Source organism: Cornus florida, unplaced genomic scaffold (genome assembly GCF_030987335.1).
Source record: "Cornus florida cultivar Cherokee Brave unplaced genomic scaffold, ASM3098733v1 CherokeeBrave_3.0.0_Hap2_Chr03, whole genome shotgun sequence".
In the NCBI taxonomy this organism is placed as follows: Eukaryota; Viridiplantae; Streptophyta; class Magnoliopsida; order Cornales; family Cornaceae; genus Cornus; species Cornus florida.
The window spans coordinates 69184283-69256371 of NW_026775573.1; the positions used below are offsets into that span (position 1 = coordinate 69184283).

The 72089-nt window shown below is 37.5% G+C and overlaps 4 protein-coding genes and 1 long non-coding RNA gene across 8 annotated transcripts; 1 reads left to right on the plus strand and 4 right to left on the minus strand.

Moving 5' to 3' along the window:
- Positions 1-16858: 16858 nt before the first annotated feature.
- Positions 16859-20771, plus strand: LOC132300723 (F-box protein SKIP23). Its single transcript, XM_059797931.1, has 2 exons — positions 16859-18174; positions 20538-20771. The coding sequence occupies exons 1-2, from the start codon at positions 16984-16986 to the stop codon at positions 20562-20564; spliced, it is 1218 nt and encodes a 405-aa protein (XP_059653914.1). The 5' UTR covers positions 16859-16983; the 3' UTR covers positions 20565-20771.
- A 1309-nt stretch (positions 20772-22080) lies between these two features.
- On the minus strand, positions 22081-23372 carry LOC132300724 (uncharacterized). The gene is made up of 2 exons (XR_009480548.1): positions 23149-23372; positions 22081-22279 (listed from the first exon to the last, which is right to left on the minus strand). It is a non-coding gene; the product is annotated as an uncharacterized LOC132300724 (long non-coding RNA).
- Positions 23373-25911: 2539 nt separating this feature from the next.
- LOC132300725 (rop guanine nucleotide exchange factor 1) lies at positions 25912-41041 on the minus strand. 3 transcript variants are annotated; one of them, XR_009480550.1, is made up of 6 exons: positions 40430-41041; positions 39423-39539; positions 38795-39333; positions 37576-37929; positions 36632-37127; positions 25912-26141 (listed from the first exon to the last, which is right to left on the minus strand). XR_009480550.1 is itself a non-coding variant. In XM_059797933.1 (5 exons), the coding sequence occupies exons 1-5, from the start codon at positions 40731-40733 to the stop codon at positions 36708-36710; spliced, it is 1734 nt and encodes a 577-aa protein (XP_059653916.1). In that variant the 5' UTR covers positions 40734-41041; the 3' UTR covers positions 36556-36707. The 3 variants fall into 3 exon arrangements, 1 of the variants encoding a protein (XP_059653916.1); XR_009480549.1 differs by lacking the exon at positions 25912-26141 and adding an exon at positions 30983-31179; XM_059797933.1 differs by lacking the exon at positions 25912-26141 and having other exon boundaries at positions 36556-37127.
- Positions 41042-45013: 3972 nt separating this feature from the next.
- On the minus strand, positions 45014-45451 carry LOC132301718 (uncharacterized mitochondrial protein AtMg00810-like). Its single transcript, XM_059798947.1, has one exon. It carries the CDS (start codon positions 45449-45451, stop codon positions 45014-45016), a length of 438 nt encoding a protein of 145 aa, XP_059654930.1.
- Positions 45452-48235: 2784 nt separating this feature from the next.
- Positions 48236-57206, minus strand: LOC132300726 (uncharacterized). Of its 2 annotated transcripts, XM_059797935.1 has the most exons (4): positions 56917-57206; positions 56632-56811; positions 49597-49721; positions 48452-48636 (listed from the first exon to the last, which is right to left on the minus strand). In XM_059797935.1, the coding sequence occupies exons 1-4, from the start codon at positions 57084-57086 to the stop codon at positions 48596-48598; spliced, it is 516 nt and encodes a 171-aa protein (XP_059653918.1). In that variant the 5' UTR covers positions 57087-57206; the 3' UTR covers positions 48452-48595. The 2 variants fall into 2 exon arrangements, with proteins under 2 accessions (XP_059653917.1, XP_059653918.1); XM_059797934.1 differs by lacking the exon at positions 49597-49721 and having other exon boundaries at positions 48236-48636; positions 56917-57200.
- Between the last annotated feature and the right edge of the window lie 14883 nt (positions 57207-72089).

The window sequence follows — 72089 nt, forward strand, 5'->3', positions numbered from 1 at the left end:
TGCATGGGAGTATGGGATCATTATATGTGGAGATTTGTTGATTGATTTGTTGCGGGGGCGAAATGATTGTTTTAATTTTTCAACCCTTCATCATAGAAAATCTAAAGGGTCATCTTGGTTATTTAGACCCGAATTTCATGGAATGTCCGCCTTTCAACCAATTTCCTCCCGGAGTTCAAGCTCTCATTCCTCCGATGGTCCTTCATGATCATTACAATCTTCATGAATATCATGCACCATCATGCACCATCATGCATCTTGCTTCCTAACTTTGGGGCAAACCATTATGAAATCAAGCCTGAGATAATTCAAATGTGTCCACTTTTCTATGGCTTAAACGATGAGGAACCTTACAAATATCTTGATGAATTTCTTGAGATATGTTCCACCGTGAAATATATGAATGTCCCAGAAGAAGTTCTTAGGTTGTTTCTCTTCCCTTTCACTCTTAAAAATAAGGCTAAACACTGGTTCAATAACTTAGGGGCAAATTCAATAACTTCTTGGGTACAAATGCAAAATGAATTTTTAAAGAAATTTTACCCCGTGAGTTTGACCAATGTTATGCGAACTTCTATTCGTGAATTTTCTCAAGGGGAAGGAGAACTTTTACATGAGGCTTGGGAAAGATTGAACGACTTGCTAAGGAAATGTCCACACCATGGCATTCCTAAATGGCAAGGGGTTCAATATTTCTATGAAAGCCTATCCGACATTCACAAAGATATTGTTGATACTTCATGCAGAGGATCATATTTTGGGAAACATGAAGATAATGTTTGGCACCTTTTTGAGAAAATGAGTGAAAATTCATTGCACAAGTCTCACACTTCTCGTTTGAGTCATGAGTCAAGTAAAAAGAAAAATTCAAGAGTGTGTCAAATTGAGAGTCCAATGGAGATCGTTGCCGAAGTTAAAACTCTTTCTCATAAACTTGATCAATTCCTATTGAGTCAAAAACTGATAATCCAATCATCTCCTCTTCCTAATCACCATCTTTATCATTCTTGTGAGCCATGTATGACTTGCTCAAGTGTTTTGCATTCTACTTCCAATTGTCCCTATGGAGATGTGCTTGATGAACACTATGAACAAGTCAATGCCGGATTTGCTTACCCTTTTTCAAATGCTTATGTTCCGGTGTGGAGTGAATATTCAAATCATTCTCAAGGAAGAAATTTTCAAAACTGATACCTCCTCATCAAAGAAATAAAGGTTCAAAAGGATTTATTTCATCCTCTCCTTCTTGTCATCAAAGAGTGAATCAATTCTCTCATCCTCAAGTTTATAATTCTCAAAATAGCCCCAATCATCTTCATGCACTTTCTAATAATTCTACATTTGATGATAAAGTCTTAGTGGCTTTGGATATTTTGGAAATTAACACTAATTTGTTGCATTCTCATTCTCAATCAATATCAAAGCTTGAGTCTTAAATAAAGATGATAGCCAATGCATTGAATGCTAGAGAAATAGGCAAATTGCCTAGCCAACCCGAACGAAATCTAAAAGCCCAATATTGTGTGGAAGAAAACCCTACCTCGGGGTGCCCTTCCCAAGAGCAAGTGCAAGCAATTACCAATTTGAGAAGTGGTAGACAAGTTGATAATAAGGTTGAACAACCAAGAGAAGATAGTGAACCGATGCAACCAAAAGTTGACACCCGTCCCGTTTCCAATACTACTCCTACTTCCTTGGATGAGAATGTCACCATCAAGAACTCATAACCCTCTTCATCACCTCCTCAAGTTGCAAGGTCTTATGAGCCAAAAGCTCCATTTCCTTATGCTTTAAAAGAAACTTCGCCTTTTGGGAGGTAAGAAGGAAAAATCCATGACATGATGGAAGTCTTTAAGCAAGTCAACATAAATCTTCCTCTCTTGGATGCAATTAGGCAAATTTCGCCTTATACAAAATTCTTGAAAGACCTTTGCACACAAAAGAGGAAGAGTAAAGGATAAGACCCTAAAAATGTGTTTCTTACAGAGCAAGTGAGCTCCATCATTCAACATAACATTCCACTAAGTTCAAAGATCCCGGTGCTCCGACTATTTCATGTGTGATTGGAAACCATGAAGTTCGTAGAGCTCTTCTTAACTTAGAAGCGAGTGTTAATTTGATTCCTTACTCCATGTATGTTCAACTAGGCTTGAATGAGTTGAAACCAACCTCGGTGGTGCTTCAATTGGCCGATAGATCCGTCAAAACACCTAGGGGATTGGTTGAGGATATATCATCAAAGTTGATAAGTTCTACTTCCCGGTTGATTTTGTAGTTCTTGATACCAAACCGGTTGCCAACCCTACTAACCACATCCCGATCATCTTGGGAAGGCCATTTCTTGCTACCACAAATGCAACCATTAATTGTAGATCCGGGGTTATGAACATTTCTTTTGGAAATATGATGGTCAAGCTTAATGTTTTCAATACAAGTTGACATCCCATAGATGAAGATGAGTGTTGTCTTATAAATGTGTTGGATGAGGTTGTTGAGGAATATATTCCCACCATGGTAATGAAACAACCAACCGAGGAAAATCTCTCATTTCACCTATTCGAGGATCCTCTTGTATCTTGTCTTCTTGAAATGTATGGTAATTGTGGGTTTGATATGAAAAATCGATGAATGAAGTAAGCAATCTCATGGAATCGGTTGCAAGCTTGGATTTTCCACCTTGGAAAACTCCAATAGAACCTCTCCCTCCACTTTCTAGCACTCCACCGGTCCCATCTTTAGTCTCTCCACCAACTCTTGAGCTTAAAACTTTACCTTCCAATCTTAAGTATGCCTTTCTAGGCCCGAAAGAGACTCTTACGGTCATCATTTCCTCCAATCTTGAAAAAGATCAAGAAGATGCTTTTTTAAATGTGCTTAAAGAAAATAAGGAAGCCATAGGATGGAGTGTGGCAGATTTAAAAGGAATTGATCCTTCTATTTGCATGCATCGCATACTTATGGAAGAGGATGCAAAACCTTTTAGGGATGCTCAAAGAAGACTTAATCCAAACATGAATGAGGTAGTCAAGAAAAAGGTTGTTAAACTTTTAGATGCCGGAATCATTTACCCAATCTCTGATAGCAAATGGGTGAGTCCAACTCAAGTAGTTCCCAAAAAATCTGGGATTACGTTGGTTGAAAATGCAAAAGGTGAGGAAATCTTTAAGCGTACCGCCAATTAATCGCGTGTGTGCATCGATTATCGCAAATTAAATGCCGCCACTCGAAAAGATCATTTCCCTTTACCATTCATTGATCAAATTCTAGAGATATTGGCCTGGCAACAATATTATTACTTCATTGATGGCTACTCGGGTTATAATCAAGTAGCCCTTGACCCCTTAGACCAAGAGAAAACCACCTTTACTTGTCCTTTTGACACATTTGCTTATAAACGGATGCCTTTCGGTTTGTGCAATACTCCCACAACATTCCAAAGGTGTATGAAGGCAATTTTCTCGAACATGAAGGAAGAGTATCTTGAGGTCTTTATGGATGATTTTTCTGTTTTTAGGTCTTTATTTGATGCATGCCTCAAAATTTTGAATTTAGTGCTTAAAAGATGTCGTGAAATAAACCTTGCTCTTAGTTAGGAAAAGAGCCATTTTATGGTTCAAGAAGGTATTGTTTTAGGTCACATCATCTCAAGGAGGGGAATTGAGGTGGATAAAGTGAAAGTTGAGCTCATTGCTGAATTGCCTCTACCTTCAACGGTGAGAGAAATTCGCTCCTTGTTAGGGCATGCTGGCTTCTATCGCCATTTCATCAAAGACTTTAGCAAAATTGCTAGACCCTTGTACAATCTTCTTGCCAAGGAAACTCCATTTGTCTTTGACCAAGCATACCTAGATGCTTTTCACAAATTGCGTGACTTGTTGTCATCTGCTCCTATTATGCAACCTCCCAATTGGTCATTACCATTTGAAATAATGTGTAATGCTTCAAATTATGCCATGGGAGCTGTTTTAGGGCAAAAGGTAAGAAAACTTCCATGTGCCGTATATTATGCAAGCAAGACCCTCTCGGGAGCTCAATTTAATTACTCCACCACCGAGAAGGAATTACTTGCAGTAGTGTACGCTCTTGATAAATTTCAGTCCTACCTCTTAGGGTCAAAAGTCATTGTCTATTCTAATCATGCTGCTCTGAGGCATCTTTTGACCAAGAAAGAAACCAAGCCTCGTTTAATAAGATGGATTTTGCTCGTTCAAGAATTTGACTTTAAAATCAGAGATAAGAAAGGCACCAAAAATGTGGTTGCCGATCATCTCTCAAGGTTGGTAGTTGAATCATCCCCTAGCCCACCAATTCATGATTTATTTCCGGATGAACAACTTTTCCAAGTTTCTAATGGACAAATGCCTTGGTTTGCCGACATTGTAAACTATTTGGCAATTGGCTAGCTTCCAACTACTTGGTCAAAGAACGAAAAGAACCGTTTCTTTGCCAAACTCTGGAATTACTATTGGAAAGACCCTATCTTGTACTGATATTTTCCGGATCAAATTGTGAGAAGATGCATTCCAGAGAGTGAAATTCCAAGCGTTCTTGTGTTTTGTCATACTCTTGCATGTGGTGGGTATTTTAGTGCAAAGAAGACCGCCTTGAAGGTTCTTCAAAGTGGGCTCTTTTGGCCCACAATCCATAGAGATGCTTACAATTTTTGTAAATCATGTGAAAGATGTCAAAAGATGGGCTCAATGTCGAGAAGAGACATGATGCCTTTGACAAATATTCTTATTGTAGAGATTTTTGACATATGGGGCATTGATTTTATGGGTCCATTTCCTATGTCCTATGGTTTTCAATATATTCTACTTGCCATCGATTATGTTTCCAAATGGGTGGAGGCTTATGCTACCAAAACAAATGACCACTCCGTGGTTATTCAATTCATTAAATCCAATATCTTTGCTCGTTTTGGTATACCAAGGGCTATGATAAGTGACGAAGGAAAGCATTTTTGCAATCAATTCTTAAGGAAACTCTTTCTTAAGTACTCCGTTACACATAAAGTCGCCACTCCTTATCATCCTTAAACAAGTGGACAAGTAGAAGTGTCAAACCGAGAAACTAAGCATATTCTTGAGAAAACGGTTAACATAACCCAGAAGGATTGGTCACGCAAATTGAATGATGCTTTGTGGGGTTACTGAATGGCATATAAGACTTCCATTGGCATGTCTCCTTATAGACTTATTTATGGATAGCCTTGCCATCTTCTGATTGAGCTAGAACATAAAGCTTTGTGGGCGGTTAAGAAGCTCAATTTTGACCTTGACAAAGCCGGAGAGAATCACTTACTCCAATTGAATGAGTTGGAAGAGTTAAGACACAATGCCAAACTCTACAAGGAGAGAACTAAAGCTTTTCATGACAAACACATTGTGAAGAAATCTTTTGAGCCTGGTCAAAAAACTTAGCTTTTTAACTCTAGGTTAAAGATCTTTCTGGAAAAGTTGCGAACCAAATGGGAAGGTCTATATGAGATCATCTCTGTTGTGCCGCATGAGGCGGTTGAGATTCAAAGTTTAAAAATGGCAACACATTCAAGGTGAATGGGTAAAGGTTGAAACCCTACGTCGAGGGACAAGTTTTTCAAAGGCATATGGAAGCAGCCCTTTTGGTAGATCCAGTTTATGAAGATATCTAGTGTCGCACTCAATGTTCTCAAAGTGAAGTTCAAAATTCTTGCTTATTTTTAGCTGTTCGATCAATCTCAAGAAAAGTTCAATCGATCGAACATCACTCTCTGCATCCAATCATCTCTTAGTCCCATCGATCGAGAATTCCCTGCATATTTCAGCTCTCTGTGTATCGATCAAAAATTTCCTTAGATCGATCTAAGTCTTCCAAGATTGATCAAACTTTATATTCAATCGATCTTAGTTCCATACTTAGAAAATTTTTGGATCTCTGCATATTTTACCTCTCTGTGTATCGATCGAACTTATCTGCAGGATTTCACCATTTCGATCAATCGAAAATTGGATCGATCTAAGTTCGATCGATCTGAAGCTTTCTACTTGGATTTAAAAAAATAAAAATAAAATAAAAATAAAAATTTTGATCTTTTAAAGCAGCACTCCGTCTAACTAGCGACGTTAAACTTAGTAATCATTGTTCATATTTTCTTGCATATTATTTAATCTTACTTTATTAACAAAAAAAAAAAATTTATTTCACCATTGTGCCCTTTTATGGAGTCATGCTACTTTCATATTTTCTATTAGGCTTGATCTCATATCACTCTTTCATCTTGTATTATATTACCTTAGAATGCATGATTTGATTATTCTTCTCCTATTTGATATTTGATGTGAGTTTGCTAGTGTGATTATTCAAGTAGGTTGTTGATTCCAAGTTTGGGGGAGACCTTTTTATATTGGATCATTGCCGGGCTTCATGTCTTTTCCACCACGGTATATTCTTTTCATCTTTTCCATTGTTCTCATTGCACGTTGAGGACAATATACGGTTTAAGTTTGGGGGTAAGGTGTCTTTATTGCATTCTACTTAAAGTTGAACTTTAAATGCATGATTGAGATTGGAGATGTTAGCTATGATTTTGATCTTTTGAGGACTATATTGTTTAAAAGTTAAAAATGGCTTGACTTGAGAGTCCAATACTCCTTGTATGCCTTGTGGATGCCATTTAGGAGTAAATTTTTTGAAAGATTGATATCTTACTTACACTTGTGGTCCACATCATCTTGATTTTGTGATTGTTTTGAGATTCACTCTAGAATTCTACACTACCATAGGCACACACTAGCATTCATTTGTGGGGTATATGCTTTGTTGATTAGTGAATTGGTTATATCTCAATTGAGCTAGTAGTGTATTAAAAGCTTTCATCTTTATAAAAGTGGATAACAAACCCTTTTCATTGAGTAGCCGGGATTCTAGCCTCATCAAGTACTGAATTTTTGGCACCGAAAGGTGGAGGGCCCAAACTCTAGGTTAATAATTGAACTTGAAAAAAAAAAAAAAAAAAGAAAAAAAAAAAGTTGCAAAAGCAATAAAAAAAGTAAGGACTTCTCCCAAAAGGTGAGAAGTGGGAAATGATTAAATGGAGGTTGTTTTGATTTATAGCCTAGTTGATTTGAGCTTCTAAGTCCTTAAGGGTGTTTGAACACCTAATGCCCTAAAGCCGTCTGGTTTGGGAATTATTGACCTAACGCTCGACCTCATGGATCGCTAGAAAGCTTAATAGATCAACACATTGCACTGTACTTCCATCTTTGATCCTTAGGGATAGAAAAAAATAAATTAAAAATAAATTAAAAAATTTTAAAAAAAAAACAAATTGAGTGAAAAGAATAAGCGAACCTAAATGAATAAAACTTTAATAAAAGGTCCACTCTTTGTCCTGATGATCGGTACTAGATTTGTGTGCTGGTTTGAGGGTAAGGATGTGATCATTTCTTTAGTTGGCTTAGATAGCAACATATTTGATGTCGGTCCACTAAAAAAGGATTCTAGTATTGTTTTGATTTGCATGATCATTTTCTTGATGTGTGGAGGACCATACTTGTTTGCTTGATGTTGAGATTTTGGGAGATTGTTTGGAAATGTTTGAAACATTCCATACTTGAGATAGTTTTCTCCTAATGCTTGTTTGCAATATTGGTACCTCTTTTGAAAGAATGAGCTTAATGTTTGTGGGTATCATTTCTAGAAATCCTTACAAGACTGCACTCGTCCACTAGGGGTAACCTAGGGGTTTAAAAGGCTTGTTGCATTTGCTAAATGTAATCGTGTTCCCTACGAAAGTGGCGTTATCCATTTATTCCTTTCTAGTTCATAGTTGTATAGTTGTTCATTTCATTCCTTTACTTAGTAGTTCATTGCTAGGGACTAGCAATATTTAAGTTTGGTGGTGTGATGAGCATTGAAAAGTGCGCATTTAAACCCCTTAAGCTAAGGTATTCTAGGACCTTTATCTATCTTACTTTCACATTTTAGACTAATTTCGTGTTATTACCCTTTTTCAGTGCTTATCCCAAAAATAAGTCAATTCAGCCAAATAAGAGCATTAAAGAAGTTAACTCAAGCTAAATGGAAGAAAGGAGCAAAGTGGAAGCAAAATGAAGCAGAGTGTGGAAATTCAGCATGTTCGATCGATCTCAGCATTTCTTCGATTGATCGAAAGTTCATCGATCTAAACAATTCAAGATGGATCCAAGCCGTTGTCCTTATTCAAAAGATCCAACAAGTTCGATCGATCCAACATTTCCCAAATTGATCGAAATGATTTAATCTTATCCACACCTACCACCCACCTACCACTTTTGTCTTCTTCCCAAAAATATCTTAGAGATTTGTCTTTAATCAAAAAGGAGCCGCCAAGGATGATCGATCTCTGCAGCATTCGATGGATCTCAGCCAAGTTCGATCGATCTTAACACAGTTCGATCAATCGAACTTCCTCAAGTTAAAAAAAAAATAGATTCCAGCTCATTAAAAGTTGGCTTATGGTGTAATCATTGGAGGGACCTTGGTGTACGAGCCCAGACTATTGGGTGACATTTTGACCTACCTATACAAGGATTGAGAGCCACTTTTAGAGCATAGTTGTTATTCATAATTTGTATATCTCATATCTTGGAGAGGAGGCTAAAGATTAGAGAGCTTTTACACATTTTGGGAGTTCTTCCATTCTTCTAGGATTTCTATCAAGAAAGACGTCATTCCTACCATGGAGATAGCCCTTGAGGGTTGGATGACTACTTTAATGAGTGGCTAGACATCTACTTGGGGCTAAAGTAGCCCTTAAGTTTGCGTCCTAGACTTAGTTCTTTGTATATTTTTGGGTATTTATTTGTAACAATGTTTTGATCTTAGATTTATATATATATATATATATATATATATATATATATATATATATATATATATCTTGTGGTTTCTACTTGATGTATATGGATTAATGCTTTCAATTGATTATCTACTTCTAACCATATGTCTATGTTTGCTAGAATGGATGATTCATGTGCTTTTCTCTAGATTTAGTGGAATTTATGCATGTGTGTGTAAGGATGAAGTTAATCTAGAGATGGTCAAAACATAGAGCTTAATTGAACACTCTTGCAATTTATTTGATGGTTCACACTTGTTTCTTGATGAATTGTACTACACCCTTAGCTTACTTAGTTTAATTTCATGTCTTTAGTGTAGATGTAGTGTAGTTGCTTTAAATTTATAGATAGGTGGACAATCTATTCTTATTCCTTGGTGTTCCATACTTATGAATGCATTAGGTGTGTGTTTCTAGATAGTGTGTGTGCATAAATTGTGGTTTCATTGAATGGATTTTGGTCTCATTTGATAGGTTGTACTTTCCATTTGATTTGGCTTGACAACCTATGCTTATTTGCCATCCATGCCTAGTTTCAATTAATGTCACACACACAAACACAAGTTACAAGTCAATTTCCCTATTAATATACAATTGCTAGTGTCTAGTGAAGTCAAGCTTAGTGGTGAGCTCTAGTATCCCAAGTCCTCTCCTCTATATCTTTCTCTACTTTATTAATCATTAAATTTTGTTTACTTTAATTTCATTTGCATAATAACTTAATCAATCAATCTAACCAATCTTTGATTACTCGACCTACTAACCCTATACATTGTTTCCATTGCTAGTGCCTAAAATCCCTTGGGATGATCCCTACTTACCTTAGCTATATTTTTAGTTAGAGATAGTAGCGGCTTTTATAAATTTAAAACTTGGCCACATTGCACATTCACACTCTTAGTTCATATCTTTGCAAACTTTTGGTGCATTGGTATGGCAAGCACCAATTACGTTTGGAGTATCAAGAGATAGTGCTTAAGGATTCGAAAAGATAGACTAATGATTGGAGTGATTGGGACGAGGTTGATCTTGTAGGTTAGTTGGTAGCCCCATTTGATTTTTGTCGGGGCCAATGATGTTTTAAGGAACTGAATGAGGAAAAGTAACAATGTTGAACTTAGGGTATGAAGTTTCCTTGGTTGGATGTTATCGGTTAAACGTTAATGATTGAGGGCATCGTTGATGGTATTGAGGTGACAATTGGTCGTTAAGCATTTTGAGATTTGTGCTCATTTTGTTATGAAGGTTTGTCGGCATGACATTGCCGTATAGAAGTTCTTTTCTAATGATAAAAAGTGGTTGTTGTGGGGGAGTATCGAGAATAATGCTTATTCTTTTATTATGATGGTATTATTTTAAGGATGTTTAAGGAAGAATTACTTAATTGTGGCTTGATGGTCTGGTGGGGTGATAGGTTGAATCGTTGTTCCGAATGAGTAGCAGTAGAAGCGTTATGACGTGATGTTTAGCATTAATGAGCATAATGGTTTCAGATATAATCCGAGGATGGATTAAAATTGTGAGTGTTGTTGTATGTTATCTGGTAGGTAATGAGATTGTGCGCCAGTTGAGGCGATTGTGGATGGCTTAGTCTTTAAAGCCAGCGAAAGCGATGTTGTCAGATAAACACCTTTTCTTTTGAGGAGTCAGTAGACTGTTGTGACTGAGGTCACAGGTCTTATGTGCACGGTGTTCGAGGTAGTGTCGTTTTGAAGGGTGAAGGTGGAATGGGTGGTAAAGAGTCATTTTACGGCTTAGAGGTTGTCATTTGGAGTGACGGTTTCCAGATGGGACAGGACGCGGTGTCTGAAGGGTTATTATTATTTTTAGTGATCGAGTATTGTGAGCATTAGTGCTCTTATCTGGTTGGTTTTGGTTGGCATGAGTATCGTGGTGTAGCGTATGTGAGGTTCTGTGTTAGTGTTTGACGGTCCTTTAGTGGCGAGGTCACCTAGAATTATGTTCGTAGTCTTGTATGTGTTTCTAGTTGGTTCTCCTCCTTGTGTGTAAGGAGTTCATTTCAGCTCAGATAAGATTGGGTGTCCACAGTTGGATGATTAGTGAGTAGCATGTGACAAGGTGTCGGGTGCATTCAGATGTGAGTCGTCAGCCTCTTGTGAGAGTGGGGTTTGTTACCATTTTTGTTTGTTCTAGTCCTGGTAAGGACGTCGTTTATCGTGAGCCTTGTTCTCCATTTAGGAGTTGTGCGCGTCCGCGGATGGACGGACCTACATATGGTTTGTTATGCGGTTAGAGTTCATCAATAAAGGTTTTGTTAAATGGGTTGACTCACTTCCACGGAGGAGGGAGGTAGAGTTTTTGGCTTTTTGTGTAAGGCATGAATTGTCGAATAAGGATTGTGTGTTTTCGGTGCCTGGTACGAGCGGTGATGGCTAGGGGTGTGTCGTGAACTGTAAGTTTAAGGATAAGTAGGTGATGTGGTGTAAGTCATATACTTGGGCGTTTTTCTAGACATTTGATTCGAGCAGTGTCTTGAGGTTTTAGGCATGAGATGGTCTTATTGTGTGTTTTGACACGGTAAGAATTGAATTGAGTAATGTTATGAGTTATTTACCTGGTGTGGATGCTATGAGGAAATTATAGATCTTTAGTGATGGTTGATAATTGTGACGTTTGGTGCTGTGTTGTTTTTGGCTTATTACGAGTTGCATGATTGAGGAATTATTGAGATTTTTAGAGCTGGTGTGTGACTGTATAGTTGTTGAGGTTATGTGGGATGATGGATGGATAGTGAGTGGATCTCTTGGTTGTTTTGTGGACTATATGAGACTGTATTTGAGGTTTGGACCTGAGGACAGGAACGACGTCTGTGCTGAGATTGGATCGAGGATGAGAATGGCCTAGCCAACCATTTCTCTTAAAAATAGTCTTTCTTTAGCGCGATGTCGGGTCAAAGGTCAATGATTGTTTCGACTTGTCAGGGACAACGAGAGCATGGTACTGTGCGTCATGTCGTTATGACAGTGTAGATTCAGATGGTTTGTCTCGGGTGACGAGGTGTGTTAGGTAGAACCATGTGTCTGATAAAGGGTTTGCAATACGATCATTGATTATCGAAATTCTTGTTATGGTTTTCCCTACTAGGATTTTCCGTCTCACCATCTTCCAGTTTCAGGTACCGAAGATGAACGTGGATTGCTAGTTTCGGGCTTAGGTAGATGAGTTGGCATTGCGAGATTTAATTTATTTATTTGGGGAATTTTGTACATATTTGAGGAAATTGATTTTGTATAAAAGAAGACATTTTTCTTATAATAACGGGATTATAGTGACGTATTTATATTTGAATGAATTGAGGATTTCATTAGCTTGTACCCAGTCGGAAGTGTGAGTGCAGTGATGATGTAGACAGGTGTGAGTGGGCGAATGTGTATTACTGGTTAGCTACCACTCTTAGCCGGGTGTGTGTGGGCGAATGGCATTCACTGGCAGCTACTGAGATGGTTAGTTAGTGTGCTTGGGCAAGTACCCCAGATTTGTTATTGTTTATTTTTAGTTGGCGGGTGACGCATTAACTAGCTACCACAATGGTTACGGAGTGTGTGGGCGGGTGACTAGTACTAGCAGCTATCGCAACGTCCTAAATACCACAGTATCTCATATTGCCTGGGGTAAGGATTTTGATTTTAGTTTGTGGTTATTGGTATTTTCGGGTATGCGAAGGCTGTTGGATCTGAATTTCGAGGAAGAAATTCTTTTTAAGTGGTGGAGATTGTGACAACCCGGATTTTAAGATTTTTAATTTATTTTATTTTGATCATTTTTAGTTGTCAAGATTTATTGTGTGAGGTTATTTTAGTTATCGGTGTTTGTTTTTAGTAAATTAGTATTACTTATTTATTTAGTTGTTGGATTTTGAATGGAGTTTCATTAGTCATGTGTGTGTATATATATATATTAGGTACTAAAGGAATTGATTATTGATGGAGTAAGGAATGGTCCACCAGCCGAGATGAAGAAAGAAAGAAATGGAAAGAAATTTTGATATGGTGCGGGTCCCACTTGTGATTATTAATTGGTTGAATTGCTTTTGTTATATATATATATATATATATATATATATATATATATATATATATAACAAAAGCAATTCAACCAATTAATAATCACAAGTGGGACCCGCACCATATCAAAATATATATATATATTTGTAGCATCAGATGATGAAGGAAGGTGGACGAATTGAGTGGAAGGGAAAAAGAGGATTTGATAATGGTAATGCGTACTAACGGGCCCACAGTGATTTTACTTGGGCAAAACTCTTTTGGTCTGATTTTTATTTTATTTTGCACGTGGGCTGTTGTAGTACTTTTACAGTGTGTGTAATGTATATTGTGTGGTGTGATGTGATGTCGAAAAAGAGAAAAAGGGTGCGGGTTGGCTGAAAAGTAAAGGCAGATATTTGGGGCCATAAAAGTGATGATATCGTCTGACATCTTTTTGAATATTTATTTGGCCTAAAATTTCTTGACTTTGCTTTTTCTTCACGTGGGTTGCTGATGTTGGGCTGATGTTGCTTATTGAATCTGATGAAATGATGTCGATGGAGGCGTATGGTGTACACTAATGTGATATTTTGTTGAGTGTTGGTGGATTATGGCCTATATATTATGGTGTCTGCATTGTGACCATGTGAGCATGTTGAGAGAGACCTTGTGAGCATACTAAGAGAGAAAAAATTAGAGAAGTTTGAGAGAGAGTAAAATAGCGGAAACACAGAGGAGGGTCGAGAGTTTTAAAAAGGTACAGAGAGGAGCCGAGCTACAGATGAGGGCCGAAGGTATGAGGCGTGAGGTTTGATGATCCAATGAGGAAAATTTTCTTTTTCAGAGTAGGGGTCTCTAATCCACAAAATCTTGCACCTTTGTGAATTAATTTTATTTAATTAGTGTCCTAGTATGCTAATTTGTGTTGATTTTACTCTAAAGTGATTTAATTGTGTATATGAAGTATACGATTTTGTGTGTAGTTGATATTGTGCAAATTAACATGCTTAATTTGAATTGATTGCCTTGAAAATGATTTTATTCTTGTAAATGAAATCTATGATTATGTGTATTAATTAAATTGTATGAAAAACATGCCTAAATGTAAATTTCCATGCCATGATGTTTAAGACCTTCCTAGAAATTGCTATGTGGAAGTATGTAAAATTGTGTAGTGGAAATTTATTTTCATAGTAATGACAAGCATGTGACATACATTCATAGCATTGGGCATAGAAAAAGAGTAAAATGACTTGAAACAAATGGAAAAAGAGATTTTTGGGGAAATGATTTGATTAAAGTGTTTTTAAGAAAACCCGATCGCCATGGAGTCACCAAAGGGCCGGTGTGTTAATATAGCCTAGAGGGAATTAGGGAGACTGCCCTAGCGTGGTTGAGCTATCTGGGTCCCAAATGACGCTGCGGAGGTACCAAAGGTCAGGAACAGTAGCCAATCCTTCTCTCGTGTCGCTGCGGAGTTACCAAAGGGCGGGTTATATTAACAGCTTGTGAAGTGATGGATATTTTTCTGAAAATGGGGAGTGACATGCATAGCATTACATTCATGGCACGGCGTTGTTCTTTTGGAATTGAAATTAATGTTGTGTTCCCTCCTGGCATAGTATGACCCCGCTTCCTATTTCTATTCATTGTATGGATTCACGGGGTCACAAGAGGTGTATCTTAGACACCACCTGCTGAGTAATTTGCTCACCCCTTATATTTAATATTTTTCAGGACACGAATAGCAAATGGGGGACGACATTCCTCCATAGGATTCGATGGGTTAGTAGACCGTTTTGACATACTTTGTAACTATAGTATCATATTATTATTATTATTATTATTTATTACTTATTTTTTTTATAAACTCGGAATGACACGTATAATATGTATTGACGTAGGAAGGAATGGTGTTGTCCCTAGTTGACCTCGGGTTCGGTTAAGGACCCGGCTAACGGTTCGGACCTACGCGTTCGGGTCGTTACAAGCTGAACAAGTTGAATGACTTATAGAATATTATTTGTAGAGGATTAATTATATTGGATTATATATATATATATATATATATATAATTATGGTGTCATGATATGAGTTTGAGTCTCAGGATCATGATTAAGGTATATATATTGCCAAGGATGTGTAGTTAGATATAGTGTAGTTGTTTCCCTGGTAGGTCTAGGTACTCATACCCACTATATGTGCGTTTTGCATGTTACCTACTATTTAGGTTGAGATAACCTTATAATTTAGTGAGGTTCCTTTAGTGTGTATCTATATATATATATACGGACTACTTAGTTATTGCATGGGTTAGCTATACATATATAGTTTCGCCGGTCTCTGTTTGGGTTGTTGTAGAAAGAATTTGTTCGTGGGTCAGACCCACTATTATTATTTTTCAGGTGCTCATTAGTTCCAGACATAAAGTTTGTTTGTGCTGAGCAGAGACAGTCCACATCATTCTTTCGGTTTTATGTAAGACTCTCTTTATGTTTTAGTTTCAAATTATAGTTATTTTCAGTTAATTCAGTTGGTATATCATTAGGAGTCTACTAGATGGCTTCTTGAGTTGTAATGATAATTAAAGGTTTTGGAAAATTCATTTGGAGGATTTGTTGCTTAGTTTTATTTTCTGCTATTTTATTTATTCTTAATTATTTCTTTTGTATTTTGTGTTCATTTACATACTTAATTGTTTGGTATCCCTCAAATCTGTGCTCGGACTTGATCACCTGTGGCTCTAAAATCGAGGAGTATCGCAAATTATAAGGGTTGTTTTGTCATTTTATACTGATTTGGGAACAACTTGATGACCTTTTATAATTGAGGGGGGTGTTCAATTTTCATGGATTTTTTTGGACAAAAATAATAGTACAAGGAATTATGTGATTTTTTCCCTATATATATTCATATGAGTGAAAAGAGAGAGATATGGGCTAGTTGGAGGAGGAGAGAGAAAACCATGAGAGAGGTCTGAAACTTAGGCAATGGTTATTTATATATATATATATATATATATATATGAATGGGAATGGGTGGTAATGGAATGTGCATTCCATATCTGATTGGTAAAGTTTTAAAAATGACAATAAAATAATAAATAAAGTTTTCGAAATTGTTATAGTTGTCATTTCCTTCACAATTCCCACAACTCTAAAACGAAACTTTGGTTTTCAAATTAAAGGTATCCAATGTGGACAAGTTTTATGGAACATAAAGTATTATTTATTATTTTATTATTTTTCACAATTAGAAAAATATTATTTTATTATTTTTCAATTATAAGTAAATAAAAGAGTCAATTTTATAATTTTATTATATTTCAATTACACTTGAATAGTAATTAAAATATTATTTACTTATTTTTAGTTATACTCCAATAATAAATAAAAGAGTCAATTTTATTATTTTAATATATTTCAATTACACTTAAATAGTAAATAAAATATTATTTAATTATTTTTAGTTATACTCCAATAATAAATAAAAGAGTCAATTTTATTATATTTCAATTATACTTGAATAGTATATACAATATTATTTTATTATTTTTAAATTATACTCTAATAATAAATAAAAGAGTCAATTTTATTAATTTTCAATTATACTTAAATAGTAAATAAAATATAATTTTATTATTTTTAGTTGTACTCTAATAGTAAATAAAAGAGTCAAATTTATTATTTTTTAATTATACTCTAATAGTAAATAAAGAATCAATTTTATTATTTTTCAATTATACTCTAATAATAAATAAATAGTCAATTTTATTATTTTATTAATTTTCAATTATATTTAAATAGTAAATTAAAAAGTCAAATTTAAATAAAAAATAAATTTACCAAATATATTTTCTCATTTCAACAGCATACCTATCTATATTAGCAATCGTATTTTGATTTGACAAAAATAATAGCACAATTTTTCAAAATTTAACATTTTCATATAAATAAAATCACCATTCCACTTTTTAAAAAGGACACGCCAAACGGAATTACAACTATAAGATCCTTCCATTCCATTCCTGTCTAACCAGCTTATATTCTCCATCTTCTCCCATTTTCGTTTTTGTGCTCTTTCTTTACTCCACAAGGTACAGTATCAGTCTCAACAATGGCCACATGGTCTCAACTACCCACGGAACTCCTAAACCTAATCTCAAAACACCTTAATTCCGAAACCGATCTTCTCCGATTCCGATCCGTCTGTTCTTCATGGCGTTCCTCTCTCTCCCCCGAAACCACCCATCCAACTCCTTCCCGTTTCCCGATTCTTCCAAACGATGGAATTTCAGACACCAGTTGGGGTTTCTATCTCTCCAAACGAACCATTTTCCGCCTCGGATTGCCCCAACCCAGTGGCCAAACACTACCCTCCGACGCCTGGTTGATCAAGCTAGAACAGGACGTTCCTCATCGGATGCACCTTTTGAATCCTCTCTCCAGATTCGAATTCAAACCACTGCCCACAAATTTCCCCAGAATTCTCGATCACTCCAAATTTAGGGTTTCTGAATTAGGGCACGAGTATGTTCTTCAGCACATAAATTATCGGCCTTTTGCGAATTCGATCGGTGATGCGGGCAATCTGTATATGGAAAAGGTGGCATTGCATTCGCTGGTTGATGGGTTTGTGTTGTTGACAATACATGTTTCTGGGAGACTAGTTTTGTTCAAGTCTGGTGACCCTAAATGGACTGTCATTAGCGAATTGACTTCGCCTTATGATGATGTGATACTCTTTGAAGGGCAGTTCTATGCTGTGGACAGTACGGGAAGGACTGTGGTTGTTGATGTTGATTCGTCTCCGAGTGTGAGTTTGGTTGCGAATTCGGTTTTTGGTGGGGACAAGAAGCTCTTGGTGGAGTCATGTGGTGATTTGTTGTTGGTTGATATGTATTTGAGTTTGGGACCTGAAGATGATTTGGGTAACGTTGAGGGTTTTGAAGGATTGGAGGGTGATGAATTCAATTGCTATATTATTGAGAGGACGGTTCGGTTTAAAGTTTTCAAGTTTGATAGAGACGGACAGAGGTGGGTTGAGTTGAAAAGTTTGGGGGATCAAATGTTGTTTTTGGGTGATAATTGCACTTTCTCGGTGTCAACTTCTGATTTTCCTGGATGTGTAGGGAATTGCATACTCTTTACAGATAATTCCTTGGAGGGGGGAGATAATGTAATGAAGACTCGTGGTATGGGTGTGTTTGATTTAGAGAGAGCTAGTATTGAGCCCTTAGCAGATTGTCCGGGTATCTCCAAGCTGTTTTGGCCACCTCCGGAATGGGTATCTTCAACTATGTTGGTAGTAAGTGTTTTTTTCTGCATCACTATGTGTGGTTTTACATTGTCTTAACAGTGTTATTGTTAAGTTTTATGTCATTTTGGGTATTTATTGAATTAACTTCTGCCAATTACTGTTGTTGATTCAATCAAAGATGCCAACAATTTGGTGCCCTGTCATATGGTTAGATGTTAACAAATTACTTGCTTTGCTAAAAATTATGTTTAGAGGCCATTATTTAGATGATAATTAGAAGCCATTACTTGGGTGATAATTAGAAGCCATTATTTAGGGGATGAGGTTCCTGATAAGTGAATGGTATTAATGTTTTAGCAAAACAAGACACTAAATCTTATTCGGAACCAAACTAGCGAGTGAGCTTGAACTTTGAAGTAAAAGAAGGAAAAATGGATTGATGATTGCCAGGGCGACAAAGAAGCAAAGTGACGATTTATATGACACCCACAGGTATATGGGTATTGGGTATTAGGGTTGTCCTCCAATGTCCCTGGAAGTGACCAACAACTGCAACACTTGGTAATTATAAGCTTTGAAAGTGTGGGTAGGAAAAAGTGGGAAAAAGAGAGAAATTTTGAAACTTATAATTAAGATGGAGATTGTAGACTAGGGGTTTAGACATGTGTCCAACAAAAAAAGGAAAATAATGTACTTACATCTTCTAAAACAACATGATGGTTAGAGTTTTCCTTATAAGGTTGGACTCCTTATTACTGTTGGAGTCTTATTTTTGGGTGTACGGTGTTCATTGGGTTATGCCTTGGTCTTCAAGGAATTTGATTGACGTTTGGAGAGGCTACAATGTGGGGGCCCAAGCCCGTGAGTTTTCGAGGGCCACCCCCCTTTTGTGTTTGGTGGTGTATTTGGATAGAGCGGAATAAAAGATCTTTTGATGGGGAGGAATCCTACAATGGGGTGCTGAAATTCTCTATTATTAATTCTCTTTTTAGTTGGGTAATGGGGAGAAATTGTATATCATTAGATGAATTCGTGGATTTTTGGGGTTCTTTGGGTCCATAGGACTCTCTATTTGGCCTCGGCCCTTGTATAGCTCTTGGGACGCTTTTTCCTTTTGAACGCTCTCTAATACACTTTTATTTATCAAAAAAAAAGAAGGGTTCTGCTCCTTAATGGACTTCGTACCTCGTCTTTGCTTCGTATTGCAGATGACCAGCACACGAGTGAACAGTTATGTGCTATCCATACATTTTTGTTACAACTCTTGAAGATAGATTAAATAATCTTTTTAGGATTAAAGACATATGGTTTAATGTCTCATCAAGAATATGACACTAGAAGCAGATTCATTTCAAAACAACACCACTTGCAAATTTATCAGTGAGTTCGCTTAATAATTTTATTGTCATTTGCTAGTTGCTGATACATTCTTTCAGCTTGAGAAAATAACTGATGTAGATTATCTTTGCTTGGAATGAATATATTCTACAAGCCAATTATATATATATATATATATATATATATATATATATAAAATCATATCTATATGATGTTCTCTTGAATAGCTTCTAGTGTGTAGTATAGAGGATCTTCCATCTGTATCTCCACTTCCTGCACTGATGTGTTAAGCCATCAGAATGTGACAAAATAACTGATTTTGAGATTTGGCAATAGCCTTTGTGAGAAATGATTATATTTTTCAAAACCAATTAGATGCAACATCCTCAAAAATAGATGCTATTGTAAAGTATTGAAGGATCCTCCATCCTTATTTTTCACTTTCTGCACTGAAGAGAGCAGCGAAGAAAAAATGAGTAACCTTGTTAAGCTATCTAACTAGATAAACGATAGGGGTACCTGATCAATATTTTTATGTTGCCAAAGAGCTCCTAAAACAGATAAGTGAGACCAGATAATAATAGAATTGCAAATCCTCTCAAGATATGAATTGCAGATTCCCTTATTTTAACAACAATATAATCAGATCTTTTGCATTTTGAGGTTTTATAGAGTGCTGAATTCAGCATTGGTTTTCGTTTTTTAACCAGGTAACTGGACTACCTATAAAGGCATCACATAATGCGCGACGATGGACTTATAATTACAGTAGAAAAACGAAATGATTCATCAGATGAAAAACATAATGTCATTGTAAGCGTGATTGCATTAGATGGTTTGGTGTCTTGATGCTCCCTTTGTTACTGACCTTAACTTTTGTAACCCCAACACATCTTGAATGCAGTACTAACTTATATATATTTATATATATATATATATAGTTAGATAGATAGCATTATGTACTGAAAAATAATGTAAGCATTTTTTTTCTTTTACATAAAGATAATCTTGGATGCAGATTTTAATCATTTTATGTATTATGTATATCATTGATCTTTGTAACATTTATGCAGGTGGAGTTAAATCAATTGGATGTATAAATTTATCAAAGAGTCCCATCTAACCGAGGGGGGCATGAATAACCATTGCAAAGGCATTGGATGGATGTCGGTCCATGATCTTCGTGTGTGGTCGTAATTGATGCATTTATCTTGTAAACTTTTTTTTTTTTTTTTGAATGGTTTTATCTTGTAAACTTTGATATTCAGTTGCTAGTTAATTTCAGTGGATCTAATTTGGGCCTGAAATGTTACAAGGTGTATGAGGTTACACTCCAATTTTATTTGGTCAATTTTATTTTGCATTGAAACATTAATTACTTGAATAAGCATTTTTTGTAAATAATATTACTATATCCATAACCCCAAACCTTAATTCAGTACGTTGCCTGTATTTCAACTTTCAACTTCAAGGCTTGATGTGCTGAGATAGCGAATGTCGTGAGCTGGAATCACTTTGAAGAACCCTCCTTGTAAAGTGAAGATGGTTCTCGGGCTTCCCATGGTTCCCATGGTAACTCGCTACACGTGTAGGCACTGGCTAGGATATGGATCGTTGTGTTTTTGCGTAGGATATGGATCAACGTGTGTTTAAAAACTCATGAACTGCTGTAATCCTTAGTATGATTTGCATATTTTGCCGGCAAGTTGCACATCTTTCATGGGAATGATGATTGTGATGCAAGCATGTGAGCTGAAGTTTTTTTGTGTTTTTCTCAAAAGTTCAAACGCAGGGCTCGAACACTAAACCTTTTCTTTAGGGCTAATGCCCACCGGCCAGCTGAAGTTGCTACTAGATTCTTCCATTTTGTCTTCCATGTTTATCAGGAAACTAAAATCTCTAATTGGTCATCATCACCTTGAACACTCAAGCTCCCCAAAATAACTTATTGTTTTTTTTTTTTTTTTTTTTTTTTTTTTTTTTTTAATGAATGTTGTGAATTCCATTACTCAAAATAGGCATTCCTTGCAATGGATAAAGTAAGGGATATTGTAACGACCCGAATTCAGGGGTCTGAACTATATTCAGATCCTTACTTGAACCCGATGTCATCTACTATCACTACAATCATTTCCAATTCTAAACTATAAGGGAACACATCATACCAAATCTGAAAACTGAAATACGGATTCTAAAGTTTTACAATTTCCAAACTCATTTGTGAGTAGTGACGGACACAGAAAATTTTGTGAGGGGGGCGCCCTTTTAATTTGTGGGTACAAAATTATATGATGGGTCTATTTTTGTAATTTTAATAGGGTTTCTTTCATAAATTTTTAAAAATTTAAATTATAAAATAAAAAATAAAAAATAAAAAAAATCGGTGGGGCAAATTCTAATTTTAATGGGGACATCTTCATAAATTATCAAAAATTTAAAGTATAAAATGCTAAAAAAAAAAAAAAAAAAAATCTAGGGGGGTCATCCGACCCCCCCCCCCCCCCCGCCCCGGTCCCATGCTGGGTCCGTTGCTGTTTGTGAGCCATACTAAAGGCTAACTTTGTCCCACAACAGTCACCACATGCATCTATAATGGTAATATCATGATCACACACATAGACGAAAAACCAAAAGTTCATTTACATGAAACAATACATCCGATTACAGTCCCAAAACATAAGCTTACGATAGAGATACAAAACAAGTTTAAAGTTTTACAAAACTTGTATATATAATAGAAAATTAACACAAGAAAGTCTGTCAAGTCTTGTCTAAGCCTGTGGGGAAATGTCTTCCGCCTCTTCCTTTCCGTATCCTGAAAAATAGTAGTAAGGAGTGAGCACAACGGCTCAGCAAAAGATGCCTAAAACGCACTCCTTAACGCCTTCGTGAATCCAAATAAAGAATAGCGACAAGAAAAAGGGTAATGCGTGTTCGGAAAGTAATAATCGTTACATAATGCAATCTCATGATTGTAATGGAATGCAATGCTAATGAAGTGCCAATGTCTCTCCCCACTTTCAAAATTTCATCCAACGCCTCAATCATTTTTCCAAAAAAAAAATCAGTTTGCTTTCTTTTCAAAACATAACATCCTCCATTTCAACAAAACCCCAAGTAGTACCCAATGTAATGCATGAATGACATACTTCATAGTCTCATAATGTTATATCATTTCCAACATCAAATTTCAGTTCTATAAATTACAACAACCCAACCATTAAAATTACTAAAATTTTCAGTTTATGCACATCAAGACAATCAACAACCAAGAAGCTCAAATTCGGTTCGTAAAGCACGCTATGCAACATTTAGATAGAAGTTAAAAATTTCAGCATTTAGGCACATATGGCCATAAGAATATTTACAACAAAACAGTTCCAAATTTGAGGTACATTGAACATGAAATTTTCAGTTTTTTTTTTTTTTTTTTTAGCAACAACAATATCACCATCGTGATTACAAAATTTCAGTTTTGTGCACAAAATATAATCAACAATTGAAGGGACTCAATTTCAACATTTAAAGCACATAACACATCATTACTATATAAGCTAAAAAATTTAGATTTCAACTACATAACATACTTGTAAACCAACTTCAATTCTAGTCACTTAGTGGTTCAATTTAAAGAGAGCTAATTCACAAGAAACAAAGGAAATTAAGGCTTAGTACAACCCCTACCTCAACCAAGCAAGATCTTCAAAACAGCCCCCAAATTCGAAATTCCTAGCCCCTTGCAAGATTGGTCTCAATTAAAAGCTCTCCTCAACTCATCAACTTCCTTACCTATGGCTTCATAAAAATCTCACTTTAATCACTCTAAAAACAAGCTTAAAATGTGGAAGACATTTATTGCATAAAGATGGATATAGAGTGAGAAAATGAGGGGTTAGAGAGAGAGGGAGTATTCTGCCGGCTGAAGGAAAGAAAAGAGGAAATAGTTTGGTCAACAATTGACCTTGTGATCAATTACTTGCCACTTGTCACCATGTGAATGATTTACACTTTATGGTTAGTTACTCTTTTGCCCATCTATAACCATTGAAACTTCCTCTATGTCCCAATAAATATCTTATACAATGTAAGGATAGGTGTATGCATAAATGTGTAAAAAGACCACAATGCCATCCACTTAAATGAGAAAATCGGGATAAGTTTTCGAGTCCGAAAATCGTCAGGCTTCTGAAAAATTCTAAAAAATGATACTGTCTCTTCCAATTGACTTAAAATGATTAAAAAAAATTTTCCAAAACCCTCGGCTCATGAAAATGACCAAAATGACCCTCGAGACCAGCGTGACACGCAAAACAAGGTCAGGATTGAAATAATCTAGAAAAATCAAATAAATTCCAGAAAAAAAAAAATAAAAAAAATTGGTAACATTACAATCTCCCCAACTTTAAAAGATTTTGTCTCCGAAATCAACTCACCTTATAAGAGAAAGACGAAAAGATGCAAAAACGGAGAACGTCTCCGAGCACCCCACGCAACACGCTATATCTCAAAACCCCTATCCAAAGGATCTCACATCCTGCGTCACTCACGACCCTGTGCTAGTGACCTAACGTAACAATGACCGAACAGTAACCATGGTCACACGTAATCTCATCCCCTACTACAACTAACTGAACGAAAAAGGCACCGCAATGCCGAATAAAACTCTCTACCGTCACCTACAAGCACGCGAGGCATAAGCCCCCAACCGAACTCTGCGACTCCACTGAATCTTAACCACAGAGAACCATTAAGATAGTCATCCTTCTAACCAGAACATACCGTTAGTCGATACCAACTCTGCTAATGACAGCTTCAGTCAACCCACACGATAACACGCATCACGAAAATAATCCCTTAATCAAAGTCACCACGACACTCAACCATCTACTTCCACACTTAACCCTGGTTAAAAACCCGTCCAATACATAAAATCGCACTAACATGGTCCACACGAGACATCCCACCAGAAAGCGGTCGGATCCCATACATGGTAGATCCAACCAGCAGCGCCTCACACAATCCGCGCCAAATACCCTAAAGCCCACAAAATAGTGGTTACAAAACCGTTCAACGAGCTAATATACGAGCTTCACTTGCTATCCCAAAAATACCTTTAAAACTATTTCTGATGACTACTGCCTTTAACAACTACATCATAGCTGAACACCCACGATTATAATCAAGAGAACCATCTAACCTGTCAAATGTATCATCAGGTACTCGGGAAAACAACCCGTCAGCATAGCTCAAGGATTAACTGAACCAACAATTGAAACTTCTTGGACACGTAATCTCGTACCAAGTACACAACCATCCATGACAAGTCACCTGAACACATACAAAGAATACCATCAATCCCAAACAAGATTAGCTCTAAAACGGGATCGTACATCCAAACGTACATAACGCAAAACACCATACTATGACTATCACTAATCACACTAAAAGCAATGATCGTTGACCTTTAACTCGACATTATGTTAAGGAAAGACTGACTCGGAGAAATGGTTGGCCAGGCCATTCCCATCGTTGATCCAACCTCAACATCAACATCGTTCTTGTCTTCAGGTCTAATCCTCAAGCATACACATACATCAATCCTTACGTCTAACTCTAGACACATAGCTTATAACACACGGTCTAACCATCCTCAACACACAAGTCATATCATAACTATTAACTCCAAGGTCCTAAGAAAACGTATACACCGGTAAACAAGTCATGTTTTATGCCGCATCGATCATAACCTCTCGGAACGAATCCTTCGAAACCCAAGACTTCACCTCTTGCCGCGGAGGTAAGTCGGATGATCTAGATCAAACCCATGGTCCCTAACAAAACATGGATAAAACCCTTCTGTCATTAATCCATCATTAAAACCATTACATAAGAGTTCAACTGCTCACAAAATACACATCATAATCCAATAAAACTGTTTTGGAATACTCCTATAGTCTTACAAATACATCATTGCCTTAATACATAACAGTCACAACTGGTACATCATTACAACTTAAAACTCATACAAAACCTCTCGATCTACATCCTGCCCCAAGGGCTCACACTAAGCATCATCAACATCGTCCAGTCCGGAACCACACTATGGGATATGTCCACCATCCTGGCACAGATGAACCCGACACTGCACAAAGTGTACAAGCTTCTGCCCAAACTCACGGGTAGCCCTCGTTACCAAAACAATAGTGTGCAGGCATCTCCTATCACACCCAATCTCGCAGGTATCCCCCGCTACAAAACTCACAGGTATCCCCCGTTACAACAATCACAGGTAGCCCCCATTACTACACCAGATGTGATAACCCTCGGATTTGTGACACGGGTTGATCAGGCCCAAGCCCCGAACCCGAGGGAATATCAAACAATTAATATTTAAAACAAACACAGATTACAAAATGAATTCAGAAATAAATAATTAATAGCCGAAAGAAATCTAAAAGACAATCCTTTTTCATTAAATACTTAAAATTCCAAAACCTCCAATAGATAACAACTCGGGAATCCATTCATTGGACCCCTAATACCAAAATCCAAACTGAAACATAAATAGCTAAAAGATAGCCAAAGTTAAACCATGGAGAAAAGTCCTACGTCGTCGAAAGAGTGAGTAGTAGTCTCTGCTCAGCACGATCAGGTCTAAGTCTGGAACTGACGAGTACCTGAAAAACAGAAATGGGTCAGGCCCACAAATAAGTTCTATCATACTACAATCCAAGTAGAGACTCGATACGCATATACATTCTAACCAACTCAACAATAGCTACATAATCCGTATATATATATATATATATATATATATATATATATATATATATCCACACTATGGGACTCTCACTGGACTATGATGAGGGTTTCAACCTGAGTAGAAGGCAATATGTAAAACGCACCTGAGTGGGCATGACTACCTAAGCCTAATAGGGTATACCTCAACCAACATAGCCAGCTATACATCCTACTGCATATACACTCCCTAACCGTCGATTCTGAGACTCAAGCTCATATCGCGGTACCATAAAAATATATTTAAAGTCCTATCCTATCCATCCATAAGAAATCCAGTTAGTCATTCAGCTTGTGCAGCTTCTTTGACTTAACATAGATAACAAGCAATTCAGTTAGTCATTCAGCTTGTGCAGCTTCTTTGACTTTTGTATAAGATTTATTTAGAATTCATTCCCTTATTCCGTGTAAGTAGGATTTAGTATTTTGAAACTAATCCAAACCTAGGCATGCCACCGTCCCATACCGGTGCATGTAATCCAACATTCAGCAGTTGACAATACAAATATATAAGTAAATACCAACTATTGCATAAGTCCACAATTGATAATATTATATTAAATATAGGCATCAATTGTACCATATTAAGCATGATAAAATCTTATAGTTTAACAGGCTTATACATACTGCTTTCCAAGATCCAATAATTAATTATACAGGATATACATATAAACCAATTTATTTTAAGTAAGCACAACAGAGTATATAATCTTCACAGGCTTAGTTTTCAAGACACTGGAACCTAAATAATTACAAAACCATCAATGAGAATTGTTATGCTAAGATTAAGCAATTTCAAATCCTTTCCTCCCAGAAACAGTAAACTAATTTATTAAAATTACCTGCTGTTCAAGTATAGTCATCAAGACGAACAGAAACCTGTACATTTTCATACTTATATGAGATTATTGAAACATATTAACTGTAATCCATCACTGAAAACTGCTGTACTAAAACTTAGCAATTTAAACTCCTTTACATCCATGAACCGTAGTCCAGCTTATTTTAAATTTGTCTAGGTATAAGCAAAAACGCCCATTTGGTTTAATTTTTCATTAGCCTATTCATTGAAGTTTTAATAGAACTTAGAACCTCTCTGACTACTCCCAACACAGCTTGTACTGAACCTGTTACCTTCAAGAATTAAGCCCCAAAGCAACAGAATCGCTGGAACACAAAAGAAAACTAAAAAGAAAACGAAAAAAAAAAAAAAAAAATGGATGGAGCAGGCTCTTTAAAAAAAAGAGCTGCCTCCTTTTTTTTAAATGGAGCCGAATCCTTTTTAAAAGGAGCCACCTCTAACGGGAGCCGGCTCTCCTCCTGATACTGTCTCTTTCAACTTTGGCGGTTTTCCGACGGACTGTCATTTATTCCTAAGATACCTAGGTGTTTAAACTAGGCTCCAGTGTGATCCAAAAACAATTTAATTCTTTATTCATTCGCCAACATCAATTGAGACACCAATTATGCAACAAGAAGTTAGAACGAGCAATTATTCATTCCTTAACACTCACTGTTTAAAACACTCAACCCTGTAACCTAGATTACTTCCAGTGGTTCCCAACGTGTTCCAGACTAATTAACATCATTATACATCAATGTACATGAATAAAATTATGAGTTACACAAAAACGAATCTAAAACAAATAGTTCACAATTTATGACTACGTTCAGTTTAAAACATCGAAGACATGAAATCTAGTTTAATTTTAATCCTTATTTATTCCTAGAGTTGTATTAGATATGCAAAGAACACGAACCAAAGGAAAAGAGTTAGGATTGGAACTTGCCTGTAAGACTTTGGTTCAAAATCTTAATGCCGTCGTCCTAAGGTTTCTGGTAATCCTTACTGAAAACCTCCTCTGTTCTCCCTCTGCCTCCACAGTCATGAGTAGGGTTCTAAAACCCTTGGCAGAACCTTATATGTATATTTATAGGCCAAACTAATCCTAAGTTCAATCAAACCCTAAACTGACTTACTCGGCTCATAGAGCAAAACCTAATTTATAACTATACGTGACACAAAATTAATCCCGTCACGTTAATACTTAAAACATTTAAATATAAATTTAATTAAAACAACACATCAAGTAATGAAATTTAAATACATGATTAACAAGTTAAAGCACTAATTAAATAAAACAATTACATAATTATTTAACACAATGAAACAATTTAAATCCAAGAATTTAATTAATACAATTAATTCAAAATTCACAAATACAATTAAGTCAATTAAATAATTAAAACCCAATTAATTAAAATAACAAGCAATTAAACTATTAAACAAATAAATATGCATTTAATCAGTAATTGAAATACCAGAACTATCCTTTTGAAACTAGGGGTATTGCACCAGACTTATAGACAATCATGCAGCACGACTCACAGGTGTCCCCCGTTACAACACGACATGACTTATAGGTGTCCCCTGTTACAACACAACATGACTCACAGGTATCCCTTGTTATAACACGACAAGACTCACATGTATCCTCCGTTACAAAACTCACAGGTAACCCCCCGTTACAACATAATCAATCATAGTAATATCTCATCTCCTCTGTGGACAATCCCTCTTCATGTGGCCCAGCTGACCACACCAAAAACAAACTCCGAAGTTAGGTCTATCAAGAGGACACTCCGCTTTGTGGTGTCCTGGTTGTCTACAATGGTAACACACCAAACTCATCCTAAAGGACCCTGAAGAAGCACCAATAATAGGAGTAACACTTGCCGTTTGCTACTCCTGAGAAAACAATGAAGCACCTTTGTGCCTCTTCCTACCTTGGCTCCCGGAAGAAGTACCCAAACTCGTACCTCGTTCCTGAGAATCCACAATACCACACATTTCTTGCTAATCTTTGGCTTCTGCTTCTACCATCAGTGCTCTTATAACTGCTTTCGAATAATTCTTTAATCCTAAAAGTGTCACGCCTGGCCTAATAAAACGATTTAGGCCGTACACAAAACGTCATGTCTTCTCCTCCTCATTCCCTAACACATCCATAGCGAAACGTGAAAGAGAAGTGAACTTATTCTCATATTCTATCACTGACATGCCACTTTGTTCTAGTCCGTCAAACTGCGTCCTCAACTCCCGTCTCTTGGTTTGCGGGAAATACTTATCAAAGAAAAGATTTTTGAATGCATCCCAACTTATACTATCAATATCATGTGCGCTAGTCATGGTCTTCCACCATACCGCCGCGTCGCTAACAAACTTATACGTGGCTAAGGTGATCTTTAACCGATCATTGGGTATGGCTATTGCCTTGAAATCCTTTTCAACCTCATCAAGCCAGTTGTCTGCAACTAACGGGTCTGGACTTCCCTCAAATGTTACTTTCATGAGTTTATTAAACTGAAAAAGGTACCGAAGATTCCACTCCATCCCCGTCTCCTATGGCTGAATAGCCAGTTGTGGTACCACTTAAGGAGTTGTGGTACTCGCTAAATTCTGAAAGGCTGAGGCTATAGCCCTTGCTATTAAGATATCGTCCACCGGTACTTGTGGATTATCATTCACCTCTCTATCTTGGCCCTGTTTCATTGAAACCCTATCTGGTTGGGATGGCCTTTCACCTGCTCGCTGTCTAACTTCATTCGGATCCATCTCTCTACGTCGCCCTCAAGCGCGGTTCTACAAAAGCAACTATACGATCAAAACGAGAATACAAGAAATAGCTCAATCCACAAGCTATGGTGCTCACATTATCCGTTCGATAAGAACTAAACATTTATAGACGTAAGAATGATCAAGCCCATCACATACATGGGTCAGAACCCGTCGTAACCCAACACACAGCACTGTTACTAACACTCAAACCCGTCAACAATGAAACAAACAAGTTACGCCTACATCCACTCCCTGGTGAATGAATGACCACATGCAGACCTAAACATGCAACAACGTCCTAAAACAAAATTATATTTATCATGCTCAAACAAACGTCATCACATTATTTAGTATATGCTCTCATAAATAGTAAACACTTAACAATTAGGTACACAGTCAATTAAGCATACTTTCATCTACAATAAACAACTAACAGGTAAACACGTAACGAATCAAGCATGTATCAAGCAAACTTAATCATGTAATCAGTTATACATAAACATTTAACATATTAGGCATGCTTTAAACAAATTTAATCATTTTATTAATCACATAAATAATTTCACGTAAGCATTTAGCAAACAAGCATGCTTTCACATTCACCAAATGATAAACTTAATAACAATAATTACGTTTATCATTTAACATGTTTTATTTTATTTACTAGTTCATGAATTTAGAAATCAAATCACATGTAAGCACATAATGATAAATCATTCTTTCAATTTAAACAAGTAATAACCACATAAATATGCAACACCGTCAAACTCAATTCTAACTCCTCTAGGTCAACCATACCCGTCGTCCGTAGGTTTTCGAACCTAACGCTCTGATACCAATTTTGTAACAACCCAAACCCAGGGGTCAGAATCGTATCTGGGTCCTTACTTGAACCCAACGTTATCTACTGTCACTACAGTCATTCCCAATTCTAAACTATTAGGGAACACATCATACCAAATCCGAAAACTGAAATACGGATTCTAAATTTCTAAAGTCCTGCAATTTCTAAACTCATTTGTGAGCCATACTAAAGGTTAACCCTATCCCACAACAGTCACCACAAGCATCTATAATGGTAATATCGTGATCAAACGCATATACGAAAAACCAAAAGTTCATTTACATAAAACATTACATCTGACTACAGTCTCAAAACATAAGCTTACGAAAGAGATACAAAACAAGTTTAAAGTTTTACAAAACTTGTATATATAACAGAAAATTAATACAAGAAAGTCCATTAAGTCCTGTCTAAGCCTGTGGGGGAATGTCTTTCGCCACTTCCTTTCCGTATCCTGAAAAATAGTAGTAAGGAGTGAGCACAACGACTTAGCAGAAGATACCTAAAACGTACTCCTTAACGCCTCCGTGAATCCAAACAAAGAATAGCGACAAGAAAAGGGGTCATGCGTGTTCGAAAAGTAATAATCGTCACATAATGCAATCTCATGATTGTAATGAAATACAATGCTAATAAAGTGCCAATGTCTCTCCCCACTTTCAAAATTTCATCCAACACCTCAATCATTTTCCCAAAAAAAAATCAGTTTGCTTTCTTTTCAAAACATAACATCCTCCATTTCAACAAAAATCTGTTTTGCCCCAGGTAGTACCCAATGTAATGCATGAATGACATACTTCATAGTCTCATAATGTTATAGCATTTCCAACATCAAATTTCAGTTCTATAAATTACAAAAACCCAACCATTAAAATTACTAAAATTTTCAGTTTATGCACATCAAGACAATCAACAACCAAGGAGCTCAAATTCGATTCTTAAAGCATACTGTGCAACATTTAGATAAAAGTTAAAAATTTCAGCATTTAAGCACATATGACCATAAGAATATTTACAACAAAACAGTCCCAAAATTGAGGTACATTGAACATGAAAATTTCAGTTATTTTATTTTATTTTATTTTATTGTTTAGCAACAACACCACCACCATCATGATTACAAAATTTCAGTTTTGTGCACAAAACTGAATCAACAATTAAAGGGACTCAATTTCAACATTTAAAGTACATAACACATCATTACTATATAAGCTAAAATTTTCAGATTTCAACTACATAACATACTTGTAAACCAACTTCAATTCTAGTCACTTAATGGTTCAATTTAAAGAGAGATAATTCACAAAAAACAAAGGAAATTGAGGTTTAGGACAACCCCTACATCAACCAAGCAAGATCTTCAAAATAACCCCTAAATTCGAAATTCCTAACCCCTTGCAAGATTGGTCTCAATTAAAAGCTCTCCTTAACTCATCAACTTCCTCACCTATTGCTTCATAAAAATCTCACTTTAATCACTCTAAAAACAAACTTAAAATGTAGAAGACATTTATTGCATAAAGATGGATATAGAGTGAGAAAGTGAAGGGTTAGAGAGAGGGAGTATTATGCGGCTGAAGGAAAGAAGAAAGGAAATAGTTTGGTCAACGATTGACCTTGTGATCAATAACTTGCCACTTGTCACTATGTGAATGAATTACACTTTATGGTTAGTTACTTTTTTACCCATCTATAACCATTGACACGTCCTCTATGTCCCAATAAATATCTTCTACAATGTAAGGATACAGGTGTATGCATAAATATGGAAAGAGAAAACCGAGATAAGTTTTCGAGTCCGGAAATCGTCCGGGCTTCCGAAAAATTATAAAAAATGATACCGTTACTTCCAATTGACTTTAAATGATTAAAAAAAAAATTCCAAAACCCTCAGCTCAAAGAAATAACCAAAATGATCATCGGGACCCGCGTGACACAGAAAACGAGGCAAGAATTGAAATAATCTAGAAAAATCAAATAAATTTAAAAAAATAAATAAAAAAATAAAAAAATTTGGTAACATTACAGACATACCACATCAGATTGAAAAAGATGATTTTCAATACATGGAAACACATAAGACCAAGTCAACCACCAGCGTCAAAACATGAGATGGCACAGATTCTCTAGAGATGAAATGGCAACCAAATTCATCACCTCAAGTATTAAGCATATATGATGTTGTAAATGTGTGACCAAACAAAACAAAAAAAAAAAAGTTAAATGCATTTTTATTAAACATAGGGGACATTATTGCATTTTTTTCTTTTGAATTAATATAACAAAATTACAATAATATCTTTAGTGCCGGAGAAGATTTTGATCCCCTAAGATTTTATGAAATTTATGACGAATAGTAAAAATTTATTTGTGAATTAACTATTTTTTAAGGGGTATTATAAAATTTTCTCAATTACTTTAGTTTTTTGGTTTTACATCTTTTCTTCCACTTTGCTCTGTTCTTTACTTGATTCAATTTGCATGTTTCCTTCCAATATCATGCTATTAACCAATTTGGAAATAGTTTAAGTTGCATAGCTAAAGCCAAGTTAAATTCAAAGCCATGATACGTGAACTCAGGCAAAGAAAGTAACTTTTAACTTTCAAAAACTCCGAAAACAAAAATATATATTTAGAGAACTATAAACAGATTTTTTTTTTTTTTTCGTAAAAATTTACAGTACTTCAATCAGGACATCTACAGGGGCAACCCCTATTCACTTGTCTACGGAATGGAAGCCGTCCTGCTAGTAGAGTTGGAAATCCCCTCTCTTGGGATCCTGTGACGTGTTTAAGTCATACTGATTGGAGATTAGATTTTGGCTGAGAGCTGGTTCTGGTCAGAAAATACAACCGGTTGAAACATGTAGTGCAACCGGTTAGACCTCGCTGAATGACAATTCCAACCTTAAAAATCTATACTCAAGAATTCTGACATATTTTCCACACTCTGCCTAGCCAACTAAGAAAGGCTAACTTCTCTCTCTCTCATCTCCGCATCAGTACTTAACCACTATTGATCTTAGTCGTAGTTGCATTTGGTCATTAATCAAAGGTAAATGTTTACAAATCACCATCATTTTTCCTTCTCACATATGCAGATCTCAATTTAAAAAAAAAAAAAAAAAAAAACCAGTAATTCTAGTCCAATTCTTTCATTCACCAAGAAAACCACAGTAAACAATCCGATGCACAACTGATGGTAACAACCTTTAACAATACTAACTCAAATTAAAGTATGACCTATTATGCTATGCCTAGAAGTTCCCAAACAAACTGAAATTTTATATTTTATTTTATGCAGAAATCACTATGCAAAACTAACAGAAAATTGTAATTCTTCATAGACATAGCGGCGTTGGCAGGAATTTGGGAGGTAAGAACTTAAGGTCTCGCTTTTGAATCGCACTCTTGATTTGAATGATACGTATATTATGGGGTCAGTACAACGTGTTATAAGGAAAAAATAAGATAATAAAAGTTCATACCTATGTTAAATACATATACATACATATGCATGCGTGTATAAATTAGGATATCTATTTGTTGCTACCAATGGTACTCTTAGTCCAATAATCACATATTAGCAATAACTGAAAAATTAGGATGAAGTTTTGGTGAATATTAAAAGAGGCGGTTAAAATTCTGAATCCATTATTTTTTTTTTTTTACACCAACCTCCGCTGAAGTTTATCATTATTACACAGTATTTTGTTATACTATACCTTAAGATAAATTAGCTACAACGACTAAAATGGCCATCAATTAAAAGAAAAAGACAATATTACCCTCAGATTGACATCAAATTAAAAAAATATTAAAATGAAGGTCTTATTTTCATGTACGAAAATATCCCTCTCAACCTACCATTGATGCTTTTTTTTTATTTTTTTATTTTTATACTTTCAGCTCATGGATTAGAAATTAAAAAACTCCTTTGACAAATCAGTCAATTAAGCTAACCATTTTAGAACAACTTTCCAATGTTGTAGCAAGCATATCTTCATTTCATATATATATATATATATGTATCTTTTAGCTTTTGATACAAGAATTTAATTTCAAGTGTCACCAACGAATAGAGATTTTTCTTATAACTTTTCTGGTAGGAACAAATCCTTTTTCCGTCTACATTTTTATCCCTTTAAAAATTAAAATTAGATAATTTGCAATTAAATTGTACATCACGTATGCTCGATTGAATTGCACAAAGAAGTGTCAAAACACATTTTTATACTGAATAGCGACCGGAATCCTTCCTGGTGGATCTAGTAGTAGTAACAAAAGTAAGTAATAGCTTCAACAGAAATTGCAGTATGTTTTAGGGTGGATCAGTTTGTTCTTTTCAATTTATACATAGTAATAGCATGGAAGAAACAAACAACTTTGTTATTTTATATTGTGAAAGGTATTGTTATGTCCTTTAATTTTTAACTATGAGAAACCATTCTAGCGAAATTCTCTCAAATAGTATGGTCACTCAAATTGTAACGATTTTTGTGGGCGAGTGTGATGCGGGTGAGCTGATCTCACATTGTCTGAAAAATGTGAAGTGCTATATGTAGATTATGCGACATGTAGATTATGCGACACAACACGTTTTTAAGTCATCATAACTCCGTAATTATATGTGTTTAACATAGAATGGTATTAGAATGAACGACCCTTTGAGAAGTCTCTCCTCTGGACAACATTGTGTCCGGATGACTTCCTTTAATTATGATTGTTGCAGCAAATGCTGGAACATAGATTAAAGGAAAAAAGGAAAAAAAGTAAAAGGCATTACCCGATTCCACTTTCAAACATGAGATTAAATACTTTTTTTTAAAGAAAAATGATAGGTCTTCCGACCTCAATTGCCGACTCCTTCTCTGAATACAACGTGGTTAGGAATGAGTCGAAGAGAGATGTTTACGAGATTTTTTTTCCCGACCTCAATTGCCGACTCCTCCAAATACAACATGGTTGGGAATGAGTCGAAGAGAGAGATATTTACGGGATTTTTTTTTTTGATCCAATGCTAACCATGCCGACAGCCGGCCCATTTTGAAAAACACTTGAGATTCGTACGGGAGCACCGAATTGGCGTGTCTTGAAATTGGGATAGGAGAAAAATTAGTTGAAAGCACTAATTTTTCTCCTATCCCAGCTGCCGATGCCGTGCTGCCAAAATTGGAAAGGTTCTGACATTCACATGAAGGAAACTCACATGAATGGACGTGCCTTGAAATTGGAATAGGAAAAAAATTAATTTAAAGTTTCAACAAATTATTATTCCAAGCTGCCAATGCAGTGCTGCAAAAATTGGAAAGGTAGTGACATTCACGTGAAGGGGAGAGGTGACTGATTATATTTGTATGCTGAGTTGACCATGATCTCAACAATGTTCTTCATATGGGTTGATGTCCTTTTATCTTCAAGGAATGGCCTCGGGCCATTGGCCATTTAATGTGGGTCAAAGCATATGGATATGGTTACCCGGTTCGTTAAATGCTATTAATGAAAATAGTAATTTGTTATTCTTAACAATAGGTCCGGAGACTTTACAACTACATTGATCTTAGTAAAAGGTACTTTCGACGCACGTGGTTCCACGTTAATGCCAGATAAAAAGGATCTTCTGGTTATAGTTTTATATAGAACCAAGCAGCTCATCTAGAAATTTAAGAAGAAATTGGGATGCATGGCTCTCACTAGATGCACTTCATAGTAATGGTATTTTCCTCTACGAAATAATCATCTGGTTCTTCATTCATATTCATTCTGATATACGGGGGAGTGATTATTGAATACAACAAAAGCATGGTAGTTGTATTTATCTAGAATTCAATGAGAAATCGTGATCAAAACTTTAAAGCATGATATTTTCTATTGCTGAATAAATATACAAGACGGAAACCACCAACCTTTTTACATCCCACAGCCACAAGGATGCTAAGCCATGTATGCAATTCTCTTTGTGATACAGATGAATCACTTTTCTCAATCACGCTCAGGCGTTACACCATAAACTTTTCCATTGCTGATATTTCTGGCTTGTGTCCACAGCTTCTCTAAGTCAGCCGATATTGGTTTTTCGGTCTTCTGGTTAAGACTATTTTTGTTCAAAGGGGAAGGAGTCCTAGATGGGCTTCCAGCCAAGGGAGGGGATGAACAGAAGGTCGGTGTTGCAAATGGAGAGGTATAAGGGGTATGTCGAACTGAGAATGGGCTAGGTGACATTGGCTTTTGGATTGGAAGACCATCCAAACCTCCCTTGCTGAAAAAGGACATTGACTTAGCTCCATCACTTCGCTTAGTGGCATCATCTACATAAAGGACATCGTCAATCCTAGCAATTATGTTAAACGCCAAGCTCTCCATTACTCTTGAGTAACTTTCAAGAATTGATTGCCCCACGTCCTGAAGTCAATATAAAAAGATATGGTGAGAATTACCCTATATTGATCCCAAACAAAACTATGAACCAAACAACAAATGATAAATTCTCTCTGTGTCTCTTGTACTTTAATAAGTGCTTAAGTATCACTATATGACACCCTCATTTCACCATACACTAGATCATACTAGATCATGCAGTAAATGATCAACTAAGGGAAAAACCACAATTTCTTTTTCCGAAAACAAGATTGAACATTTAATCCCATCATGAAATCCATCCCCTCAAGCCACCTAGATTTTCAACCATGAGATTCCAAGTAAATAATGATTTCAACAATCTAATTTGCATATATTATAAATGCATCCCATATGTTGTTTTATGTTTTCCATATGCTTTGACTCCATTTTATAGAATATCCGTAGTTCTAGCTCATTAGATGATACTAGAAGATTAGATCGGACAAACTACCTTATTGTATTGAATTTTGCTCATATCCAATGCAGTTTGTGGAAGACCAGGGAATCGAACTTTCAAGCTCTGCAAGAGGGTCTCAGCTCGTTGAGCCAGAAAATGATTCTTCCCACCATCAACAACAAGGCCTTTGACCTTGCCACCCCATGATGAATGCTTACATTTCAGGTGGTTTGTGTGTTTTTTTCTGTCTTTCTGTTTCCACACATGCAAGGCTGCTTCAATTCTGTTTACCACTTCCAGGGTATGATGCTCTGATGAAAGGTCTAGGCAATCAAGGAGACATTCTGGTGAGAACTGGTCAGCAGTTATGTAACGGTATATGATATCGCCCAGACAAGATTTTCCATTCTGCAATGGCAAGTGAACATAAATAGTTGCAACAGCGCGAGAATATAAATAAACAGCATACATATGACAAATGGTTATTTTGAGCATGGTAACATGTGTTGAGTAATACTATATGCATCTATAACTATTACTACTATACCTTACAACCACATCTTAGCAAAAGTTCTATGTGAAATTTCTGCAGTAAAAGGATTTACTTATGCTCTTCTTTTTTACCTAATTAATCCAATCAAAACCTGCTAGACCTTTTTATTTATTAAACTTATAATGTTATTTTCCACTGTCTCAAAGCTGACTTTTTGTCCCCACTCATCCCTGCAACACCAACACAACTAATCTCCCTTATGATGGGTCAACCCTATTCCTCTGTTTCATTATTGTTATTCTCTCATGTTCAACCTTCTTCCATTACAATGTGCTTCCCCAGTGCTCGACTTTAGCTAGTTGAGCTTATTTTATTGCTCGAGACAGTTAATTTCATGTGCAGTAAGAACCATGTTCTATGTTCTTGTGTCAATAGAATTGTATATTGTTTTTAGTGTTTGCTAGTTTTAATCCTTTACAAAAAGTATCTCTCGAATTCAGTTCACATTAACTGACACAAGTCAGACAGCCATAGCCAAGGCTGAAATCAAATGTGGTATTTAAAAGGATCACATAATTGACAAATTGCAAATTGTCCCACCAATAATGCAGTACTTTTAGTAGTACAATGCCCAAATATAAACATGAATCACATGACAATCTTCCTTAATCTTCCTTAATCATGTTATAATAAATTAATACTATTTGACATGAAAATTTCAGCCAACCGGTCGTCATTTATATCATATAAACTTTTGAATTAAATAGACGGTGGCCATACCTTGGGCAAGGTCTCCAAGTAGGCACTAGGAATCTCCATCTCAGCGAGCACAACGCTATTGATGGCCATGGCTGCCTTCAATATCTGGTTTGTACAGTCCCTGCACTGCTGCAACCTCTTTCTTGCATCCTCTGGCAACCCACTCGGAGGAATTTTTGGACATGGGAGCCACCACTTCTCTTCTTGCCTTATTGAAGGCCTCCCATTAGATGCAGATGATGGAAATTCATCACAATCATTGGCATCAGGCACAATTATCCCACGATCAACATAACCGAACTCGGTTTCTCGAAATCCATCAAGGATCATAATTAACATGGCATCAAGCTTCTTGAGGGCAGGGAGATTCACGTACAAATCTGATCTCTGCTGTGTTGCCATGACTTCATACGTCCCTCCCCCAGGGAATTTCTGTACCGAAGGCACAAACTCCACAATTGAATCGCTCACACATAACAACCATTCCATCTCTCGGCACCACATTTCCTTCTTCTGTGATGCCAATGGCTCCAACCTCCACAGTTCCCCAAATATAGTGGCTAAAATTTGAAACCAAAAGCAATTTTAATAAATTAGACACACACACACACACACACAGGTAGTACATACAGAGTAAATATATACTGACCAGAGAGATTTGTGATGGCATTTGAGATTGCGAGGGCAGTACAGACTCCTTTACCCCCTCCAGACATGTCTTCTCCAAGGAGCAGCTTAGCAAATCTTTCCTTCATCATCTCAACTTCTGCAAAATGATGAAAAATAGAGAGAAATTCTAACAAAATACAAAGAATATATTTATATGTATACATATATAGATATATATTTATAATGAATGTTCAAATAGTACAAAGTAAGATCCGCAGTAATCATTGCATTAAAATCAGCAGCAATTATGTATAATATATTTTGGGAAAAATTAGATTTTGGTGATCAAATCTAAATAAAATTGTTAAATAATGACCTTAAAGTCAAAGAAAAATGAATAATCACCAATTTTGAAACTTAATTGCTAATATGTGTCCATTTGAGCGTAATTTGGTCAAAAGAATACTTACTTATTTATTAAATATTCTAAAAATAATTTTTAGATGACAAAATTGCGGGATTTATTATCCCCCCTCTTTCTCACTCTATTTTTTCCTTTTTAGTTTGCAGCCTACTAATTAAAAAAATTAGGGTTTCTTTATTAACCTTACTTTGGTAATCTACTCTTTTGTTATAATCAATTTCTATGAACCGACATACTTTCAAGTACGGTCGAGTTATATATATATATATATATGGTTCATATTTTATATAATGGCTGCACAATGCAATTTAAGTTGCTTCAATTTGAAGAAGATTAAACAACCACAACACCATTTAAATCACATACAAAAAAAGTATTTGACTGGATGTTTAATAATTAAGATAAATTTGTTCAATTATAAAATGGAGTAATATATACAATAAGCATATTTACATAATAAATCAGGTCACTTGTTAGCAATTAAGTTTCAAAATTTTCTTGAATATAAGGTTACTTTACAAATTTTATTTAAGTTTGGTCACCAAAATCTAATTTTCCTTAAATTTTCTCCCAATTTTAGAGAAGAAATTTAATAACAGTATGCATAAATGAAATGTACTGACCAGACAAATCGGCCTCCCGTTTCTCAGGCTTGACCTTCCAAACCCCCAAATCTTTCCCGCCAATCACCGGCAACATAATCGGTGGCGGCGGAGCTACCGGAAAACCGAAATTCCCGTACATCGGACGGCGTGCGAGTGGCGACGAAGCCAGAGAAGTCGATGCTCCTTCACCGTCGAATCTTCGACACGAGAAACTACTGGAACTCTCAGATTCACTCACATCGGCACTCAAGCTGTAGCTTCCACATCGCTCACTCTGTTGATCGTCGCCATCATCGGACGATACACTCCCCATAGCAATCATCAAAAAACTGATTCAAGCTTAAATTAGAAGTGAAAACAGAGATCTGAAACACATTGTGTAAACGATCTGAAGATATGCTTCGTGTGGTCTGTAAATTGCAGATATGGTTGATAAGTGGTAGTGGTGAGGAGTGAAAAAAAAAGTAGTAGCAGAGGACCTCTTTCTCCCTTTCTTTCTTTCTCTCTCTAGAATTTTCTCTCTCTATATCTACATATATATATATATATGTATATAGTGATGCTGCAAAAGCAAAATGAGATGGTGTTTGCTTTGTTGGTCTTTGGAGTGTGCTTTTCCAGTAACAACAAAGCTTAACTACACTAACCCTCACAAAGACAAGACACGTTCATTTTCTTCCTCCGATCTACATGCTGATTTCGTCTGCCACGTTGGCAGTTTTTGATGACGTGGGCCCATTTTTAGTCCTCGTTGGATAGGACTGTTTGGGATGTAGCGGGTCCATTTTGGTTCTAAAGGGATGGACTTTGACTTGGGAAGTATGTTGGTTGCCACGTTGGACAATTTTGATGACATGGACCTACCCAGTTGACCGAAGATTGTGCGGGGTGAAGTGGGGCCTACACAAGTGGAGGGATGTTGATTCGGAAGAATCTGGAGGGAATTGCGTGTGAAAGAGACGAAACGGTGGTTACTTTTTAGGTGAAGTTAATATGCGGGCGTTTCCATGGTAGTAAGATTGAGGTCTCATTATCAGGCGTCTGATCAGAGAATCACTCTTAATGTGCGTATTTTTTATCATTTCCTATCATTTTATAATTCTTCGGTGAGACTATGTGTATAGTTTAGATGCAGAAGGACGATTCGTGTGGGGAAAGTCATTTAGGGTCGGGTGGAGCCTTAGACCGTGCCTAAGGCAGCCAATAGAGAAGTCTCAAAAAAATTTATTCTTTATATATTATAATTTTCTTAAAATTTTTATTTTTTATTTTTATATTAAAGAGAGATTTAATAGTGGTGGACTTAAAAAATTCTATCAATTCTTTTTTCAGGCCCCATTTTTTTTTTTATATATATATTAAAATTTTACTAACATTTTTATTTTCTTCTATTATTAGATCTTACCAATAGAAAGATTTAATAGTAGATCTAAAAGATTTTTATCCTTATTTCATTCTTTTTTTTTATATAGCACGAATATCGGTCCCATAATACACGCATCATTTAAGTTAGGAGTATAATTTAAAAGCAGTACCTCAAAAACTTACCTCCTGAATCTCTGTCAGCGCTGGTATGCCTTTAGGGGCAATTTAAATCCCTATTTCACATTCTCCTTTAATATATATATAAGTCCTCATGATCATTACACCCATATATACTTTATGTTGTAGTGTGAATTGGTGAAACCTTCCATATTTTTCCAAGACTCATGCTACATATTTGTTTTTGTTTTTGTTTTTATTTTTTATTTTTTATTTTCTATTCTTCACATATTTTCTCACTATTTCACTCGGTGAGAAAATTTTGAGCATACTTTATTCTATTGAATAATTTGTTGAAGCCTTAGACTGAATTTTTCAAAATCAGACTTCTAAAACTTAAATTATTTTATACTTTTATTAATTTTTGTTATCATAAAATCATATATTTTGTTTGTAAGTTTTAATAATAATTTTTTTATATATATTGTTGAATATGTTTACTAAAAAGTATAAATCCTAATATGAAAAACTTAAAAAATAAAAAATAGATAAAGTAATTAAATCTAAAAAATGAGCTATTGATAAATTTGTTACAACTAATAATCAAAGCACAACAAAAAAATTAGACGAAAAATCAATAAATGAACAACCAAGTTTTCTAGAGGAATTAGAAGAGTAATTATACATTAACTAAAGAAAAATATATTAGTGAATAAATGTGCAATAAGAAAATCTTTATGAAGAATAAAAATAAAAATAAAAAGTGAAATAAAAAATCATATTCTATTCCCAAAAATATCTATGATCTTGGACAATGAAAAATTATTGATCCAAAAATAAGAGATTTATTAGTAAAAATAGTTCAATTAGATTTAAAGATTTAATTACTCTAAGAATGAAAACTCTAGATATTTTTCAATTAGATATTATGACCGATGTATTAAAAAGATTTGGATATAGTGTTTTGTTTTTTTGTTGCAGGTTATTAGAGATTGAAAAAATTTTACTGCCAAATTTAAAAATTATAAAACATCTTATGACAATATTACTAACATAAAAAGTCACTTTATTTGTTTCGTCTAAGGCCACAAATTATATTGAGCCGCCCGATATGTCATTCTCATTCCCATCCTCGTTTATATCATTTATTACTATCACTTTACAATAATATGGTGAGTCTAGGGTGGTGAGATCAACAATTTTATTATATTTTTCTTTGTGACAAATTAAAAAGAGGGAAATACGAATATAGACACACTCGTTTCAAGAACAGATCACTCTATTAATTAGACTTGAAACGAGACCAATTAATTATTCTGTGTTTATATTAAGATGAATCCTTTCGCACAATACAATGTGTTGTACAGCAGTAGAAGGGCAAGCCCATTTCTACTATACTTTTCATACATGCCATAACCATTATAATTTATAATTTATCAAAGGCTTGATTTTACTTATGAAAAATGATATTTTTGACATCAAGTAACTATCAATTAAAAAACTTACTTTACATGGCAATAAGTTATTAGTACTCTCTGGAATGTTAAATTAATTCTTTTTGAACAAAAATACCTTTTATCTTTCTCTTCTTCATCTCTCTCAGTATATCAGCGAATCTATAATTCTCTCTATGAAATACAGTGACTCGAATGATCCCTTCTTTTCTCTTATTCTTTTCCTTTCTTTCTCTATTGTTTTCAACTAATATCGTATATGGCTAATATGATTTTCACCCAAAAAAAAAAAAAAAAAAAATGATAGAGAAAGAGGAGAGAGATTTGAAGTGGGTTCCATGGCTGTAGGCTTTAACATGGGTATGAAGTTAGCTATGATAGAAGACAACTTAACAGATGTATGCTGGTGGCAAAGACAATGAGTATCGTTTGTGTATGAAGAAGTTGGTGGCTGAGCAAATTTCAACGGAATCTTGACTGAATGTGGGGTTTTCCGGCAACGGATTCACTTATGGCTCTCTCTCACTCCACGCAGGACAGTGGTATGAATGATGTCGGTTTTTGTGTAGTCGAGTGGAATAGCAGTACTATTTTACTTATACATCCAAATATAAATTAAGAGGGGAAGAGCAGCAACACGATACTGTCATTCTCTTTTCTTATTTTTAACCCTTCTCTGAAGAAGAATCGACGAAAATAACTCTATTAGAATGCATTGTAAATTGAATGGAGAGCTTTGTACTTGCACTTTCTTTTATGACGTGTTCTCATTTTCCATTTGAACTCATTATTCTCTTGATATTCTCAATTCAAAAGGAGAGTGCAAAAAAATACACATTTCAGTTCAAACTAAATGCCAAATAATAAGATTTTGAGCCTTACTGTTCACAACCTCATCAAGAATGTTCACAACCAAAACAGCAGGATGATGCCAGCACCAATTCCTTCTATCTTATGCGCGGCTTATTACAACATAGGCAAAGTATCCAATTAGGGAAGAGTCAATACGTGAAGATGTTTCTTTTCTCAATGGATATTGCCATCTCTCACCAATAAAAACTGTTAGAAACAAGAGATAGAGTAATTGTATATTTTAATGTATTAGATATACACAGGGTTTATACAGGTGACGCTGATGCGTGGAGAGTGAAAAAACTAAATCCTATACGGTAAACTTATACATGGTTAGAATATATATTGCACAATACAGTAATAATATATTCTATTATCCTAATTAATTACCAAATCAATTTAGGAGAATTTACATAAATACATTAGGAAATACAATTCACGCTGACACTCCCCTTAAAATTGGAGCATAGATATCTATCATGTTAAACTTGCTAATTACACCATGGAACGCCCTTCTTGAGACTGCCTTCGTGGGTACGTCAGCCAACTGATCTTCAGATCGAATAAACGAAAATTGTATGACTTTTCAATCAAGATTCTCTTTAATAAAATGACGATCAACTTTAAGATGTTTTGTATGGTCATGTTGAACCGAACTATGTGCAATTTCAATGGCTGCCTTATTATCACAATGTAAACTCATCGGTTTCTCATAATCAATCCCCAAATCTTGTACACAACAAGATTTCAACTTTGAAATTGCAATTCGCACACACCATGAGCCATACCTCAGAATTCAGCTTCCGCACTTGATCTAGAAACCACCTTCTGCTTTTGTGCTTCTCCAAGTGACAAGATTACCTTCCACAAAAGCAAAGTAACCCAATGTGGACCTCTTATCAGTCTGACTCCCTACCCAAATAGAATCTGTATATCCTTTAATTCCATAGACCCCATTCTTAGAGAATAGCAATCCTTTTCCTAGTGCATTCTTCAAACACTTTAAGATCCGATACACTGCATTCATATGTTCTTCACTCGGTTCATGCATGAACCGGCTCACCACACTTACTGCATAGGTTATGTTCGGCCTTGTGTGTGACAAATAAATTAGTCTCCCAACTAACTGTTGATAACATCCATTGTCAGTTGGGACCTGAGCCACAGACTCTCCAAGCTTGTGATTCATCCCTAGAGGTGTCTCTGCAGGTTTGCAGGCTAACATTCCAGTCTCAGTTAAAAGATCTAGCATATATTTCCATTATGATAGGGAAATTCCAGCCTTCGACCTTGAGACCTCAATTCCTAAGAAGTACTTGAGTTGGCCGAGATCTTTCATTTCAAATTTTGCTACCAGGTACTCTTGTAACGCTTTTCTCTCACCTGGATCATCTCCTATCAAGACCATATCATCTACATATACAATCAATGTCGTTAATTTCCCCTCTTTGTGTTTTATAAACAAAGTATGATTCGAATTACTTTGTTTATAGCCAAATTCCTTCATTGTGGAGAAGAACCTTCCGAACCAAGCGGGGGGTGACTGCTTCAGACCATACAACGCCTTCTTCAATTTACATACTTTAATTCTACACGAGGATTTGCATTTAGCTCCAAGGGGTAACTCCATATAGACTTCTTCCTCTAAATCTCCATTGAGGAAAGCATTCTTGATGTCAAATTGTTGTAAAGGCCAATCTTGATTTGCTGCTATGGATATAAAAATGCGGATGGTATTAATTTTGGAAACCGGAACAAAAGTCTCTTGATAATCCACTTCGTACTTCTGTGTATATCCCTTCGCAACTAACCTTGCTTTATACCTATCAATATTGCCATCAACCTCGAGTTTCCCTATGAACACCCATCTACACCCAATCAACTTCTTCCCTTTAGGTAATAGACAAAGTTCCCAAGTGTTATTCTTCTAAAGAGCCTCCATTTCATCATTCAATGCCCTGGTCCACTTTGGATCTGCCAATGCATCCTGCACACTACTAGGAATAGACACAGTGGATAATTGATTAATAGAAAATGTATACGATTCTGACAACCTATAGGGGGAAACATAATTAATAATTGGGTACTTAGTTTTAGTTTTGGGATCAAGTTCATATTGTTTCTTCAGTACTCTCCTATTTGACCTCTGTGGATATTTACTGGTACATCTTTTGATGGACAGGAAATTCATTAGGTTCATCAAGAATAGGATTCGAGGTTACCTGAGGAAGAACATTCTGGGTTGATCCTTCAGTTAATGGTGTAGACGTGGGCAACTTTGGAAATGAAGGGGGGTCATTGCTAGAAAAACACGGATTTGTGCATAATTCCGGGTCAACACCGCAGCCTTTACTAGCCGGCACCGCAACGCTCAGACCTGTTTCCTCAAAAACTTCAAAACATCCCCCATTTTCCTCCAATTCGAACAATTCCGTCCCACCATCTTTATTCTTTTCACTATGACTCTCCCCTAGGAGGGAAGACCCAGAAACTCCCCTTGAGTAGTATGGTTCCAATTCTCTAAACAAAGCATCCATGGTCACATGTAACTTCTGAGTTTGAGGATTATAATACCGATGCCCCTTCTGAAACTCCGTGTAACCTACAAAGACACATCGTTTCGCACATAGATCAATTTTACCCTGCAGGACTTTAGGCACGTGAACATAGACCGTACATCAACAATGATTGCATATTTTGTTGGGGAGTTTGAAACTCTATCATACTAAATGGTTTTCGGTTGATTAAATAGGAAGTCGATTTCACTGCCTCACCCCAATACAACTTCGGCATATTCATGCCAAAGAGGGAGGCCTGAACTATTTCCATAATTTGTCTATTCTTTCGCTCTGCTAGCCTATTGAAGTAGAGCTAAAGAATTTCTTTATTGTCATGCCTCATGAAATTAGATATATTTCAAATAATTTCTTTCCTTTTGAATTGCCAAATGAGATTGAAAATCTATCATAATTGGTATGGATAACTAAGAAACAAGTTTATGAAGCACCAAGATCAAATCATCAATGGTATCGAATTTTGCTCATACTCATATATGATATGTAACGAAACTCGAGGACAAGTTTTTCTTGAAGTGAAGGGGATTGATGTAGGACAATTTCTTCATATCTAGTAATTCTTTTTATTTATATTTCTTAGTTATTTTATTTTATATTTTTATAGGAAGTTTAGTTTTAATTAGTTTCTTTTAAGAATTATTTTTCTTTTACCATTAGGTTTCTTTATGTTTTTAATTTTCTTCTAGTGTTAAGTTTTCTTTTATTATAAATACGTGTATTGTCAAGTACACAATTAACTTTTTATTCATTCAATTATCAAATAATATATTAAATTTTTCTGATTTTTTTTTTTCGTTTTGGGGATTCAAAACACCTACCTTGTGAATTCAAGGTAACTTATTTCTCGTAAACGAATTTATCGCTTCCGCTTACGTCAATAGCCGTCACTATTGTGGTACTCCATATCTAGGGTCACTATTGTGGTACTCCATATCTAGGGGCGGAGCTCCCTGTGGACTAACCTAAGCTATAGCCCATGTCCAAAAATAAATAAATAAATAATTAGTACCACTATTACCATTAGCCATAGTCCAGCCCAGCCCAGTCCAAACTGTCCAATCCATAATAAAAACATAAATGATAAATGGCCCAACCCAGAAAACAAACCTACAAACAAATTAGAACTAGAAGATTGAAACAGACCTAGGAACTGTTTGGCACGATGTTATATTGTTTTTGGTGTTTTCATTTTCTTTGCTTGAATTTTTTTTTTTTCCCACTAAATTCTCGACTTGAATTTTTTCTTTAGCCCTTTCTATTTTCAAATTGTGACTCCACCCGTCCATATCATAGTAGTATTAGGTCAATTACTGTGATAGAAACTCCTACCAGTGTCTCTCATACTGAAGAAGTGCTATATCATAATGGAAGTTGAACGGACACCACTAGTTAGTTGTAATCAAAAGCATGGATTACGAGGTATGACCTAACCAACCCCAAATGTTTAGCTACGGTACGTGTTTTTGAGTAGATTGTCCTCTTATTTCAAAGGGGGGAAATATTACAATGATAATTTAGAATAGAATTCCTAGGAGAGCTTCAAATGTTTAGTAGCCTTATGAACAACACCACTAATTCATATGGTATGTGATACATGCATGTATGTATAAACAAGTTTGGTTGGTACATGGTACTAGACTAGTAATCATCTTCTTCTTCTCGGAATCTTCTAATGACAGCAGCAACTGCACCAAAAAGTATGAATAGAGCAAAGATTTCAAATCCACCTCCAATGCCAATAGCAACGCTAGGACCGAACCCATAACCATACCCACCTCCTCCATAGAATGGTACACCGAACCCATAACCATACCCACCTACTAGAGGTGGGGCCAATGGTGGATTGATATAGACATTGGTCCTGCCCAAACAATTAAATTTATTTATTATAAGAAAATGTGGAACAATTTGATTCTTCTACTTAAAAAACAAAAATAAAAAATAAAAAATAAAAAACCCTATCATATAAATAGAAAAACTCAATATATACGGAATATATATAACTTAAAGGTGCGGCAGAGGAAAATGAGACATGGAAAAATTACTATATTTAGATTATATAGTAATTTTTCCACACACAATGAAAAGCTTTGCCAACATTCAGCCGCAATGGGGCCATTCAAGAGCCAACATACGTAAAAGTGCATATGACCCACAAATCAGAATACTTTACAAGATGAATTTATTCTGATCTTAAACCCCGCCATCGAACAACTTTTCGCAATCACCATAAGCATACATGCAAAAATATTTGCCCCTTTTCAGGCTCATTTTAAGTAAATTAATGTGTTGGCAAGTTGCAAAGCAAAATCATATATTCAAGTTGTAATTTGCTTTGAGTCTTTTATGAGAGCTTCAAGATCAAGGTGGTTGTGGTTGTAACGAAAGTGTCAATTGGGTATTAGAAGTTCAAAAATTATTTTAAAGATGTCATTGGACAATGCGCACTTCCTGCCACTAGTCCATGGGGCCATTCAAATCATAAAAATCAATACTGTTAGGTCTTGCACCAGGGAAGCTATATGTATTCACTGATGACGTACCAAACAACAAGGGTTATCTTGAATCTACAAGATATGATAGTTTGAATCCACAAATTAAAAGAAAATTCATAAAGAATTCTGAAATATTATTGATAAAATGTTTTAATTATGAGCATATTTATGATAAAAGAAAATCCTAAAGTAAACTAAAAAATATAAAGAAACTAATTGTAGAAGGATAATTAAAAATTTAAAATTAAACTTCCTAAAAATTATAAAAAATAAAAATAATATAAAACCTAATAAAATCGTCCTACATCAACTGATCCCGCTACTACCTTGAATTGATTTTACAACAAGGAGATAGTAGTTGCACTGATTTAACTTTTGACATGCACTTGTGCACCTGTGTCCAGAGGATTGTTGCGTTGGTCCAACACTGCTTGCACCGGTCCAATTTGTCCTATGCAAATAGGACTTTGGTTCCTGTCAGATATACTTCCCAACTTCTATTTAATCTCCGAGAAACATTGTTCTATAGCAATCGTTTATTAAGAGCTTTTTCAAGAGAAAATTCTAAAAGAATTGTTAAAAAAAAAAATCATTGTTGTGTGTGTTCTCTTTTGATTGTTGATATTGAGCGTCACCATTGACTTCATCAAAGTGATCAGAACAGCAAATCAGTCATATTCTTAGCGTGCTCTAGAGCAAGAGAAAAAGGCGTTTAATCACTATTGATTCAGCGGACTGTGCACACTTAAAAAGACTTCTAGAAATTTCTTCCTATATGTTAATTCTCTCCCAATTGATTGAACCGTAGGTGTGATGATTTACTTCACAAGCGAGGTCTATGGTTCAAGAATACAAAAAGCATCGGACTCCTTCATGCATGCTCCATCTGGCTCGGGAGCAATGAATTTTTTTTATAAAATAATGTAATTTACGGATTAATAGAACGTTTCTCCTTTCTAAGATATGCCAAATAGTTTTTGGTGATTCTAATCTTTTAAAATTATAACTTGTGTTTTTAGGACTAATAATTTATCCGGTCCTTTGTGGGAACTACCTTTAATAAGGAACTTGCAAAAATCATGACCATATCTGCTATTCTAATAATAAAATTAGATAGAGATGAAATTAGAATAATTCCTTTTTTATTTCATTTTTTTGGACTCCGCAAGAATTTGTTGATATTTTTGATTAAATCTTCATCTTCCTAGATGTTCCATAGGAATAAATTGTTATTCTGTTCCTCCACAAAGAAACATTTATTTCAAGTTACAACATAAGAACCGTTTTCAAAATCTTTCTTTGATTCCAGATCAAGGTTAATATATATCTATATATATAAAATTTAAGTATTGAAATCTATATCTATCCGATCACGGCTTCATGTACCAAATATTTTCATATCGATGCATCCGATAGTTTTGTTCCTACAATGTAATGAAGAATGGATGCGAGAAAGAGACTTTCATTTCCAGTCTACTCAAGGGCCTATTGGTTTAGGTAAATATCCAATGTGCTCCCCCGACTAGAGAAGTCATTTTTGGAGGAGAAGCTATGCGCAGAATGAGGTGATTCCTTTGACGTAAATTAGTGTTGATGGTAACTCCAAAGAAACTGAAATTGTTGGACACTAATGCTCCATTTGGTTAGAGGGATGAAAAAATGAATGAAAATGAGAGAAGTATGTAGGTAGACACGACAGCGTGCTCTTCATAAGGATGACTTTCCCACCCTTCGAAAGGTACTCCTTCTTCCACCCGGCAAGTCTTATCTGAAACCACTCTAGCACAGGTCCGAACCCCCTACCCTCCTTGATGGAGATCCCAAAGGCAATCCCAAATAAGAAAAAGGAAAAGAGTCGGCCCCCCACCTAAGAACCGCAGCAAGAGAGGCAATGTCTTGAACCTCCCCTACAAGGACTAACACAATCTTTCCCATATTTACTTTCAGATCACCTGAAAGAAAACCAAAACACACCTCAAGTATCTCAGCTGGGACACATCGGTGCACAAAAAACCAAAGTATCACTACAAACAGCAAAAGGGAAATCTCCAGCTGATGATCCACATCTCAACCCACCCTGAAGCCCGTAATAAATCCTATATCCACAACCCTCCTCATCAGTACTAATACAACTGAGAGCCTCCATGAAAAATGATGAACAAAAAAGGATAAAGAGGATCCCCTGTCTCAAGCCCCAAGAACTGCCAAAGAAACCAATCAGAGATCCATTCATCAGAACCGAGAATCTCACAAATGAGATACAGGAATCAATCCACCTCCTCCATCTCTCCCCGAAGCCTAGCCTCTCAGACATATGGAGCAAAATGCTCCAAATAACATGATTGTAAGCTTTCTCAATATCAAGCTTCCAGACAAGGAATACCACTACTCATCCTAGAATCCACAAACTCACTGGTAACGAGAGCTGAATCCAGGTTCTGACAACCACCGATGAACGCGATTGAAGACACCCCTCAATCTCAAAGCGCTGACCTTAGTTATTAGTTTATTTCTTCACAAATTAAGCACCCAAGATAATATTCACAAGTCGGATATTATACAATATTAGATTTGTTTTTTGTGGAGAGCATAACGAGAAATTTGATGGCTATCCCTTCTTTTCTCATTGCTTCAACAATACTACATTTCATCCAAATGCATCCTTAACTTTCAAGTAGGGAGTTGGGACTTTATAGTCACCAAGGATGATGAGCTAGAAGTCAAGATGTTTTACAACCCTTTGTCACGCCCCACCAAAGGAAGTTGCGCCATGCAGGTGACACACATACGGGTGGCAACGGGGCGGGGGTTCGAGACCTGTTTATCTAAACTCTACCTCGTGACGAGTAAGGAGTGAGTGCGGACGATGTCGTAGCTTTAGATTTCTAATGGTCGGACGACGTCGCAAATTTAAATCTCCATTAGGTCGAACGACGTCTCTTAGTCTTCTCTCTAGAGCAGCGGCAGACTGGCAATTGCAGTGGGCTAGGGTTTGTGAGTCTCTCTAAATGTTTCTCAATTTAACTCTGAAGTCTAAAGAGTCATCTGTGAGAGTCTTAACTCTTGAAACTCTAGCATATAATATATATATATATATATATATATATATATAGGAGGGACTAGTATATAAATATTTAAAAAAAGTAAGGGCATTAATGTAATTTAAAGGTCTGTATATATAATTGGGGCGGGGTCAACACTAAATCTGACCCCGCCCCGAACCCAAGTCGGGTTTTACATAAAATTACCATAACCGCCCCTCCTCCCATTCAGGGGTTACCAAATCAATCTCATTAGGAGCGGGGGCAGGGTGGGAACCCGTCGGGGCGGAGGAAATTGCCACCTATAGACTCACGAACGCCAAAGAATACTCTGCATGGCGTTTGCTTGGCAAGTATAGAGAATTAGCTTCTAGATTCTTCCAAAGTTGCGTGGAGTGCTGTAATGTTTAGAGGCTCGGGATTGCTGAAATTTGTTGTTCGGCTTGTTTGGGGATCAGTTGGTTATGCCCAGGTCTTCCAAAGGCTTGGAGAGATTGTATAGTGGGGGGCCAAGCTCGTGACTTTTGGAGGGTTACGCCTTTGTGCATCTGATGGTGTCTTTGGATTGAAAGAAATAGGAGATACTTTGAAGGAAAGGAGAATCCTATTGGGTCGTAGAAATTATCTATTATAAGTATCCTTTTTTGTTAGGTTTTAGGGAGAAATTGGAAATCCTTGGACGAACCTGTTGATTTTTGGACTCTCGGAGGCCTTACATAGCTTATGAGGGATTCGTTCCCCTTTTGAACGCTTTTAATACAATTCTTACTTATCAAAGTTTTAAAAATAGGGTTAATTACACTGACACCCCCTCAGGTTTGGCTAAATATCACATTAAAATAACTTTCAAAAATTACTATTACTTAGGTCCAATTTTACTTTTCCGTCACTGACAGTGTTAAAATTGTGTGAAAATATAATTCTGCCCCTAATTTTTTAATACAATTTATTCCAAACTATCAATTAACTAAAATGGCTATTTTACCCCTCATTTATTACTCCCACCAACCACACTCCTCATCTCTCTCTTTCTCTCTCTCTCTTAACAATTCTGCTCGAGAATATGAATGGTGATGGTGGTTTTGCAAACATTAGCATATTGGTAGAGGGAGGTCTTGTCTTTAGGGACTATTGAAGATTTAATGGAGGAAAATCTTTTAGTAATTGACGTTGTTTCCTATCAATGAATATTTGGTGTTACTAGAGGAATCAATGGAAAAAATCCTGTGTTTCCTATTTTCTAATTCTTTCTATTCTCATAATTTCTTCTCTTATATAAAGGAGCATCCGCCATTGTATTGTATATGAAATGAGAGAGTATTATAAAAGTGATGTAGCCCTTTGGACTCTTTGTGCCATGGATATAGGTCCTAATGGCTGAACCACATAATATATGTGTATTCTACTTATTTTATTTATCTCTTCACTTCCATTTTATGCTTTACAACATGGAGTCAGAACCTAAGTTATCTTCCTAGGTTCAGACCCCTATTCTGAGGTATTCCCTTAGCATCTGAAATGTTGCTAAGGGTTTCTCAGTGTTATTTGTGACTTATTTGGACTGCCGGTTTGTTCGACAATAATGTTCTTCGCCTTTGCCGTATCTCCGGCAGTTTTTATTGACTTGTTTGGGCTGCCTGTGTGTTCGGTAACATTGTCTTTGTCTTTGTTGTATCTCTGATAGTTTTTATCGAATTGTTCGGGCTGCCGGTGTATTCGATAGCATTGTCCTCGCCGTTGCCGTGTCTCCGGCAGTTTTTTGTTGACTTGTTTGGACTGTCAGTGTGTTCGGTACCATTATTCTTCATCTTCTCTCTTCTCTCTTCATTATTCACACTTGTTGTTACTCGTTATCTCAATGGCAAGTTGGGCATTCATGCTCCAACTTGAGGGGAAATATTGAAGATTTAATGGAGGAATCAATGGAGGAAAATCTTTCAGTAATTGATATTGTTTTATATTATTGAAGATTTGGTGTTACTAGAATAATCAATGGAAAAAAATTCTCCTTATTTCCTATTTTTTCCAATTCTTTCCATTCTCATAATTTTTTCTCCTATATGAAAGAGCCTCCACCATTGTATTGTATATTAATTGAGAGAGTATTATAAAAGTGATGTACCCTTTTGGGCTCTTTGTGCTGTAAATGTAGGCCCTAGTGACTGAACCATGTAATATCTGTGTGTTCTACTTGTTTTATTTATCTCTTCACTTCCGTTTTACGCTTTACAATAGGGGCGATGCTGTCAAGCTCGAGTGAGGAAGAGGGACTTGATGGAGGGAAGGAGGAAAAAGAGAGGTCACTGACCTCGCAAAAGATGTAGGAGAGGAAGATAGCTGCCGACGGTGACCTGCAGCAGGTATGGCGGAGAGCAAGTCGCTGCCATTCTCATGCTGACCAGTCACTGCCCAAAAGCAGTAACCAAACTTGGTTGCTCTTCTGAAATAGTGAGCATAGGTCACTATTTAGAGACCTTCAACAGCGGTCATCGTCGTCCATGACCATGACCCTTGGTTGCTCTTACGACCCCCACGGTCGCCACTAAACATGGCAAAGACCCCTTTGGTCGCAGAGTTCGAACCTAGGTGTGGGTCGCAATTGCGACCCACCAGTTGTTATGATCACTGACCGTCGACCGATTCCAGCGACTGTTGGTCGTCGTAAAGGTGACTAGCAGTCGCCCGCTCGTAAGCATGCTCGTTGTCAGCGACAACTTGCATGCATCTTTTTTTAAAAAAATTTGTTTTAGTGCATTCGCAATCAAATTCTTTCTTACACATCGACGCCTCACCGAACCAAAATCATTGATGATTTAATTATGTTTCAAATTGTCTCAAGCTTTTAAAATCGGTTGCACCCAGTTGTGTCAATTCCCCTTCAATTGATGGAGCATTCGTCGAAGAATTTGGTTGTCAGTTTAGGTTATGTGAATGGGATCACCGACTGTGGTGATCAACAACGACAAAGCTTTGTGGCTTTGTGTGGGTGTGTGTGTATGTGTATGGTTTGGTGGTGGCAACTATAGGAAGTGAAGATAAGAGAGGGAGCTGAGAGAGAAGAAGAAGAAGAGGAGAAAGAAGAGCCGGCTAGGGTTGGTGATATTTAAGTGTAGGAATTTGTGGAATTGGTCTTTACATGATGCAATATATATATATATATATAATATTTTTAAATTTATATAATCAAAGTCAAAGGGTATCCAAGTCATTTCAACCTTTTGTAAGTCAACAGAGAGTGGGTAGCAATGTCATTTTACATGCAAAAAGGGCACTGACATCATTGAAAAGTGACATTTGGGGTGTAAGTAAAAAACAAACCAAATGTTTGTAATGTGAGTGATAGTAATTTTCGAAATTTATTTCAATGTGATATTTGGCTAAATCTGAGTGAGTATCTTATTAATCATTGATTGTAATGCATCATAGTCGTGCATTCGGGAGGCAGATGCCTGTAAATAGGGTAGGAGCCTCATTTGTAACCGTCAAGTCCTACAAAGTGAGTGTAGAGTTGAGAATAGAGTGAGAAACTAGCCTTGTACAAAGCATTCTTCGAATAGAGTAGCAATACAAGTATTTTTTCTATTTGCCAATCAAAGAACTAAGTGTGTGAGTGTTGAAGCCAAGAGGCCACTAGTAAGCGTAGGAGCGTGTTGGCTCGAGTGAGTGACCAAGTCAAAGATACAATGCTTGCGCACTGATATGGTTAGAGTAGTGGAAAATCCCTAGGCCGGTGACACCTTAATATGGTTAGAGTAGTGGAAAATCCCTAGGCTGGTGTCATATTGCTTGGTGTTCTTTTTGTATTTTAGTAATTTATGCCCTTCTTAATATATACCTACATTCTCATACTTACTTTGTGGGGGTGGGGTTGGGTGGCTACAAGAAATAGCTAATAATGAAATATTATTAAGCCTAGACCTAAAACTCTTCTTGGGGGTCTCTATGGAAGAAAAATCTGTAGAGAAGGAAAACAGAGCTACAAGGTTTGTTCCACAAGCTTGAAGCTCTAACAAAGCCATGAAAATGGAAAAGGATGGGACTGTTTCCCAAGTTGCAACTTTTTTTTCATATTTTATTTTCACAAACCTAATAAAGAACTGAAAATTTAAAAGAGTAATTAGATATTATTGGTAATTGTTATTGATTAGCAATTTAGGTGTTCTTGGTTCTCTGTATGAACGCCTTTTCAGTCCATATGTTGCAACTTATTTTAGCTAATTTTCATTAGTTCACAAAATTTGTAAAACTAGGATGGGCGATCAAATAAGTGAATTAGCTAAATTAAGGAATAGAGTGAGCTGCATAGTTTCGTAAAAATACCTTGAATTGTTGATTCTCGGGGAGGAGGGGGAGGAGGAGCGTGGAGCCGATGACCGGAAGGCCTGACCGCCCACTCGACCGCCTGTCTTGGCAGCTGATGCGGGATCAACTGACCCCAGTGTCAAAACACCAGCTGCCAATGTTACAATTGCCAGCTTTCCCAATTGATTCTCATTTTGACTGTAAAATCAGTGCGAAGAAAGAAAAAAGACAAAATTAGGAAAATTACCCAGTTGAAATTAAGAAATAAAAATTATACCAAGTGATCGAGAGAGTTTGTTATACCTGGAGAAATCATCGAGGTCATGTGGTTGATATTTACATGAAATAGTTGCTGTATTCAGAGGAATATTTAGAATTTTCCTTTTGGGTTTGTGGGTTGAAGTACTGAGGGCGTTGGTTAGGAAGCTCTGCTGAGATGAGACTAGAGACATCATGTGGATGGTTGTACTCATATATCAACAATGGAAGGCCAGTATAGTATTTTCTTCTCTCTGACTTCTTTTTATCTGTGCTGCACTAGTGCTTCAATGGAGGCCAATGATAATGGGTGTATTTCTTTTTCTGATATTATTATTTATGTTTTCTACAGAGAAAATAAATAGACTCAACCATTTGATGATTCCGAAGTTGCCACGTGTTTGACAAATAATGGATAATTGGAGGGTTCGAGAGTATGAATTTTTTGCAGTTTCCCAATTAAATTCTTTTTGTAAAGGAGTCGAGATGTTTCCAACATTTTGGGCTCCTCTCTTGAACATTCAGTTCGTGTTTATTTTTGTTATTACACACGAACTGAGCTCAATTAAATTTTTTATATTTAATTAGGATAGAGAGCATACCTCTTTGTATATAACTCATAAAACAATTATGTTAGGAACGAAAAATGGCGGAATACTACAATGCCCTTCTTACATTTAAAATAAAAAATAATAAAAAATTTAGTTAATATAAAATTATTATTATGACTTTTATATACAAAAAGGAAAGCCCTGTTTGGTATATGTTTTACTTCATGTGTTTTTGTTACATGTCTGTTACAGTAGCTCAAAAGTGGTCCAAAGCATGTTTGGTTCTTTATGTTTTGTTTGGAACCATTGTAAAACATTTTAAGAAAAAAGCCCAAAACTTGAAACACCAAAATGGTGTTTTTAGTTGTTTCAGCACTGTTTGGCCCACTTCATGCACTGTAGCGGAGGAAGTAATTCGGCCAAACTTATAACACTCTACAACAAGTATAAAGGCGACGCCAACTTTCTCTCTCCTCCATCGATGTTCTCTGTGGCGATTTAGGGTGATTCGACTATATAGTGCTTGAGTCTTGAAAACTTCGATCAATTCAAGCCTTTTTGCTTAAAACCACCACCGATCTAAAGCTCTTTACACTTTTCGTCAAAGAAGAAGCCAGGTTTGACCCATTTGGTTTAACTTTGTTCGATTAAGTTCAACATATTGACTGTTTTTCTGTATTTTGTTTAGTGTTTTTTGTTGGAAATCCATAGATGGTGTGTAATATTCTTTGATTTTGGAGGTTTTTTTAAAAAAAAATTGATTTTTCCTGAAAATCGTAATTTTTCTTTCAGTTTTACGAGCATAAAACTCTTCTATATTGTTAGATTTGAGCTTATATTTGAAGGGAAACCAATATTTGTGGAAACCCTAAATTTTTCTTTCGGTTTTTGTATTAATTACCACAACAGTGTTGTGTTGGAGCCTAATAATCTTATATTTGTATAAATCCTAAATTTTTATTTCAGTTTTTTTAGATTAATTACCACAATAGTGTTGTTCAATTTGATTTGAAGATTTAAGATACAACTTTCTATTTTAAAGCAACTGTACATTATTATTTTGTTAATAATGAATCTTGATTTACTGTCACCTGAATTCACTTTTTCAGGAAAAGATTTGTTTAAGTGAATTTCTTATTAAGTTGTGTGTAATCTTTTATAATGTATCTGTATTCCTATTTGCAGTATGGATGTATGAATGAGGTTAAATTTTTTCAATTACTGAATTGGAACTTGACATATAAAGAATAATGGAGACCTTTTGTCATTTTGCAAAATTCTTGATTTCTCTTTTGCTTGTTAAAAATGGGAACCAGGAAAGGCGCATAGGAATATAACATGTAACAATTTGATTTTTTGATATTGTATACTGATTGGTGTACAATATGATTGAGGAGGCCCGAAGTGGCATGGGCCGGATATGACTTGCAAACGCGACATCTGGTCCGTACAGATGGGTCAGGCCCATAGAAAGACACTGCCATATGGGCCGAACGCGAATTAGCCCATCAAAGATGACCAGAACTCATAGAGGAACGGGCCTAGATCCAGCAGTCTATCGACATTTGTAAATATCTATAAATAGGAGAAGTAATGAATAGGGTAGGGGAGATATTTTTTAGTTGAAATGCCAGAATTCTAGAGAGAGAAAGAGAGGAGGAATTTCTTGCATCTTCAATTGGCGCCGTCTGTGGGAATCGTGGAAGATTGATTGATCATTGATTAATATCGCGTGGATTCGGACCAATCCGAGGGAACAAAACTCGATCTTTGGGAGTTAGATCTAGATCTGAGCGATTGTGACCTACTCTGGAGAAATTTTAATTCCTGTTGCTTTGGCAGAAGTGGCTTCAGATCTACGCAACAACGAGTTGTTCGATTGTGGCAGGATCTGACGGATTTAGAATTCGGACAATTCAGATCTCGTCAACCGTGAGCATAATTCGGAGAATTCGAAACCAGATCTGAAAAATTCCCACTCACGAAGCTCGGATCTACTCACAAACTTGAGATTAATGCCTTTACTCCGTTCAGGAATAATGATAGGTGAAAGCTCCAATCCGATGGAGGCTGTCCAGCAAACGAAGCTTGAGGAGTTGATGAACTTGATCGAGGCTCTCAAAAAAGAGAATGCAGAATTGAAAGCTGGAATGCAACATCAGCAAATACCCGCGGTTTCGCGTCCACTTCCGGCCAGTGAAGGAGGTGTTCAATCTAATATCGCGCATCAAGGCGAGCAGGACGAGAACAATCAGTCAGCTCTCCACCGTGATGAAAGGAGGATGGATGATTTGCCGCCAAATGCTCGTCGAGTTGAGGATCACGAAGGATCGACTCACGTTAATCCGCGACATGAGCAGATCAGACAGAACGAAGCCATGACCTTCGATCCGCATCGGGAAAGGTTCAACCGAGAGGAGGTGATAGAGGTTGATCGCCGCCAAGTTGCGTCGCCTTGGCGAAGAGAGCTCATAGAGGAACGGTCGTTCGATCCGTCCTACTGGCCCTCCATGGCTACAATCACTCATCGTGGTTCGGAGAGCAGAACCGTAGCTCACAGGGCTACCACTGGGCGCCAAAGAGAGAATGAAGCACTTCGATCCGCGGCTCGGACGGTTGATTCACCATTCACTGACGAGATCCTGAATGCCCCGCATCCAAGGAAGTTTGCTATGCCAGTCTTTATTCTGTTTGACGGAACAACCGATCCGATCCGATCGATCATGTGTACCATATCCAGTTGAAAATGGCCCTGAATACAGAAAACGACGCTTTAATGTGCAAATGTTTCCCTACAAGCCTAGCTGGACCGGCGCTCAGCTGGTTCAAGAACTTGCCTAGGAGCTCCATTGGTAGCTTCCGAGACCTGTGCGATCGGTTCATAAGCCAATACTATGGGAACAAGTGTCCGCCAAAGGACATCTCAAGCCTATTCACAATAAGACAGCACAAAGATGAACGTCTCCAGGCTTTTCTCACCAGGTTTAATCTCACTAAGAGTATGGTGATCGAATGCCACCCTTCTACAGCGGTTCAAGCCTTCAAGTTAGCCATGACACGTGGCACTCCGTTCCATACTAGTCTGGTAGTGAATACGCCGACGACTATGGATGAACTCAATGAAAGAGCCGACGGCTTTGTGCGCCTAGAAGAAGAGGAGGCAGCCAATGCTCGGACAGCGTCGCTTGTGTCGACCGAGGAAAAGTCCAAGGCAAAGATCAGGCAGAAGCAGGCTCAGCCGCAGCGTCAGACCTCCTGGAAGGCAGAAAAGAGGTCCAGGGAGGAAGAGCTGATCACTCCGCTGAAGATCACTCTGGCGAGGCTATATCAGGAGAACAAAGATAAGTTTCATCCACCACTGCCAATTAGGCAACCCCTCGAACAGAGGGATCAGACTAAACATTGTGCTTTCCATTCCGATTTCGGTCATCAGACTAATGAATGCAGGAATTTGAGAAGGCAAGTGGAGATGTTGATAGCTAGAGGGGAGTTCGCGAGTTATGTTCAAGGCTCGGCGACAGAGCAGAATCGACCGATGGAACAAGTAAAAAGGAGTCATAAACAAAGCTCCCACAGTTCACAACCAGTTCGTTTAATCAATGCTATCCACGGTCGACCTAAGCCCAGCGAAGATTCAAATGAGCTACTCCGAGCGCGCCTACGGCAGGCGCAGATGAAGAAAAGGGTCAGTAGTGTGAATACTCTACACCAGCAGATCACATCGATACAGATAAAGTTCGACAGGACAGACCTGCAACGTGTTCAAATCCCCCATGAAGACCCGTTGGTAGTCAGTTTGACAGTGGCGGACTGCCTGGTGCGCAGAGTTCTGATCGATCCCGGGAGCAGTGCGAATGTCATGCCGAGGGACACATTTGATCGGCTCGAGATTAAACCAGAGAGGCTCAAGCCCACTGGAAATCCCCTGTTAGGATTCGATGGCAAGAGGGTGGAGCCCGTCGGAATGGTGGAAGTAGAAGTTCAAGCTGCAGAACGAGCTCTTATGGAAACTTTTGTGGTTATAGAGATTCACCCCTCGTACAATCTCCTGATGGGAAGAGGATGGATTCACAGAGTCCAAGGTGTACCCTCAACTTTACATCAGGTCATGAGGTGCCTCGGACCCGATGGAAAGAAGGTGATCGACATTCGTGGGGATCAAGTTGCAGCCAAAGAGTGTTATTCCGTCACACTAAAGTATGCTGGGAAAGGGAAGGCGCCCGTCCGATCGGCAAGCCCCAGATAGCAATTACAGGAACCTCTGCCCAAGCAGAACAGGGTGGGGGAGTCAGTCGACTTGACCGAAGAGCCCCTTCTGGATGTGCAGATCGATCAGTCCAGGCCAGAGCGAACTACCAGAGTAGGAATAAGACTGACCAGGGAAGAGCAGCAAGAGCTAGTTAACTTCTTGTCTCACAATGCCGATGTATTTGCATGGAGTCACCTAGACATGCCTGGAATTAATCCCTCCGTATCCTGTCATTCCTTGAATGTCAATCCCAATTTCAAACCAGTAAAACAGAAGCAATGAAGATTTGCTCCAGAACGCAACCAAATCATAGCCGAGGAAGTTGATAGGCTGCTTGATGCGGGATTTATCAGAGAAGTACACTACCCTGATTGGTTGTCTAACGTCGTTGTCGTGCAGAAGAAGAATGGGAAATGGCGAGTATGCATTGATTTCACCAATTTGAACAAAACCTGTCCGAAGGATAACTTCTCGCTGCCAAAGATTGATCAAATGGTGGATGCCACCACCGGGTATGAGCGTTTAACCTTTCTGGACGCTTATTCAGGTTATAATCAGATCCCTATGGACCCGGCAGATGAAGAAAAAACTTCTTTTGTAACCGAGCGAGGGACATACTGCTACAAAGTTATGCCTTTCAGACTAAAGAACGCGGGAGCAACTTATCAAAGACTTGTCAGTAAAATTTTCAAAGATCAGGTAGGAAAGATTGTGGAAGCCTATATTGATGATATGGTGGTAAAGAGTAGGAAGAAGGATGATCATCTGAAACATCTGCAAGATATATTTGATGTGCTGAGGCGATATGGGATGAGGCTCAATCCAACCAAGTGCTCGTTCGGTGTGAGTTCCGGTCAGTTTTTGGGACACGTGGTCAACCGCAGAGGCATCGAAGTTAGCCCCGCTCAAGCAGAGGCTTTGATTAAGAATGCCTAGCCAAAGACGATCAGAGAGGTGCAAGCCCTCACAGGACGAATAGCTGCATTAAGTCGATTCATTTCTAAGTTGTCAGACCGCTGCAAGCTGTTCTTTGACATGATTCGGAGTCATGGAAGACAGGTCTGGGGGGATGAGCAACGACAAGCATTGACCCATTTGAAGGAATATATGCAGAATCCACCAGTCCTGTCAGCCCCGGATCCAGAAGAAAAGTTATTTTTGTATCTTGGAGTATCTAGTGTTGCGACAAGTGCCGTTCTGATTCGTTACAAGGAAGGGGTGCAACACCCGGTATTTTATGTCAGTAAAACAATAACCGAGGCAGAACGAAAATACTCGAAGGCCGAACGGGTGATACTTGCACTTGTAAACGCAAAAAGAAAGTTGAGGCATTATTTCAAATCCCACCCTATAACTGTTCTAACAACTTTTCCAATCAGAGTGCTTATGCACAAGCCAGAACTCTCGGGCAGAATGACAAAGTGGGACATAGAGTTAAGTTCATTTGACATAACATATGAGCCGAGAACAGCTGTCAAAGGACAAGCGGTAGCCGATTTCCTGCTAGAATGTGACTCTGAGGATACAGAAGAAGACCTTAGGTGCGGCGCTTGGAAACTTTATGTAGATGGCTCCTCTAACCAGATGGGGGCTGGAATTGAGGTTAAACTGCAAACCCCAGAGGGTACTTCTTTGAGTCAAGCACTCAGACTTGAGTTCCGAGCCACCAATAATGAAGCAGAATACGAGGCGTTGCTGAATGGGTTAAAGTTGGCCAGAGAGCTACAGGTCAGAAGTTTGACTGTTTATAGTGACTCACAGTTGATTGTTCGGCAGGTAAATGGTGAGTACGCGACCAAGGATGACATGATGAAGGCATATCGTTCTGCCATTCTTCATAAAGCCAAGGACTTTACAAAGATTGAATTCATACAGTTACCGAGGGAACAGAACACAGATGCTGACCGGTTAGCATGTAGTGCTTCGAGTTCTGGTGAAACATTGGCGAGGGTGATTCCAATAGGAATATTGACCCAGCCATCTATTTTCGAAGAACCTTTGGACTCTGACCCTTGGCAAGTCAATGTCATACCGTATGAACCGAGTTGGATTGACCCCATCATCACTTATATTCGAGATGGCGTTTTGCCTATGCAAAGGGATGAAGCTAGGAAAATAAAAAAGAATGCTGCAAAATACGCCATTGTGCATAACCAGCTATACAGAAGGTCCTACTCTGGCCCATACTTGAAGTGTGTCACCCCCGCAGAGTCGCAGCAGGTATTGCGAGCTATTCATGAAGGTGATGTGGCAATCATTCTGGCGGAAGATCATTAGCGCATAAAGCAATGACACAAGGGTATTTCTGGCCGAACATGTCAAGAGATGCGGAGGAGTTCTCTCAAAGGTGCGATAAATGCCAACGATATGGGCCATTGATTCACCAACCACCTGAGGAATTGCACGTAATGGCCTCGCCATGGCCTTTCGCGCAATGGGGGATGGATGTGGTCGGTCCTCTGCCAACGACAAGAGCTCAGAACAAGCATGTGTTACTGGCCACGGATTACTTCACTAAGTGGGTGGAAGCAGAACCATATCCAAGCGTGACTCGGACTCATGTGAGACGATTTATTTGGAGCAATATTATCTGCCTTTTCGGCGTTCCAAGGTCAATAGTCATGGATAATGGCACGAACCTCGACAGCAAGCAAGTAAGAGAGCTGCTGGAGGAATATGGAATTAATCAGAAGTTGGCTGCAGTAAGTCATCCTCAGGCCAATGGACAAGCAGAAATTACAAACAGAACAATTTTCGCCTGCATTAAGAAGAAGCTAGAGGACCATAAAGGGAAGTGGTTGGATGAGCTCCCGAACGTCTTGTGGGCTTACAGGACCACCCCAAGGCGGCCGACTGGGGAGAGCCCGTTTGCAATGGCATATGGTACCGAGGCGGTTATACCGGTTGAGCACTTGGTCCCAACTATCAGAAGCTTAGCATGGAGTCGAGATCAGAATGACAGAATGTTAAGATTGAACCTCGATATGATAGACGAAAGGAGGGACACTGCAGCAATAAGGTTAGCATCATACCAGCAAGTATTGGCGAATAGTCACAACAAAAGAGTGAAACACAGAGATTTTGCCCCTGACGATCTGGTTCTGAAAAGAAAGGTGGGGATAGTCAAAAAAATGATGCCACCCTGGGAAGACCCATACAGAATTGCAGAAGTCATAGGCAAGGGAGCATATACGTTAGAGACCATGGCAGGAAGTTTGGTTAGCAAGCCCTGGAATGCCACGTCTCTGAAGAGGTACTACCAATAAAAGCTAAGTTTCGGCTTTATTGGGTGTTGTTTGTTGTCAATCAAGTACGTATGAATGTGCAAATTCCTGAAATTTATAAAAATAATTTTCCTCTTCAATGGGTTTTTTTTTTTTAAAAAATGAAAAGCCAAGTGGCAAGTGGCATTCTAGCCGAGCGCCAGGCACTTAAGCAAGATAAGTGGCAGCTGGCACCATAAGCCGAACGCCAGGCACTTGCTAAAAAAAAAAAGCCAAGTGGCAAGTGGCATTCTAGCCGAGCGCCAGACACTTAAGTAAGATAAGTGGCAGCTGGCACCATAAGCCGAACGCCAGGCACTTGCTAAAAAAATGAAAAGCCAAGTGGCAAGTGGCATTCTAGCCGAGCACCAGGCACTTAAGCAAGATAAGTGGCAGTTGGCACCATAAGCCGAACGCCAGACACTTGCTAAAAAAATAAAAAAAAATAAAAAAAAGCCAAGTGGCAAGTGGCATTCTAGCCGAGCGCCAGGCACTTAAGCAAGATAAGTGGCAGCTGGCACCCTAAGCCGAACGCCAGGCACTTGCTAAAAAAAAAAAAAAAAAAAAAAAAGCCAAGTGGCAAGTGGCATTCTAGCCGAGCGCCAGGCACTTAAGCAAGATAAGTGGCAGCTGGCACCATAAGCCGAACGCCAGGCACTTGCTAAAAAAAAAAAAAAAAACCAAGTGGCAAGTGGCATTCTAGCCGAGCGCCAGGCACTTAAGCAAGATAAGTGGTAGCTGGCACCATAAGCCGAACGCCAGGCACTTGCTAAAAAAATGAAAAGCCAAGTGGCAAGTGGCATTCTAGCCAAGCGCCAGGCACTTAAGCAAGATAAGTGGCAGCTGGCACCACAAGCCGAACGCCAGGCACTTGCCATAAACACGCACACGACAAAGTTAATATAAAAAAAAAAAATAAAAAAAAAAAGGTATGTATATATTGAAAATGGGTTTGAACAGAGCGTAACACAAAGGAAAAAGAGAAAAAAGAGTTCTGTCATCTCATTCATGATAAGCATTGGAGTTACAAAAAATGAAGTATTCAAGTCACATTGTTACAAAAAAGTATGGAATCGAAGAGTCTGGAGGAGTCCTAGCTAGCTGCCCCAGTACCGACAGCCTCCTGGTTGTGCCGATCCGCCTCCTCGGTCCCGTCAGTGATCGGTTGATCAACTATACATCAACCTTCGCAATAGCACGAATCATTGTAAAATAGGGCTATTGGTCGGGTAAGTCGAATCACTGGGACTGCGCTAATCTATGGCAACCTAAGTGTCTAGAGTCATTTTAGAGTGATAAGGTGTAATAAAGAGTTGTTGATTGCTTTGTCACTAAGCGAGAAATGTAAAGATGCATAAAATAGTAAATGGAAGGAGATTAAAAGGAGTGAAACTTAGGTGGAGAGGACTAGGGAAATGAATCCACCACACATCTCATAAACATGCTAGCTTGCAATTAACTTGGGGAGCTACTTATGTAAATGACCATGATATGTAGAGATGCATGATAACTACACTATCTTTAAGAAGTTCATACAATCAAGAGCTAAGTATAAACCATCTAAGTATAATCCCCTAGGAATGGCCTATCAAATCCCTTACTTTGTATGGTAAATGCACATGTAATCAAAGACTAAGTATAATCCATCCACGGTTGGTATGAACCATCTACTTAATTACATTAAACTAGGGGTGTAGTATGGTTCATCGTTCCTAGGAATGGACTATCAAAACCTTCACAAGACATGCCAAGAAAACCATTTCATAATCTCATCTCCATTCCCACTGTGAGGATGCAAGCTATAAAATCATGAGAGAATATAACCTAAAACAAGATGATAAAACTCAACATAATCATTAATAGAATTTAAGAACCATTACAACATGTGTAGAGCTCTAGATTATGAAAAATACCACATACATACTTCATTCCCCAAATTAAGAACAAAACTAGAGTATGCTTACAAGGGAGGCTTCATCACCTCCCTAGAAGAAGAGTTAGTTACCCATTGGAGCCTTGGAATGAAGAAGAAGCTTGAACTCCATCTCTAATTTTTGAGCTTCCCTTTGTTAGCTTGAAGAACTCTCTTTCCTTGCTCTCTTCTCTCTCCTCTATCTTCCCAAAATGAAGCATACCAAATGTGTGGCCTTTGGTAGCCTTTTATTCTCCAACAAAACCCTCTCTCTCCTCCAAGGAACACCTCCAACCACTTCATAAAGAAGGAAGATGGCATTGAGGAAACCAATGCGCAAGTGGCTGAAAATGAACCATTTCCGAGTGCAATGTGCCTGATTTTCGAGCACTCGAAAAGTGGTCTCGAGCACTCTAAATTAGTGTAATGTGCAACATGCTCTTCTTGCTCAGCGCTGACCTACTTTGGTAAAACTACTATAACTTTGTCCTCCGAACTCCGAATGATGATCTGTTTGAAGATTTGGAGAGCTGATTCAGTGCTTTAAAAACTTCATGTTTTGATGAAGACCCAATTCTCAAGTCTGGTTGGTCGAAAATGGGGAGAAAGGCAGTACTTCAGTGCTGCCAGGCAGTTCTGCGCACCTCTGTTAAGAAGATCATAACTCTCTGCTCTGAACTCCGAATGATAAACCGCTTGAAGATTTGGAAAGCTGATTCAGAGATCTAAATCTTTCATGTTATGATAGAAGTCCAGTTCTTGAGTTTGCTAGGTCGAAAATGGCAACAAAAGTCAGGATCACTGCTGCCAGAAATTCAGAAATGGCATCCTTTTTGTTCAAAATTCCACAAGGCATCATTTTTGCTTCCTTTTTGCACTTTAACCTGAAAATGCATAAAAACATGCAAATGGAGTTAATCTACATAAAATAATCAATTAATGGACTTTGTTAATGTAATTTAGGGCGCTTGAATATACAGTATTCAGCGCTTATCACACCCCCAAACTTACATTTTGCTAGTTCCTTAGCAAAACCAAAATGCAAAGCTCAATGGAATGAAAACATGGGAATGCTATTACAAAAATATTCACTATGGCAAAGATAAACATAAACATAGCTCAAATACAACTTGAAACAGATAAAGAGCTGGAGACGTGATCATTGGGAAGACTACCTTGCATATATGAAGCATTGATACAAAAAATGGGAAAAACCATTTCAACAGGCATGCATCAACATCACAGTCCATATAAATAATTCAATTGTCATCTCTTAAATGGAAATAACTCAAACTCCAGTGAAAGTGAATTGAATCCTTAACATGCGGCTTTTACTTTCTTTTCCAATTCCAAGGCACAAGTTTTCAAATCAATGAATTCCTCTTTACATGAAGTCCCTAAGGCATGATTTTTTTTTCAAGACAACTTTTGTTGCCTGTTAACAATTTATTGCAACTCATAAGCGAAACATAGAATGGTTGTGCAATGCTAAAGTCCCTTAAGCTTTCTAACCAACTTATGTAGCAAGCGTTAGGCCAACAACTCCCAAACCAGACGGCTTTAGGGTGTTAAGTGTAGAGACACTCCAAAGGGCTTAATAGCTCAAGTTGGAAAGGCTACGAACTCTAGCGAACCATGTTTATTACAATTTTTTTTTGAATGACCGTGCAATGTTTAAGTCCTTTAAGCTTTCTAACCAACCCTTGTAGCAAGCGTTAGGCCAACAACTCCCAAACCAGACGGCTTTAGGGTGCTAAGTGTAGAGACACTCCTAGGGTTTAATAGCTCGAGTTGGAAAGGCTACGAACGTCAACTGGTCATTTTTTTCTTTCTTTCTCAGTTTTTTTTTTTTTTTTTTTTTTTTTTTTTCAACTTAAATCATGCCAAAGATATTCATCTATCAGGTTCATCAAATCAGATTAACTAGGCCAAGGTCAAGGTTGATCAAGTTGCATGCCTCACAGTTAAGTTTCCAATGTGCATCTGTGCATTGTGAAGCTTATAAGAGTGTAAATCCAGTAAGAATCTAATTGAAACATTTATACAGACTAATTTGACTCTACATGATCATTTCAACTCAAATTTTTCTTTATTTTCAAAAATTTCAATTACTTCTATACACAAGGTATTAAACATATGTTTCATCTCCGACAAGTGTCAAGTTATACTATCATTGCTTAGCAAAAATTATGAAACCAAAAATATGCCAAGAATGCTTTGATGCACCCCCAAACTTAAACTACACAGTGTCCTCAATGTGGGACATGGATGTAAGTTAGAGACAAAAATGACAAAGAGTATAAAAAGGACCAATAATACCCAGGGGGAGGAAACGGCATTTTGATACAAAAACCCCCAAACTTGAATTGGACTGCGCAACCTGGAGAGCATCACGAAGAACAAAAAGAAACAACCACAAACAACATTAATAGCACAAGCATAAATATAGAAAAAGAATGTACCGAAAGTTAACAAAACAGAAAGAATTTGCATTGCGAAAAGAGTTTACATGATTACAAAAAGAGCTGTACAGGGATCATGTCTACTAGAGCAACCTATACATAGCAAATTCTTACAGTTCAAAAGGAAAACAAAATATACAAGAGAAATAGGTACATATGAAACAAAAAGATAAGGTCCAACACTCGCAACAAGCTACGGTCCAGAGGGTAAACGGGCGAGGATGGAATGGAGGAGAGATTGAGTCTTACGCCGGTCAGCGGAGGCCAAACGACGTTCCTCAGTGGCGACACAGCGGTCTTCAGCAGCAAGACGACGATCGTCTTCAGCGCGTAAAGAAGTCTCACACAGAGTCCAAGTGTACGCGGACAAAGAATTCTCAAAACGATCCAGTCGCTCATGAATACCGGCAAAGCTAGCCCGGAGGAAAGCCTGGTCCTGGTGAGAGTCGACCGGAGGCTCTACCCTTGCAGCGACGGCTGCGGTGGAAGCATCCGCAGAAGGAGGAAGAGGTGGAGCGTGGATGAACAGGGGGGCAGCAGGCTGAGGGGTACTAGAATGGCTAAGAACATTGATCCACCGGCGCTGGGTAAAAATTTTAATCTTTTCGCCTTTTGGTTCATGGGGAGGTGAGGAGAGGTTGGGGAGAGGGGGTGGCTGCCGAGAGTATGGATGAGAGAGGAAAGGTGGTGATGGTTGATGGAGGTGGTGAGGGTTTAGAGAGAGAGAGAGGTGAGGTTTGGGTGAGTTGGTATGGGTGAAGGGAGAGAGAGAGATGAGCCGAGAGGGTGGGGATTGTTGGGGCTGAAATAGAGGAGGGCTGGGGGTTAAAAGGAGTGAGGGGTTGGTTGGGTTCGAGTGCCCGAAGAGGCCCTTCGAGCACTCGAAATAAGGACAGAGGGCTCGGGCCAAGGGCAGGAAGAGGTCGAGCACTCGAAGCTTGGGCTTCGAGTGCTCGAAATAGGAGCAGTGGGTGAGGTTGAAAGAAGTGGGTTTGGAGATGGGGTGTGTGTGGTTGGTTAAAGGTTGGTGGAGAGGATTGGTGCGGTGGGATGGTGAAGTTGCATGCATGCATGCATGTCTTGGGGATGGGTTGGGAGAGAAAGAGAGATGAGGGAGGTGGAGTGAAGAGGAGGGTGGTTGGAGTGTGAGCTGAGGTTTGTTGGGTTGAGTTGCCGAGAGTGAGGGTGGTGGATGGTGGGTTGGTGATGTGAGGTTGAGGGGCATGGTGGAGAGTGGTGATGAGTTGGGTGAGAGAGCTGCGTGGGTTTGCATGCATGCATGCATGCATGGAGCTTCCATGCATGCATGGATGTTTTGGGTGGTGAAGGAGAGGTGGTTGGGATGGTTGGATGAGAGAGATGAGGATGGTTTGGGTGGAGTTGGTGGGGAGAAGGTGGTGGTTCCGTGGATGGATTGAAGCTGAAGTTGCATGCATGCATGGAGCTTGCATGCATGCACGCAGCTTGGGGATGGGTTGGGAGAGAAAGAGAGATGAGGGAGGTAGGGGAGAGTTCGAGCACTCTAAAGAGGCTCGGCGAGTGCTCGAACTGAGAGCAGTGAGCTGGGTGCTTGGTGTGAGCAATGACAAGCACTCGAAATGGGCTAGGCGAGTGCTCGAACTGAGAGCAGTGAGCTGGGTGCTTGGTGTGAGCAATGTCGAGCACTCGAAATGGGCTAGGCGAGTGCTCGAATTCTTGGCAGAGGGCTTGGCATGGTTAATGCATGAAAATCGAGCACTCCAACAGGAAGGGAGAGTGCTCGAAAAGGAGGCAGTGGGTTGGAAGCTGCAAGCACTCCAAAGGGACGTTGGATTGCTCAAAATGAGCACAGAAAGCTGGAATTTTGAGCATCATGAAAGTTGAATCTTGCATCCAACATGGATGTATGCAAAAAATTTTCATTTTTATGCATGCATGAATGCAAAATTTTCATCATGGATGCATGCATGAATTTTTTTATTCTTATGCATTGTGAATGCAGGCAAAAGTCCTATGCATGGATAAACTGTGTATACATGATACGATTGGTATTTTTTTTCTTTTGTTTCTCTTTTTTTTGAAATTTTTTTTTTCTTTAATGATGCATGCATGAATTTCACTTGCATGGAAAAATGTCCCATTTGTACAACATCACACATAGCATGGATGAATGAAATTTCTGGAGAATTTTTTTTTTTTTTTTAAAAAAACTTTGCAATTTCATTCTAATGTAATGCATGGATGGAAAATTTTGAAAACTTTTCAACTTCTTTTTAATGCATGGACACCAAAATGTAGCACCTTTCCAACGCATGGATGATTTTGAGAAACCATGATCCAACAATGCATTGAAGATAAGAGGCTATGCATGTGAGAGCCATGTCGAAAGTCCGAGAAAATTGCCTGATAGAGCCAAAAACTTCCGGGAATGAAAACAAGAATTAAGAAGGTCTAAGAAGCCAGTCTAAAAATGTGGAACACAACTTAAGATAGTTCCAGAGAAAGTTAAATTTTGGCATTTCTACACCGTTTTCCAGAAAATTTGCAAGGCACGAGCAATTTCAAAGAGAAAGAAGCTTGGAAATTGAAATAATTGATTCCCTTGCTTTGCTAAATTTACTGTCGATAACTAGACAAAGCTAGAGCAGGCACTAATCCTCATAAATTGGATCCGTCAAGAGGACTTCCTCAACTTTTCGGGTTAGGATGGTGCCGTCAATGCAAGGCTTTAGCCTTTGGCCATTTACCTTGAAGAGTGATCCACTTGCAAGATCATGAAGTTCGATTGCTCCATGAGGAAAG

What these genes read in the sequence shown, in the direction of transcription:
- LOC132300726 (XM_059797934.1), bottom strand. Translation starts at nt 57,086, where the DNA reads ATGAGTACAACCATCCACATGATGTCTCTAGTCTCATCTCAGCAGAGC. An exon ending in GACCTCGATGATTTCTCCAG is followed by an intron (nt 56,812 to 56,916) that starts GTATAACAAACT and finishes CTGATTTTACAG; the next exon opens with TCAAAATGAGAATCAATTGG. An exon ending in CCGAGAATCAACAATTCAAG is followed by an intron (nt 48,637 to 56,631) that starts GTATTTTTACGA and finishes TTGTTTGGGCAG; the next exon opens with GACCAATGTCTATATCAATC.
- LOC132301718 (XM_059798947.1), bottom strand. Translation starts at nt 45,451, where the DNA reads ATGCTAGATCTTTTAACTGAGACTGGAATGTTAGCCTGCAAACCTGCA.
- LOC132300725 (XM_059797933.1), bottom strand. Translation starts at nt 40,733, where the DNA reads ATGATTGCTATGGGGAGTGTATCGTCCGATGATGGCGACGATCAACAG. An exon ending in ACGGGAGGCCGATTTGTCTG is followed by an intron (nt 39,540 to 40,429) that starts GTCAGTACATTT and finishes ATCATTTTGCAG; the next exon opens with AAGTTGAGATGATGAAGGAA. An exon ending in ACTTGGAGACCTTGCCCAAG is followed by an intron (nt 37,930 to 38,794) that starts GTATGGCCACCG and finishes TTGCCATTGCAG; the next exon opens with AATGGAAAATCTTGTCTGGG.
- LOC132300723 (XM_059797931.1), top strand. Translation starts at nt 16,984, where the DNA reads ATGGCCACATGGTCTCAACTACCCACGGAACTCCTAAACCTAATCTCA. An exon ending in TATCTTCAACTATGTTGGTA is followed by an intron (nt 18,175 to 20,537) that starts GTAAGTGTTTTT and finishes ACATTTATGCAG; the next exon opens with GTGGAGTTAAATCAATTGGA.